This window comes from Quercus lobata, chromosome 11 (genome assembly GCF_001633185.2).
Source record: "Quercus lobata isolate SW786 chromosome 11, ValleyOak3.0 Primary Assembly, whole genome shotgun sequence".
NCBI lineage: Eukaryota > Viridiplantae > Streptophyta > Magnoliopsida > Fagales > Fagaceae > Quercus > Quercus lobata.
This window is the reverse complement of record NC_044914.1, coordinates 53,169,203-53,220,668: the sequence shown is the minus strand read 5'-3', so window position 1 is coordinate 53,220,668 and position 51,466 is coordinate 53,169,203. Positions and strand designations below refer to the sequence as shown.

At 36.1% G+C, this 51,466-nt stretch overlaps 4 protein-coding genes and 1 long non-coding RNA gene across 7 annotated transcripts; 2 read left to right on the top strand and 3 right to left on the bottom strand.

The window, feature by feature from the left end:
- Nucleotides 1–10,897: 10,897 nt before the first annotated feature.
- LOC115969385 (F-box protein SKIP23-like) lies at nt 10,898–17,236 on the bottom strand. The gene is made up of 3 exons (XM_031089017.1): nt 15,811–17,236; nt 12,492–12,561; nt 10,898–11,587 (listed from the first exon to the last, which is right to left on the bottom strand). Exons 1-2 carry the CDS (start codon nt 17,035–17,037, stop codon nt 12,529–12,531), a joined length of 1,260 nt encoding a protein of 419 aa, XP_030944877.1. The 5' UTR covers nt 17,038–17,236; the 3' UTR covers nt 10,898–11,587; nt 12,492–12,528.
- Nucleotides 17,237–24,056: 6,820 nt separating this feature from the next.
- Nucleotides 24,057–36,130, top strand: LOC115967762 (transcriptional elongation regulator MINIYO). Of its 3 annotated transcripts, none has more exons than XM_031086895.1 (11): nt 24,057–24,419; nt 26,459–27,773; nt 28,427–28,471; nt 29,966–30,093; nt 30,354–30,541; nt 31,041–31,146; nt 31,251–31,511; nt 32,457–32,645; nt 32,774–35,053; nt 35,203–35,412; nt 35,610–36,130. In XM_031086895.1, exons 1-11 carry the CDS (start codon nt 24,186–24,188, stop codon nt 35,796–35,798), a joined length of 5,145 nt encoding a protein of 1,714 aa, XP_030942755.1. In that variant the 5' UTR covers nt 24,057–24,185; the 3' UTR covers nt 35,799–36,130. The 3 variants fall into 3 exon arrangements, with proteins under 3 accessions (XP_030942755.1, XP_030942756.1, XP_030942757.1); XM_031086897.1 differs by having other exon boundaries at nt 24,335–24,419; nt 26,475–27,773; XM_031086896.1 differs by lacking the exon at nt 28,427–28,471.
- A 1,541-nt stretch (nt 36,131–37,671) lies between these two features.
- On the top strand, nt 37,672–38,594 carry LOC115969030. Its single transcript, XR_004086853.1, has 2 exons — nt 37,672–37,967; nt 38,058–38,594. It is a non-coding gene; the product is annotated as an uncharacterized LOC115969030 (long non-coding RNA).
- A 4,065-nt stretch (nt 38,595–42,659) lies between these two features.
- Nucleotides 42,660–43,514, bottom strand: LOC115967129. The gene has a single exon (XM_031086208.1). The coding sequence runs from the start codon at nt 43,512–43,514 to the stop codon at nt 42,660–42,662; it is 855 nt and encodes a 284-aa protein (XP_030942068.1).
- A 2,695-nt stretch (nt 43,515–46,209) lies between these two features.
- Nucleotides 46,210–46,716, bottom strand: LOC115967128. Its single transcript, XM_031086207.1, has one exon. The coding sequence runs from the start codon at nt 46,714–46,716 to the stop codon at nt 46,210–46,212; it is 507 nt and encodes a 168-aa protein (XP_030942067.1).
- Between the last annotated feature and the right edge of the window lie 4,750 nt (nt 46,717–51,466).

Here is a 51,466-nt window from a genome sequence, read left to right as displayed (position 1 = left end):
TTGGCGCCGTCTGTGGGGAAGGCCTGCGCGTTGGCGCAGGTGGCGGTGGAGTCAACTCTCTAGCAAGCAGAGGTTCGCGGAGTTTCCTCCGTCTCCGGCAACATGCAGTTGTTGCTCCGACATAAACTTCTGCTAGGGGCTACGCCTTGCAGTACCAATGGCGCGGGCAGCTCTAGGGGCTTTTGGCCTCAAGCCAGCTCTCCCCGCCCTGGTCTAGGGGCTTACGTTCGAAAAATAAATAAATAAAAAAGAGATCTTACAAGTTTTGGACAGAACCAAGGCTTTGCATGGTCCTCGGACTCAAGCCTATGGGGAAACCAAGTACAAAAAAGAAAAACCAAAAGTTTTGGACAGAACCAAGGCCTTGCATGGTCCTCGGACTCAAGCCTATGGGGAAACCAAGTACAAAAAAGAAAAACTACAAGTTTTGGACAGAACCAAGGCCTTGCATGGTCCTCGGACTCAAGCCTATGGGGAAACCAAGTACAAAAAAAAAACTACAAGTTGGACAGAACCAAGGCCTTGCATGGTTCAAAGTATGGGAAACCAAGTACAAAAAAGAAAAACCAAAAGTTTTGGACAGAACCAAGGCCTTGCATGGTCCTCGGACTCAAGCCTATGGGGAAACCAAGTACAAAAAAGAAAAACCCCAAGTTTTGGACAGAACCAAGGCCTTGCATGGTCCTCGGACTCAAGCCTATGGGGAAACCAAGTACAAAAAAGAAAAACCACAAGTTTTGGACAGAACCAAGGCCTTGCATGGTCCTCGGACTCAAGCCTATGGGGAAACCAAGTACAAAAAAGAAAAACCAAAAGTTTTGGACAGAACCAAGGCCTTGCATGGTCCTCGGACTCAAGCCTATGGGGAAGCCAAGTACAAAAAAGAAAAACCAAAAGTTTTGGACAGAACCAAGGCCTTGCATGGTCCTCGGACTCAAGCCTATGGGGAAACCAAGTACAAAAAAGAAAAACTACAAGTTTTGGACAGAACCAAGGCCTTGCATGGTCCTCGGACTCAAGCCTATGGGGAAGCCAAGTACAAAAAAGAAAAACCAAAAGTTTTGGACAGAATCAAGGCCTTGCATGGTTCTCGAACTCAAGCCTATGGGGAAACCAAGTACAAAAAAGAAAAACTACAAGTTTTGGACAGAACCAAGGCCTTGCATGGTCCTCGGACTCAAGCCTATGGGGAAACCAAGTACAAAAAAGAAAAACCAAAATTTTTGGACAGAACCAAGGCCTTGCATGGTTTCGGACTCAAGCCTATGGGGAAACCAAGTACAAAAAAGAAAAACCAAAATTTTTGGACAGAACCAAGGCCTTGCATGGTCCTCGGACTCAAGCCTATGGGGAAACCAAGTACAAAAAAGAAAAACCCCAAGTTTTGGACAGAACCAAGGCCTTGCATGGTCCTCGGACTCAAGCCTATGGGGAAACCAAGTACAAAAAAGAAAAACCAAAAGTTTTGGACAGAACCAAGGCCTTGCATGGTCCTCGGACTCAAGCCTATGGGGAAACCAAGTACAAAAAAGAAAAACCAAAAGTTTTGGACAGAACCAAGGCCTTGCATGGTCCTCGGACTCAAGCCTATGGGGAAACCAAGTACAAAAAAGAAAAACCACAAGTTTTGGACAGAACCAAGGCCTTGCATGGTCCTCGGACTCAAGCCTATGGGGAAACCAAGTACAAAAAAGAAAAACCACAAGTTTTGGACAGAACCAAGGCCTTGCATGGTCCTCGGACTCAAGCCTATGGGGAAACCAAGTACAAAAAAGAAAAACCAAAAGTTTTGGACAGAACCAAGGCCTTGCATGGTCCTCGGACTCAAGCCTATGGGGAAACCAAGTACAAAAAAGAAAAACCAAAGTTTTGGACAGAACCAAGGCCTTGCATGGTCCTCGGACTCAAGCCTATGGGGAAACCAAGTACAAAAAAGAAAAACCAAAGTTTTGGACAGAACCAAGGCCTTGCATGGTCCTCGGACTATTTGGACAGAACCCTTGCATGGGGCCTATGGGGAAACCAAGTACAAAAAAGAAAAACTACAAGTTTTGGACAGAACCAAGGCCTTGCATGGTCCTCGGACTCAAGCCTATGGGAGAACCAAGTACAAAAAAGAAAAACTACAAGTTTTGGACAGAACCAAGGCCTTGCATGGTCCTCGGACTCAAGCCTATAGGAAAACCAAGTACAAAAAAGAAAAACCAAAAGTTTTGGACAGAACCAAGGCCTTGCATGGTCCTCGGACTCAAGCCTATGGGGAAACCAAGTACAAAAAAGAAAAACCCCAAGTTTTGGACAGAACCAAGGCCTTGCATGGTCCTCGGACTGAAGCCTATGGGGAAACCAAGTACAAAAAAGAAAAACCACAAGTTTTGGACAGAACCAAGGCCTTGCATGGTCCTCGGACTCAAGCCTATGGGGAAACCAAGTACAAAAAAGAAAAACCAAAAGTTTTGGATAGAACCAAGGCCTTGCATGGTCCTCGGACTCAAGCCTATGGGAAAACCAAGTACAAAAAAGAAAAAAATCACAAGTATTGGACAGAACCAAGGCCTTGCATGGTCCTCGGACTCAAGCCTATGGGGAAACCAAGTACAAAAAAAGAAAAAATCACAAGTATTGGACAGAACCAAGGCCTTGCATGGTCCTCGGACTCAGGCCCATGGGGAAACCAAGTACTTAAAAGAAAAATTACGTTACATGGACCTTAGAATCTACCCTTGGATCCTCAATACCAAAGGGATTGATGCAATATAGAGCAATATGTCGCCTGAAAAACAATCTGAGTTCTCTACTGCTCAGTCAACTCCTCGGATGGATTATTTAGAGATTATCATTCTCGGACGGTATTCTTGCGCTTATCACAGAATATTCAATTGTTACCTCGGTTAGTTTCCTAAGTTTAACTTACTATGAATTATTGTCGTAATGCCTGGTAGTGTTGGTAAATCAGAATTAGTTGGATTATGTTTCAAGGTTTCCCGCTCTAAGTATCATTGAAGAAACACACACATGGAGCACACCCTTTCACGAAGTAGTGTTGCAAAAAGAATAGTATTCAAAACAAGTAAATAAATTTCCCTTTTTACTAAAACAAAGAAATAGTACAGCGTACAATGAAAAGCTGGGATCAGCTTATGTCAAAACTCACTACATAATTGAAAAGGAAGATACAAGAGAATAAGACAAAGCCGAGGAGGCAGTACAGACGAGAGGTTGGCTTCTAAAGCTAACCACATAATCAAAAGGAAAGATACAAGAGAATAAGATAAAGCCGAGGAGGTAGCACAGAGGAGAGGTTGGCTACTGCTTCAAGACCTCGTTCTTCCTCAATGCTTTTGCATGCCCATAACTCAGGCAGCAAAAGAACCCAACGTGGGGCCTGCACCGTCGAAGAAGAGGTGCAGAGAAGCCGGGCTTCAGACTGACGCCGCTGAAGGAAAGGTGCCGAGAACCCAACTTGAGGCCTGCACCGTTGAAGAAAAGGTGCAGGGAGCCGGAAGTTGAGGAGCCCCCGCGAAAATTTGCCTGATACAAGGCAGACGGCGATGATGGCGGAAATTCCTTCTTCTGACATACCAAAAATCTGGCATGACCAGAACCTGCTTCGGATTTTGACTAAAAGAGGGAGGAATACCATCTTCCCCCTGTCAAAATGGAGGACTGGCTTGAATCTGTGCCATCCTTGTCCATACCACACCACCTTGAGGATTCGGTGCCTCTGAAGCGTGCGGAGACCTTTCATCCCTATCCACGCCTCGAACATCTTACTTTGAGGCAGAGTGGCACTAGAAATGAAGATCACGAATATGAAAGAAGAAGTGTGATCCTGAAGAAAACAGGAGAGTTCATGTGCAGATGGAGTGACCCCCTGCCCTATTTATACACAGAAGTAAACCGGTGGCATTTAATGCATGCAAATTTCCAAGGGATGCTACGAACGAAACAGACTTGGCTCAATTTCCAACTTCATCCTCAGCCGTAGGAACTGAAAATCCTCGTGAAGGCGCGCCTCGAGTACCAAAATGTCAGAAGACCCTGTGTGAGTGAAAAATAAAGGAATGGCCCTTATCTTGACACGCCTCTCATGTAAATGAAAAAATACAAATAATAGTGGAGTACTGAATTTGGGCGAGCCATAATGTGGGCCCAACGTCACCAAAACCCTCCTTCCCAACTAAAAAGTCGGACAGCAGGATTTTGAGGGGCTATTGTGGGGCCCGAAATCTGGGGTCCCAGCCCACTTTGTATTAGAAGCCCAAGCCCAGACCGAGGAGCCTTATTGCTAAGGATGCGCAATGAAAGCTTCTCAAAGGTCCAAGGATGTGGCCGAGGAAGACTTTACACCCAACGTCTTACAGAAAGGCCTGAAGAAAAGGACAAATTCAGTACAAGATAAGCACAAGGGGGAAGGCTGCCAACGCCTTAATGTGGAGCCCATCGCCTGACAAACCCACACTCATATCCTGCTATCCAGCCTTCCCCAACCACTCTGACGTGAGGATTGATAAGACAAGTAACCACCCTGAACAATGAGAAACGGACACGTGGGTTAAGAGTGGGAAGAAAATACTAGTATAAAAGGGAAGCTCGTCGCATTGACAGGGGGGCGGCCAGGAACCAGAGAGGAGGGGGAGAACGAACTCATAAAAAAGGAGGATGGTGAGGACGAGACGCTCCTCGGACCAATTCCGAGGAGATAGATCTTCACACCCCATCCGCGTAAGGCTTAGCCACTCAGGCCAAACCCATCTTTGGATGGGCTTCCACGAAAATCCTGACAAAACCGTTGCCCAACGACCAAGGTCTAGCCTTTTCCAAACCCACTCTCTACAAATCATATTGTTTGGACCCTTTACATACAAGCCCAATGTCATCCTTGGGTCGTAAAAATCGTGCCCCTACAATTTTTGTTTATAATTTTATTATTAATATAAATTAATAATTTAGGTTCTTTATTATTATTTTTTTAACCTTTCCCCCCTAAACTAAAATCCTGCCTCTGCCACTGCATAATAATATTGAACTCATGCGTTGCTCATGGACCAGGAGTACTGTATGATCTTCTTTATGAGGCAATACAAGAAAAATAATGTTACTCCAATTATAATAAATCACGTAAATAATTATGAAAAGTATTGTATTATATCCCTAATAGTATTACTCTAAGAAATATGCTAAAATTATTGGTAATGAATATGATTGATGACACACCACAAACCTATATATAAATTATAATAAATATATATAATAAAATTTGATACATCAATTCATAATTCTCATGTAATAAAATTTGTGGTATTCATACCATCATAAGCTAAAAATGAATATTCTAGATTTTGCACAAATATATATACCACTTTACATAATATCACATGCTTTTCAGCCATAACAAAAGTCTAAAGAGAAAACGAAGAAAAAAAAAGATGCAATGAACATTAAAAAAAAAAAAAAAAATGAAAATCTGAGTACATATTTGTCGTATATAATTGTAGTATATGTGAAAAGAAGAGTCTCGAGCTGTGAGAAAGTGAAGGTTGCACATGGGGTTCGAGTTTGCAAAGCTTTCTGGGGTGTTCTTACTTCCTAATGTGTACAACATGCTTTACACCTAGTCCCATTGCACTCACACCGCCCCATCTTCTTTCTCCACCTTAGAAAATTTAATTCAACTTTTTTAAAGATGTTAACTTTTTTAATAAAGAAAAAGACATATTAAGAAAAATTATTAAAATTGTGTTCCTTAGCTTCTAAGGATGTAGACCTGTTAATATAAAATAGTAAACAACCAATTCGAACAAGAAAAGACTCATTTGAGCACATGGAGTTTAAAGGCAGCTCATGGGGCTGAGCTTGGAGATCTCACGTTTTCTAGGGTTGGGACAAAATTTTTGTAACCACAAATTCACAATGATCTTCTTCTTCTTTCTTTTTTAGTAACAAAATTCCATTTAAACAAGAGAACGAAAAAAAAATAAAGCCTTAAACAGAGCCATCCTAGAGGATGGCCGCCACTACCTCACTAGGAAAAGACTATGGCTAAATCCATCCATTAACATTACACTATTATCACAGTGAGATGCCCACAAGAAAAATAGAGATGCAAATAAAAATATCCATATATATATATATATATATATATATATATAGAGAGAGAGAGAGAGAGAGAGAGAGAGAGAGAGAGAGAGAGAGAGAGAGAGAGAGAGTTGAGTTCAAGTTACACCTGATGTAACTCTAAGCGATATTACACAACTTAATAACTTATTATTAGATGCGAATTTTGACAAATCTACCGTTGGATTACATTATATTCATATACTCTTCATGCTTGAAAATTTCACGATGATCAAAGATTAACGATCATGTTATCAATCAATTATTTAAATTCAAGTTTTTGTAGTTTAAAATAATTCATAAAAGATGAGTTTATGGATCACAAAGTAAATAACATCCGATTAGTATAAAAATTGGCATGCATGTTAAACACATATAGAGCATGTAATTAACGGTGAGATTCTTAAAATATGAATTTAATAATAAGTTATTGAGTGGTGTAATATTGCTTAGAGTTACACCAGGTGTAACTTGAACCTAACTCATATATATATATATATATATATAGAGAGAGAGAGAGAGAGAGAGAGAGAGAGAGCAGCAACATACAAAAAATGAAGCAAATCAACCAAAAGTTAAAATACTATACTCATATATTTCGTTTCTCAAAAAAAAAAAAAAACTATGCTCATATATTTCATGTGTTATTCATACTTCACTCATACATTTTATATATTTTTGCAAATTTCAATAAGGGTGGGGGGGCGGAAACTGTGTACAAGTTTGGCAGCAACAAGCATCACGAAAGCAACAAATTGGTTGTCCTTGTGTGCTTCCGACAAAAGCTAAGAATGCCATTAATACGATCATAAAAGCCTTAACAACAAATTGTTTGTAGCCTTCCATTAACACTTACTCTTGAAATTCTTCAGATAGTAAGGGTTAATCGTCTTCAGCTATAGAATAAAAGATATGTAACTTTTTTATAGAAAAATATGGAATCAGCACAACTAATTGAAAATACTTGTGTTCATAAATAGGTGAAATATTAAATTTGATATGGAAACTCTTGCAAACACACTAAAGAGCTCATTTATTGAATTTCAGTTTTTCCACCCTTATTGAAGAGCTTAATGAATGTTTCCTCTCTCTCTCCACATAAATTGTTATTTATTAGTCAATTAACGCTAACCATTTCTTATATAGATGTCTTTAGCATTTTATACTCATGTAAGTTGCATGTGACTTTTAATGAAATTTGAGGATTAAGAACCGGAAAAGGGTTCTATTCCCAGTTTTTACTAGTTGAACCAATGGTTTTTATTGAACCAGTTTAGGGTCCAGTTATTATTTGAACTAGTTAGTCCAATCCAGTTTTTAAAAGCATACAATAAACCACTAGACCTACCATGCTAAAAATTGAAATGATTATATTCAGCAAGGAGAGATACTTTCCTATCCTCACCCATAATTCAGTTACATTTCTATGTAGTTTAGCAATATGGAAATTTGAATTAGTTGAGTTGAGGAAGTTCACAAAAAGCACTAAAGAGAACAATACATGCATCAGAAAAGAAGGTTGGCAACTAATAATGTTAGGTGTTTCCAAAGAGTATTAAATCATTGATCAAGAGTTCCTCGATGACCAACGGAACTTGTGCTTCAAATGGTTTGGTTACAACTAACTTACGAATGTATCCATAAATATTAAAAACTTATCAATGCTTCCAAGCAATGTCTTAAGGAATGTATCCATGAGATAAACCCCACATAAGGCATTATCTAAAAAGAAAATCAAGATTATTTGTCTTCCATATTTGCTTAAAAAGAAAGAACACATTTGTGAGCATCTCCAAAATTTATTCATAACTGTGAGTCATGGCTAAATTTACCCAATGATTTTAGCAATATCTTTGTAGAACATTAGAAACGTCTTATTTGAAAAGAAATTAAGATTACTTGTCTTCTACGTATGCTCAAAAAAGAAAACATTTGTGAGCATTTGCAAAATGTAATAGTAATAGTTGTGTCCTAGCTAAATTTAGCAAATTTTCTTAGTAATATCTTTGAAAAATTTCAAGAATTAATGAAAATATGGATGTTTATTAGTTGTTGCATGATTGGTTGGGTTTGCTTACCAAAAAAAAAAAAGAGGGTTCACAAGAGATGGGAAGAATGATAATATCTAGAAGAGTTGTGCACATCGTACACTAATAATTATGAAGAATATAATATTTCATAATATTTAAAAATAAATGCCTTGTAGGAAGCATTTATATCTTTATGCCTATATAAACTCAATATCTAAATGGCTCCAAGTCAATTTTCAATATAAGAAAAGCGATTTTGTGAGGATATAACAATTGTGATGGAGTATGTCTCTTTATTGAAAATGTTCATTTTTGTGAAGAGCTATCCAGTTATCAAAGAGATATTTGGGTTTAATCATCTTTGTGTCAATGATACTAATGGCCCAAAAAAAAAAAAGGATCATTATTCATGATAGAATATCAAGAGTGTCTCCTATAATATGGTTTTCATACCATCAACGGGTAATTGATTATGTTTCAAAATGTCTCTTCCGACCTTTATTCTTGTATGAAAATTACTGATTGATATATTTTTATTTTTAGTTCTTGATCCATATTTTCCAAATTATGTCTAATCATAATTGGTTCCTTGAAGGTTGGAGGAGCCCCTATGCCTTTCATGTTCAGGCAACTTGGATAAGAAAACCAGTACGAGAAACATTTCCTGAATAATAGAAACAAATATTGTAATGAAAAAAAAAAAAAAAAAAAAAAAAAGGTTGTCTTAATATTATTGAGGCCTTTTGTTCAACACCAGAGTGGCACTGCTTCGCTGTGTCTTTTATTTTTCTTTTTCAGCTTTTCGTCCTTTATTATGAAGACCTTATTGGTGTACAAATTAGCATTGCAAGCATCTGATAAAATAATTACTTTTTTTTTAATAGATACAAAATAGAATTCAAACCTATAATGTCTACTTCATTATAATTGTTATTATCAAGCTAAGCTAAGACAGTAGTTGATTTTTAGACAAAAAACTACACCAATTAAACTAACTATGACTCACAAGTCCTACCTACTATGGCATGGTTTTAATAGTTTTGCAAAGGTCCAATGGATGTGCAATAATCATGAATAATTTCCATCTTTCACCTACCACAATGTGTTTTAATCAAATTTCTCGTCATAACAAGGGGCAATAAAATATTGTTCTATATCATCCCAATTGTTTGTGTTTCACTTTATAGGTTATATTTTTCCAATTACTACTTGTCACGTATTATTATTATTTTTTATATAAATAAAATCAACAAATTTTTTTTTAATTTAAAAAAGAAAAATCGCCAAGTGCCTTGTAACTCAATTTATTGGCACTTTCTTATGTATCCATGACATCAAAGTTCAAATTCCCCCTTCCCATTGTAATTAACTAACTAACTAAAATAAAAGGTGAAACATATTGCATTCTCCAATTAGTGAAGTATAAAATGAAACAATAAGAGTGGGATAAATGGTTCTCATTCACCCTTGAGGATACTTATTTATCTTGTGCTCTCAAGTCAATTTATAATCAAATTTTTGTTACTTAAATTATTACAAAATTTGTTACACATGTTAACCTACTTTTAACAATTTTATCACAATTATTTTTTCTTGAATTCATTATTGTTCCACTTCAATTCATTTCGCTCCATTGTGGTTCACTTCAATCCATTGAGTATACTATGGTCCAATTTGGTCCACTTTAGTCCTCGACATGTAAGGCCCATCTTGGGTGCCGAGTATTGAATTTGAAGCTATTATTGGACCCAGCACTCTTGAAACTCCAGTCATACGACTGATATCTATTGCATGACAAGAGAAAAGAAACATGGGATGGAGAAACAAAAATAGGAGCAGTAAATGAATTTAATTTCTCTTCTTTCTTTCTTTTGTTGTCCTGGTCTTTTTTGTTTTTTGGATAGGTAAGATAAAATTTCATTTAAAAAAAAGACTATTACAAGGAAAAAGAACATGAGGTAGCAAAGAAAGTACAGTAAAGACTCAAAACTATGTACAAGAAGCTGTTTTCCTGGTCCTCTTCAACCGCAACAGCACATTATCAAAAAAAAAAAAAAAAAAAAAGCTATAATATTTTAACTGTACATCATTCAAAGAAATTCATGAGCCAAGCACGCCACATGGTGTGAGTGTCTCCCAATTTTTAATTAGGATCTGCATGTCATTTACATCGTTCAACTCTGTTGGTCAAGATACAATCTTTAGGAGTCATTATATACACACCCTTTCTTGCCTACCATACTACTCCATCTGCAATTGTGTCCCCCACAAAACCATCCCAGCAAGATGTTTAGATCAAGTTCCTCTTCTTGCTTGAGCCACCAGGCACTTTCACTTCAATCTGCAAAGGAAAAGATATTTCCTTGCTTATGAATAAATTACTTGTTCAAATAACATATCCAAATCAAATCAAACTTTGAAATTCTGTATTTGTTACGACCATTGGAATTCAAAAGCTCAGTTAAGACAGCAAGGGTCAGCCTCCCTCAAGAGACACATAAGAGAGGCTAAAGTATATCAGTTTAATTAGAGTTCAAAAGTAAAAATAATTCTGCTGCAGCAGTTGCAGTGTGGATATCAAGAACAGTAAATGCAAACTAGGATAATCAGATTGGCGGTATTTTCAATTTTATTCAGCTCTGTTATTTTCAAGTTGTTAATGCTTTCAAGCAAGGATAGTCTAGGTACTTTTTGGGAAATAGTTTAAATCTTTTGAGACCTAACAAAAACTTCTATGCATCAACGGTTGGTCCACCTCTGATTTTATGTTTTAAATTCCACCTTCTGGTACCACTGACAACAATTATTCAGGTTAAAAAATAATAGGCATAGAAATATCCTCAGCCATTTTTTCTTCAACCTCCGTCAACAATATTTGAAACGACTACAATTCTTCTCAACTATAAGTCACAGCTAGCTGATGGCAATGCTTATTTCGCAGAATCATAAAGGACTGAGGATCTCTGCAGTCTCAAGAATAGCTACCCATGACACCTGTGCTTGGAAGCTGCCAATCCACTAGATATAATAGTCAACAAGGTCTTTTTGGTAAAATAATTCAGAAGAATGCATTATTTAACAAAAATAGGTTGGAGAAACAACAATGGGAGCACTAAATGAATTAAATTTCTCTTATTTCTTTCTTTTTGTTTTCCTGGTCTTCTTCCAACTGCAACAGCTCATTATCAAAAGCAAAAGCAGCTATAATATTTTAACTGTAACTATACATCATTCAAAGAAATTCGTGAGCCAGGCACACCACATGGTGCGAGTATCTTCCAAATTTGAACTCTGTTGGTCAAGATATCTTTAGAAGCCAATAGATTTGAGCACTCTCTTGCCTACTATACTACTCCATCTGTGATTGTATCCCCCACAAAACCATCTCAGAAGATCAAGTTCCCCTTCTTGCTTGACCCACCAGGCACTTTCACTACAATCTGCAAAAGAAAAGATATTTACTTGCTTATGAATAAATTACTTGTTGAAATAACACATCCAAATCAAACCACACTTTGAAACTCTTTATTTGTTAAGACCATTGGAATTCAAAAGCTCAGCTCAGACAGCAAGGGTCAATTTAATTAGATTTCAGAAGTAAAAATAATTCTGCAGCAGCAGTTGCAGATTCGATATAAACAGCAGTCAATGCAGACTAGGAAGATCAATTGACAATATTTTCAATTTTATTCAGCTTTGTTATTATTATTATTATTTTTTACAAGATAGAATTCTACTCTATCCTAATCTAAGTATATATGTGTGTGAAGCTCCCTCCTAGAAACTTGAACCCCGACCCTTGCCCCCCACACCCCACAAGCACTTATACTTGTGGAGTGACCATCGCACTAAGGGTGTGCGGTGGTAGCTCTGTTATTTTCAAGTTGTATCCACAGCATATACTAAATTGGGCATTAAATGTTATGTCTTCACAGCAATTACTAAATTGGGGGGGGGGGGGGGGGGGTTGTATTATTTCTGTATCAGCATGCACATATGCACTCCTCAAGAACAACCATTTAATATATGCTGATGGCATATGGTGGTCCACTGAAATGATCAAGCATTTCAAAAGTCACCAACGATTTAAAGGTCCTTGCTAGACAGTAACATGGAACATAATTTTGTCCAAGTTTCCTGGCTCAATATTATAATAACTTGGGAGTCTTAAGTAACTCTAACAAGTTTAATAACCAATTGAGGAAAAAATCATGCACTAATCAAACTCCTTCATGTCAAAGGCAAAACAACAAGTACAATAAAACTTTTGAACCCAAAATAGTCATGAGTTAAGAAGCATTCATCACCAGATCATAACAATTATCAAGCTATTTGGAAATTTACCTCATAGGGCCACAGAACCAAGAAAATAATCTTCACTTTACAAGCGCAGTTCTTCAAATTCATTTTGCACCTGTTGCAGTCCCCAAATGAGCACTTCACACATGCTATAATGATAAGGGAACATTTTTGAACGAGATAAGAAAAGAAAAAAAAATCACATATATACTGTTTAAGGGCAATGTACTAAATAAAATCATGATTGTACACCAACTTATTAAATAAGCGGCCACTCAAAATTGTACAGCCCAACAGGAAATTCACTGGATTTAAATGTAGCTAAAATCTTAATGAACAATTAACTTAAGTTCTTCTGGTTTAAAAATAATGGGCATAGAAATATTCTCTAATGATTTATTTCTTCAACCTCCACCAACCACATTTGAAACCATTACAATTCTTCTCAACTATAAGTCACAGCTTACATGTCATAGACCTTATTCTATGCTCTAAGTGGAAGTATTGCCAACTAGCTAATGGCAATGCTTATTTCTCAGCATCAAAAGGGACTAAGGATCTCTGGTGCCTCAAGAAGAGCCACTCATGACACCTGTGCTCGGAGGTTGCCAATCCACTAGATAATAGTCAACAAGGCCTTGCAGATCTTTGAATGGCAGATCTTCAAATCAAAAGGGTCAGGAACACATGCATCAAATACGTTTTCTTGGGGTTACAGTACTTGATCCTGGGACTAGAATTAAGGGACAACATCCTCGATGTCTCAATTACCTAAGGTATCTCTGGTATTGCACTAAATTTACTGGCAGATCTTTCCCAAGTAAGAATCATTTACCTATAAATGTTTTCTCTCATGCATAATAAACATACCCATGTTCAGCTAGATGTGTACAACAAAGTCGAGTTATATATTCTTATTTTACTCGAATCTGTTGACCATTTGCCTCTCAATTTCTCTATGGCAACAGATATATGGTCCTTTGTTTTCTCTTTTTTTGGGTTGGCCTGAGTGATGCCCAAATCTGTGATTAATCTATTGGAATGGTAGGAGGGTCACTTTAAGCACCATAGAGGTGACAAGGTGTGGCAAGCTATTCTTTTGGGTGTAATGTGGAATCTATGGTATGAGAGGAGTAGACAGGTTTTTGATGGAGTTGAACTTCCAGCCTATGTAATCAAGGAGCATATTTTGTGGACTTTGTTTGATTGGATGCAGGCTCTAGGTGGCATCCCCTCCATGTCTTTTGTTGATTCCCTTACCTTTTGAGTTGTATTCTTTTAGTAAGGCGAGTATGCACACTGTGTCTTTCCCTCTTTTTTCTGATAAAGTACTTATCAAAAAAATATATATTCTAATTTTACTAGGCATTGATGAGTATCTATAATTACCCTGGTTACATGTTAAAATTCTCACAAAAAAGACAATTCTCAAAAAGATAATCATTTGGGGAGAGTCATTATCTTGAAACAATAAAAAACAAAGTTTAACCTGTGTAGCACTTTCATAGATTAGAACCAACAATTGATCACTGCAAACAGACCTATTACTGTGAACCCCACCTCAAAGAAGGAAGAAGAGACTCAAGAAGCAACGGCAGCCCTGTTCCTTATATCATTTCCCTAACTAAATTGATTAATAGAAGAGGTGAAAGTCTCAAGGGCATTATCACAGCCCTCAAAGCAAGAGACAACAGTCACAAAGGGAAAGGGTCCTCTTTGAAGGGTGACATACTATTGTACTCGGGAAGGATTTTTGTGGGGCAAGACTCTGCTTTGAATTCAAGAGTCCAGCAGCACATTCATGACAATCCTATTGCTGGACATTCAAGGCTTCAAAAGACTCTTCAAAGATAAAAGAGGGATTTCTATTGGAATGGAATAAAGCATGACATTAAAAAACATTTGAGGGAATCTGATACTTGTCAAAGGTAGAAAATTGTGAACACAGCACCCATGGGGATGCCACAGCCCTTGTCCAACCAGAGTGGCCTTGGGTGGATGTTCCCATGGACTTCATAGAAGGCCTACTAATGTCCTACAACTTTGATGTAAACTTTGTGATAGTTGGACAGGTTAACCAAGATGCCCACTCTTACCTCTCACACACCCTACACTGCTTCTAAGGTAGCCCTATTATCCATGCAAAATGACTTCAAATTGCATGGATTACCAAGATCCATAGTCAGTGAAAGGGATTCTAGTATTCTACCTTCATTGGAGTTGTTCAAGCTGCAGGGTGCTGTTATTGCAATGTCTACTGCCTATCCACAAACAGATGGGCAAACTGAAATAATTAACAAGGGACTGGAGGATTATCTAAGATGCTATGCTGGAAAACATCCCAAGCAATGGTCAACATGGCTCCCCTTTTCAGAGTTTTGGTACAACACCAACTTCCACGCTTCAACAGAGGCCAACTTGTGGATGCACACTTGACAACCAGGGAGGCTATTCTCAATCGTAATATTGTAGCAGCATAGGAGAGGATCAAATTACAAGTTGACAAGAAAAGAACAGATAGAGAGTGTTTTGTTGATGATTGGGTGTTCCTTAGGTTAGTGCCCTATAAGCATAAATCACTAGCAACTAGAAGGAATCTCAAGCTCTCTCCTAGGTTCTTTAGACCTTTCAAAGTAATCCAAAAAGTAGGAGAAGTTCCTTATAAGCTGGACTTACCATTTCACTCCAAGCCTAAAGCTATTTTGCAAAGGAGAAGGAAGAAATTACAGGATCAGGCAGTCAGTGCAGTTTTGATCCACTGGCAAGGCACTCAAGAAGAAGATGCAAGTTAAAAAATTCTTCGCAATGCTCAACAGCAATATCCTGACCTTGCAGGCAATGTGCTTTAAAAGAGGTAGTGCCAAGAGCCTGGCATAAGCTCATGAGCAATCCATGCGCAACCTTGACTAGTGCACGATTAACTACTTGATAAGTGACTAGTTAGTTGATAAGCTGTTAAGTAATAGTTTAACCTATGCAACTAATAGTAAGTTAAGAAGGTAGAGGTTGTTATGCAGTTGGTCAGTTAGTCGTTCTTTAGCCTCAATTGGCCAATGCTTAAATACCTGTAGCCTTTGTAAACTGCCATAATGTTGAATAATGCACATTCCTTTACTTTCTTTCTAGATTCTCTTCTCTCAATCTGTTTCTCTTATTATGGAGGTTGACTACCTCAAAACTAGCCATTTCATTTCTATTTCCTAACACTTTCCCACAAACACTTCGCATCCTAAACACTTAATCCCATTAAAGCTTTGCATGACTAATGGATTCACAAAATAAGCATGAAAATGAATATGAAAAGAGTATCATGTGAACCAAATTAAAGAAGTAAAGATTTCATTACACCAAGAAAAATACTTACTCCCAACGTTGTTGATGCAACCCAAGCAGGAGGAGGCCAAAACAGCTTCGAATATTCTGGATAATCCCCCAAAGGTTTAATACTTCCACTATCTAAATCACATACACCTATTTCCCTATTCCTGAAAACCCCATCACTGCTACCACCTTCTTCGCAGTTCCTATTGAAGTTACCTGTGAAAAATATGCAATTCCCTCTACAACCTGACAATACTGAAGCCGGGGCAGAAAATGTGCAATTGTCTCCCAAAAACAGCACTCGATCCCCCAAACTCTTCACCTCCACCCACTTCTTCCCCTCCCAATCCAACCCGAAAACCTTAAACCTCACTGTCCTCTCCCCCATAGTCCCATCTAAAAAAGCCTCATCAACATCCTCAGCACCACCATCCACGTCATCAAACACTGCACTCAAATACATATCAACCAACAACAATTGACCAACAGACTCAACCAAAAACTTCTTATCACCACCAAACACAGACCCTGCAACCAAACTCAAATTCGACGACAACCCAACAAGAACAGTCCTCCCAGTATTATCAACAGCATAAAACTCGCCTCTAAACAAAGCAACATCATCGTACGGCGAAAGCACATCATGAACCAAAGGCATATCAGCAATTATACACCAGTTTTTATTACCAGACTTGAACATAGCCAATTTCCCAGACACATGAATTGTAAGCAATGCAAAATCATCAGTTTCGTTTTCGGAACCTAAACGAATGTAAACAACCTTTTCCATGTACAAACTCGACACGTCTCCTAAAGATGAGTTACCAAAAGGCTTAAAATTCATGTAATGGAGAACATATTCATGACCCAGTTCCAAAATTCTGAAATTCAGCAAATTTATCACCTTTGGGGAATCCAAAGGCAGAGACTTGATCTGGGTACTCGAAAGTGGGTTTATCAATTGCATTTGACTTGGGTGGTATTCTTCGGTTTTGATGAGCCATGAATTGCTGTTATCGGTGGGGAGGGTGATGAGGAATATGGTGCGTTTGGATAGGTGGAAAGCGAAGGTGGATTGGTGGGTGGTGATGAATCCGTCGTTTGGGAGGAAAGGCAAGCGGCGGCGGCTGGGACGGTGGTCGGAAATGGAAGACCGCCATGAGGAGCAGACGGATCGTAAACGGAGTTTGTTGAGTTGGTAGAATGGGCTGTCGAGTTGTTTGGCGATTAAGTCTAGGAGGTCTTTGGGGAGTTGGGACCAATCTGCCATCGATGAGAGATGAGATGGGTGTTTGATTTTTGTTTGCTTTTATTTTGTTTTCTTATTGTTTCTCGGGAAAGCGTGGGAAAATGGGAGGGAAACTGAGGGAAAATGTTTTCTCTTATCGGTCTATGAGGGGGACAGTTTAGCACATGGATTGCTTTGATTTGGTTTGACTTGGCTTAAACTTGGAAAGTTGGAGTGTCGTGTGATACACGGTAAAGGAAAGTTTTATTCATTGGTAAGAAGACCCTCCAATCATCCATATATACATAATACATGATTGATTAAAATATATTATAAATAAATTACATGACAATTAAGTATGTAATATAATCGTGGGTATAAGAGATTGATATTTGAAACCCGCTTATGACAAAAAACAATTGGTATCTTATCTTGATAATAAGAATAATAATCATAGAGTGGATGCTATAAGTTGAAATTTTATCATAATCCTATCATGTATGTAAGTATCAATTATGGAGCTTAACATTGTGTTAGTTCTTAAACCAAAGTTGGCTCAACTAATTATTCTCACCTGAAGATGACCTAACTGCAATTGTGAAAAATGTTTGTGTTCATGGATATGGAAAATCCACTTTTGTGTGAATGGGAAAAGTTATATATGTATATTAGACTACAACTATAAGTCATATGTAACAGCTCTATTGTAAAAGGGTGGTTATGAGCATGTGAATCTACCTCTATGTGAGAAAGAGGTTACATATAACGATACACCATGTACTTTCTTGTGCAAATGAGTGATTGGTTGAAAACTTCCATAAACTCTCAATCGAATTTGTAATATTCCTTCATGAATCCTCATCCGTGTAAATGAGTGATAGCTTGAAAACTTGTATCTAGAAAGTGGCTTTATTTTGTATGTTTGAAGGTTAGGTTTGACCTTCAAAGTCCTTTAATATATACCTGATTTTTATCACATATGTATGAAGTATTAAGTATTAATCATCACCCTTTTTCCTCCCCACCAAAAAAAAAAAAAAAAAATCACCCTTTCCTTTATCCACAGACTTGTGAATTCAAATAAGAATAGGTTGTTTCCTATGTCTATAATCTGTAGCCTTTTGCCTTCTTCCAGCCATTTTAAATGTGGATTTCAAACATATCAATAAGTTTAGATTCAAACTTAGTACCCTTAATTATCGTCCCTATTGTTTCTCGTCTTGTCAGATTTCAGCTTCTACAAACTCACCATTCAAATTCCTGATATCCTTCTTAAATCCTCATACGTGTGAATGAGTGATAGGTTGAAAATTTTTATACTAAAAATGGCTTCATTTATTTGAATGTTCAAAGGTTGAACATGACCTTCAAACTCCTTTTATATAACCAAGTTTGTTTAAAACATAAAATCTTATTATATATTCCTTTTTTTAGGAACCTTATATTTGCACATTACGTTCAATTGCATTTTAAAATTATGTTTTTAAATACAATTATGGTTAAAATTGTAAAATCATATTTGTATCAATTGCATTTTAAAATTATGTTTCTAAAATACAATTTCAATTAAAATTGTAAAATCGTATTTGTATTGATTGAATTTTAAATTATGTTTCTAAAATTCAATTTCAGTTAAAATTGTAAAATCGTATTTTTAAAACACGATTTCGGATAAAAACTGTGAAATCGTGTTTTAAAATAGTTCCATATAGTCTATGAGCTTGTTTCTCATCATGTCAGATATTAGTTTCCACAAACTCACCATTCGAATTCCTAATATCCTTCTTAAATCCTCATACATGTGAACGAGTGATAGATTGAAATTTTTTATACTAGAAATGGCTTCATTTATTTGTATGTTCAAAGGTTGAACATGACCTTTGAACTCCTTTTATATAACCAAGTTTGTTTAAAACATAAAATCTTAGAATATACTCCTTATTTCACTTTAGGTATCAACTGCATTTTAAAATTATGTTTTTAAAATAAGATTTTAGTTAAAATTGTGAAATCTTATTTTTAAAACACGATTTCATTTAAAACTGTGAAATTGTGTTTTATATTAGTTCCATAAAGAGTTTCTTTTTTTATGATTGAAAAATGTTTAGGAGGGTGGCCAACATGGCAATCTTATCTAGGTGTGATCATAGTAGCACCCTACCCGTTGGTTCGGGACCCTACTAGGGTCTAAGGGGACCATAGTAAACCATAACTTCCCAACCCCACAAGGAGCACTAGTGAGCTGTTGAGGGAGGAAACCCAAGCACGTCCATAAAAAGTTCCTAATATATATATATATATATAAAAGGTAATGTCATTTTCCATCACCTTTTTTCTAAGAAAAAAAACTTTTTTTTTTTTTTTAGAAACCAGCCAGGAAGGCTACTTTAATTAAAAGACGAAAAATCCAACAAATAACAGTTATACAGATCCGGAGGAACAGACTCCATCCAAACTAATAAAGGACTAGACAACCTAGCTCTCTTAGCCAAGGCATCCGATAAAGCATTGCCTTGCCTATACACATGAGAGAAAGAAAAGGTCTGAAATGAGCGAGAAAACAATAAAATGTCATGAATAATATGACCACACGAAGAATGTAATAAAAGTCTATTACTAATAGCAGGAATGGACGACTCCGAATCACCCTCAAAAACAACATGACGAAGACCAAGTTCTCGAGCAAAAAGAATCGCACGCCTAGTTGCCAAAGTTTCAAGAGTAAAAACAGAATCTGGAATGGGAATCTGCTCTGCCAAAGCTGCAACCACTTCCCCATGTTCATTCCGAACGGTGACTCCAATACCAGCTGCTCTTAAATCTTCAAAGATCGCCCCATCAAAATTTACCTTCACCAAACCTGCATCAGGAGGGTTCCATCGAGGTCTCTGTGCACGAACCTTCTTACTGGGATAGCGCCGGACCTGTTGAAACTCCTGCAGATGACGCCGAGCAACACCAGCAATTTTATTCAACGGCCAGACTACCTCTCCCACTCGTAGCTTATTCCGGCGACTCCAAATACTCCAACATGTCATCGCAAACACTTCAGCGTTCAACAAGGAACAAAACACCAGCTCAAGCAGGTCCCGAAATGAGCTAACCCTGGAAAATTCAGAAGGTAGAGACGTGAAGCAAGAGCCCCACACCGAGCGAATATCCTGACAAAACCAAAGGGCATGAAGCACTAATTCCTCTTTTGCATGACACAGGCTACAAACTGAGGAAGGAACAATTCTACGCTTATGTAAATTGAGCATAGTTGGGATGGAATTTGTACAAGCTCGCCAAAGGAAAAATTTCACCTTGTTTGGAATGTTTAACTTCCAGAGGCTGTTCCAAAATTTTTTCTGCCCAGCAGTGTCCGAAGATGAAGCCACCTCATTTTCGTGCAAATCACAAAGCAAATGGTAACCTGAGCGCACCTGATACATACCGGTCTGAGAAGGAGGCCAAAACAGAAAATCCTTCTGAACAGAATGGCAAACCAGAATGGATTTAATCTGTTGAGCTTCTGAAGGTATAAAAATAGTATCCATCAGATTAGTATTCCACCACCGAGAATCACTATCTATCAGCTGGTCCACCGTGGCATCTTCTGACAAAACAGAAACCGGAGATAGAACTCTTCCTGAAGGAGCACCAAGAAGCCAAGAGTCCTTAAAAATCTTCACCAAGGACCCATAACCTTTATTAGCCTATACAACAAATTAAGCGCGCGCCAAGTCCATTCTCAAAAAAAAAAAAAAAAAAAGCTGGCGCCAAGTCCAAGTGTTGAGCCCTCTTCACAAAACCTCTCTCACCTCACCTCTCCCTTTTCTTCCCCTACTCCATTAACCCTTCTCTTCACAACCCCACACCTTTCACTCTCTCATTCACTCAGTCATGGACAAAAACCAAAAGCCCAAACGCAAAGACTCCAAGACCTCATCTCGCTCCAAGGTTTTCGGCGCTAGCTCGCTCCAAATCAGCGGCGATGACAGCATCGTTTCAAACAGCTTGATCGGTTCAATCGTCAATAAAGGAATCTCCGATAACCCTCCGCCTCCCAAGCTCTCCATCCTCCCTTTCCCTGTCGCTTGCCACCGCTCCCACAGCCGGGTAATTTCGCCATTCTCTTCACTTTTACCAACCCTGTGTATTCATTCAGTGTCGCGTCATTTAAAATTTTGTTTCTGCAAAAAAACGAATGACAACTGATTTAAATTTAATGTGAAAATGGTGTTGCATTGAATGATGGCTGATTTTATATTACGCGGAAAACAAATTAATGCCTTACTATATAGAATTGTTGAAAATAAATGTGTACTTGGTATCGTGTTATTTATTTAAAATTTTATTCTAGTAAGAAAGGAATGATAACTGATTTTTAAATGAATGGTGAAATGTGAAAACTTTATTGTGAAATGAGACTTTTTGACTCGGAATTAGGGCAAAAGGAGTACTACCTTGAATGATTACTAATTTTAAATGACGAGGAAAAAAAATAAAATAAAGCCTTACCATATAGAATTGCAGAAACAATGTGTACTTGGTATTGCGTTATTTATTTAAAATTTTACTCTAGTAAGGAAGGAATGATGACTCATTTTTAAATGAATGGTGAGATGGGACTTCTTGTGTTGGAATTAGGGCAAAAGGAGTACATGGCGGTACTACCTTGAATGATAATTGATTTTGAATGACACAGAAAACAAATTAAGGCCTTACTATATAGAATTGTAGAAATATGTGTACATGGTATCACGTTATTTAAAATTTTATTCTAGTAAGGAAGGAATGATAATTGACTTTTAAACGAATAGTGAAAAGTGAAAACTTTATTGTGAAATGGTACTTCTTTGTCTTGAAATTAGGGCAAAAGGAGTACATGGTAGTACTACTTTGAATGATAGTTGATTTTAAACGACGCGGAAAACAAATTAACGCCTTACTATATAGAATTGTAGAAATATGTGTACATGGTATCGCGTTATTTAAAATTTTATTCTAGTAAGGAAGGAATGATAATTGATTTTTATATGATGGTGAAAAAAAAATGAAAGCTTTATTGTGAAATGGTACTTCTTTGTCTTGGAATTAGGGCAAAAGGAGTACATGGTAGTACTACCTTGAATGATAACTGATTTTAAATGACGCGGATAACAAATTAAAGCCTTACTATGATATAGAATTGTAGAAAAATGTGTACATGGTATCGTGTTATTTAAAAATTTTATTCTAGTAAGGAAGGAATGATAACTGCTTTTTAAAGGAATGGTGAAAAAGTGAAAGCTTTATTGTGAAATGGGACTTCTTGTCTTGGAATTAGGGCAGAAGGAGTAGATGGTAGTACTACCTTGAATGATAACTGATTTTAAATGATGCGGAAAACACAAGAATTAGGGCAAAAGGTGTATGAGGTATTGCATTATTTAAAATCTTATTTTACCAAGTAGTGATAATTGATCTTCAAATGCTACTGAAAATGAAAGCATTTATTTTTTTTGATAATGTAGGGCCCTTTGGACTCGTCTCTTGTTAGAAAAACCTAATGGACAATTGATCCCACTTGCTAGAACCAGTTGTCGGGTAATCTAGGGCTTTTACCCTTGACGGGCTAAGCAGTTAATGCTAATGCCGAAGAACAATGAAAAAAATGAAAGCTTTTATTGTGAAATGGTACATCGTCTCTTGGAAATAGAATAGAATTTGTGGAATTAGACTTCATTGTGCAGGGATGGAAGAAATAACTATTATCTTTGAGACCTAGAAAGATGGGGTTTTCTTTAGTAAGTACTAGTTTGGTTGCTGATAAAATGTGGGAAATATATGGAATTAATTTTGGATTAGTTGATGAATATAAAAATTTGACTTAACTGGGTTATTTTTAACTGGTAAGTTACATATAAACCCAATAGGTTTTTGAACGACCTTGCTCTCCTTCAATTATTATGGGAGGAGCAAGTGCTATTTGAGCCAGGGCTCATTGGTTATTTTTTTAGGAAAAAAAAATAGTAAAATAGAAATGGAGCTCTAAACATTGACAAATTATTTCTGTTTATTTGTTCATCTACTAATTTAATTTCTCTTCTTTCTTTCTTTTTTGTGCAAATGAGTGATAGGTTGAAAACTTCCATAAACTCTCTGATCGAATTTGTAATAATCCTTCATGAATCCTCATCCGTGTAAATGAGTGATAGCTTGCAAACTTATATCTAGAAAGTGGCTTTTATTTTGAATGTTTGAAGGTTAGGCTTGACCTTCAAAGTCCTTTAATATATACTAAGTTTTTATCACATATGTATGAAGTATTAAGTATTAACCATCACCCTTTTCTCGCCCCCCCCCCCCCCCCCCCCCCCCCCCCAAAAAAATCACCCTTTCCTTTATCCACAAACCTGTGACTTCGAATAAGAATAGGTTGTTTCCTATGTCTATAATTTGTAGCCTTTTTGTCAGCTTCAAGCCATTTTTAATGTGGATTTCAACATATCAATAAGTTTCTTTTTAATGAACTCAAGATTCAAACTTAGTACCCTTAATTATTGTCCCTATTGTTTCTCGTCTTGTTAGATTTCAGCCTTTACAAACTCCCCATTCAAATTCCTGACATCCTTCTTGAATCCTCATACATGTGAATGAGTGATAGGTTGAAAACTTTTATACTAGAAATGGCTTCATTTATTTGTATGTTCGAAGGTTGAACATGACCTTCAAACTCCTTTTATATAACCAAGTTTGTTTAAAACATAAAATCTTAGTATATGCTCTTTATTGCACATTGCATATCAACTGCATTTTAAAATTATGTTTTTAAAATACGGTTTTAGTTAGAATTGTGAAATCGTATGTTTAAAACACGGTTTCGGTTAAAACTGTGAAATCGGGTTTTAAAACAGTTCCATAAAGAGTTCCTAATAATTTTTCCCCAAAATATCAAAGTTGAATGTCATTTTCCATCACCTTATTTCTAAGAAAAAAATAGAAAAGATTTTATTTTATTTTATTTTATTTTTTTTCAATAGGAAAAAAGAGAAAAAACCTTTATTAGCCTATACAGCAAATTAAGCCCGCGCCAAGTCCAAGTGTTGAGCCCTCTTCACAAAACCTCTCTCACCTCACCTCTCCCTTTTCTTTCCCCTACTCATAAACCCTTCTCTTCACAAACCCCACACCTTTCACTCTCTCATTCACTCGCTCACTCAGTCATGGACAAAAAACAACAACCCAAACGCAGAGACTCGAAGGCCTCATCTCGCTCCAAGGTTTTCGGCGCCAGCTCGCTCCAAATCGGCGGCGACGACGACGGCGGCGTCGTTTCGAACAGCTTGATCGGTTCAATCGTCGAGAAAGGAATCTCCGATAACCCTCCGCCTCCCACTGCGCCTCCCAAGCTCTCCGTCCTCCCTTTCCCCGTCGCTCGCCACCGCTCCCACGGCCCGGTAATTTCGCCATTCTCTTCACTTTTACCAACCCTGTGTATTCATTCAGTGTCACTTCGGCGAAAAAAACCAATGATAACTGATTTTAAATTTAATGTGAAAATGGTGTTGCATTGAATGATAGCTGATTTTAAATTACGCGGAAAACAAATTAATGCCTTACTATATAGAATTGTTGAAAATAAATGTGTACTTTGCTATCGCGTTATCTAAACTTTTATTCTAGTAAGGAAGGAATGATAACTGATTTTTAAAGGAACGGTGAAATGAGAAAACTTTATTGTGAAATGGGACTTCTTGTGTTGGAATTAGGGCAAAAGAAGTACATTGTAGTACTACCTTGAATGATAACTGATTTTGAACGATCGCGTTATTTATTTAAAATTTTATTCTATTAAGGAAGGAATGATAACTGATTTTTGAATGAATGGTGAAATGTGAAAACTTTATTGTGAAATGGGACTTCTTGTGTTGGAATTAGGGCAAAAGTAGTGCAAGGTGGGACTACCTTGAATGATAGCTGATTTTTTAAATGACTCGGAAAACAAATTAAAGCCTTTCTATTATATAGAATTGTAGAAAAATGTGTACATGGTATCGTGTTATTTAAAATTTTATTCTAGTAAGGAAGGAATGATAGCTGATTTTTAAATGAATGTTGAAAAGTGAAAACTTTATTGTGAAATGAGACTTCTTGACTTGGAATTAGGGCAAAAGGAGTACATGGTACTACTTTGAATGATAGCTGATTTTTTAAATGATACGGAAAACAAATTAAAGCCCTACTATATAGAATTGTAGAAATATGTGTAAATGGTATTGCGTTATTTAAAATTTTATTCTAGTAAGGAAGGAATGATAATTGATTTTTATATGATGGTGAAAAAAAATGAAAGCTTTATTGTGAAATGGTACTTCTTTGTCTTGGAATTAGGGCAAAAGGAGTACATGGTAGTGCTGCCTTGAATGATAACTGAATTTAAATGATGTGTATAACAAATTAAAGCCTTACTATGATATAGAATTGTAGAAAAATGTGTCCATAGTATCGCGTTATTTAAAAAAATTATTCTAGTAAGGAATGAATGATAACTGATTTTTAAAGGAATGGTGAAAAAGTGAGAGCATTATTGTGAAATGGGACTTCTTGTCTTGGAATTAGGGCAGAAGGAGTACATGGTAGTACTACCTTGAATGATAACTGGTTTTAAATGACGCGGAAAACAAAGGAATTAGGGCAAAACGTGTACGTGGTATTGCGTTATTTAAAATCTTATTTTACCAAGTAGTGATAATTGATCTTCAAATACTGGTGAAAAATGAAAGCTTTTATTTTTTTGATAATGTAGGGCCCTTTGGACTTGCCTCTAGTTAGAAAAACCTATGGACAATTGATCCCACTTGCTAGAACCAGTTGCCGGGTAATCTAGGGGCTTTTACCCTTGACGGGCTAAGCAGTTAATGCTAGTGCTGAAGAACAATGAAAAAATGAAAGCTTTTATTGTGAAATGGTACTTTGTCTCTTGGAAATAGAATAGAATTTGTGAAATTAAACTTCATTGTGTAGGGATGGAAGAAATAGCTATTATCTTTGAGACCTAGAAAGATGGGGTTTTTTTAGTAAGTACTAGTTTGGTTGCTGATAAAATGTGGGAAATATATGGAATAACTTTGGATTAGTTGATGAATATACAAAATTTGACTTAGCTGGGTTATTTTTAACTGGTAAGTTACGTATAAACCCAATAGGTTTTGAACGACCTTGCTCTCCTTCAATTATTATGGGAGGAGCAAGTGCTATTTGAGCCAGGGCTCATTGGCTTTTTTTTAGGAAAAAAAAAATAGTAAAATAGAAATGGAGCTCTAAACATTGACAAATTATTTCTGTTTATTTGTTCAGCTACTAAATTGAGAATTATGGTTGTAATGTGGTTCAAAGGTGTCTTTATGTGTCTTTTTATTTTATTCTGAGAATAAAGAATACTTTTTATTTATTTATTTGTTTTTGAGAATGACTGATGTTTAAATTTAATAACCAGCATTGGGGTCCAATAGGTAGTGTAAAGGATGATAAAGATAGTGACAATACTGAGGATGATGAGGAAGCTAAAAGTTTAATGAACTTTGAGCCAATAGCGCCTTTTGCCAATCCAGTGCAGAGGAGGGAGAAAAAAGGATTGGATTTCAACAGTTGGAGGGAGATTGTCCCGGGCGATAATTTATCCATGGCCAATAGAGTGGAAGAAAATCTCTTATGCACTCAGAAAACTAAAAAAGATAGAAAAATGGATGTAGAACCAAATATACATGCCTGTGGGCGTCAATATAAATCTGGTGAGGCCATGAGAAGTGTGTCGGAGGATGGATGTTTTAGTTCAGTTACTGACATGGAATTAGAGAACTTGAACCAACCAAATCTGAAGGAGAATGTTAAAGATGCCAGTCCAGTTGACTTCAAGGGCGAACAAGAATTTGTGTCCAAAAACAACCATATTTGTTTGGAGAGAACAGAATATGACAGTATCGGGTTTCCAGAGGTTCTAAGAAGGCGGGAGCAATCGACCACAGTATCTAATTCCAGGTCCAACAACTTTGGTAATGAACAAGAGTCCATGTCTCTTGAGAGTCAAATCGATGCTGAGAATCATGCCCGATTACAGGAAATGTCACCTGATGAGATCGCTCAAGCTCAGGCAGAGATAATGGAGAAGATGAACCCTGCAATTATAAATGCACTAAAAAAGAGGGGTCAAGACAAACTGAAAAGGCAGAAAGGCTTAAACTCAGAATTAGGAACCAATAATGCCGGTGTTGAGTTTCCAGAGGTTATAAGAAGGCAAGAGCAATCAAACATAGTTTCTAGTTCTAAGTCCAACAACTTTGGTAATGAACAAGAGTCCACATCTCTTGAGAGTCAGATCGATGCTGAGAATTGTGCCCGATTACAGGAAATGTCACCTGATGAGATTGCTGAAGCACAGGCAGAGATAATGGAGAAAATGGACCCTGCAATTATAAAAGCACTAAAAAAGAGAGGTCAAGACAAACTAAAAATCCAGAATGGCTTAAGCTCAGAAGCAGGCACCAATGGTGAAGTGAGTAATCCTCAGAACAGGAATACCCAAGATGCAAAAGGTTTTGCACATTCTGACAGTGATTTCTCTAGTATGTTGACAACAAACACTAAAGATACACAAAGTAGGCAAGACAAAGGTGAAGTACAGAAGTTAGTAGGCACAACCAGTAGCAGGTTGTGGAGTGCCTGGAGTGAAAGAGTTGAGGCTGTAAGGGACTTAAGATTTTCCTTGGAAGGGACTGTTATTGAGAATGATTTTGTCCAGGTACCTGGGAGTGGTAAGGCCAACTACTTGTTACTGTTGTTTTACTTTTTAAATGATATCATATGGCTTTTCATTGTTTATCCAACCATGTTATTTATCTCAAGTTCTGCAGATTGTTACCTCAGATGAGCAAGATTTAGTCATTACTGTTTCTTATTTGTTCTTAATGTTAGTTTATTAAATTGGGCAAGGCTTTTTTTATTTTCATCATGCAAACCATTACATGGTTAAAGATACTGCTTGATGCTTGGACACTAATGTTTAAGTAAATGGAATTTCCAATCATGATTTTAACTATTCTACTTATTCAAGTAGTAATGATCTTTTATATCACTTTATTCTGCATTTCAAGGCTAAATGATTATACTTATATAAAAAATGATTATATTGACTATTTTCTCCCTTAGTATGTATCTTATATACTGAGTTTCCTTGATAAAACTTCCTTATTCGTAAAAAGAAAAAAGGTTACTTATATTATATATAAAAAAAGGCGTAGTAATGAGATGTCTTGTAGCTTGATGATAGAAGCCATTTTAGGCATGAGCCTCTGGAAGTATATAGGCCAAGATTTTATCCATTTTTGAGGTGGGAAATGGCACTAGGATTCAGTCAATTTTGGTATGATTGTTGGTGTGGGGATAATATAGCTTTTCCAAATTGCAGGGAATACAGAAGCAACAATGGTGGACTACTTGAATGTCTCAAATGGTAGTATCCAGTGGAATTCTTCTTTTATTCTGGCCGTTCAAGATTGGTAACTAGAGTCCATAGATTTTTTCTTGGAACAATTGTTTACAACTTAGCTGTACTAAAAAATAAAAACAAAAAAAAAAAGGCTAGGAGCACAAGATGGTGTGGTCCTTTTCAAAAAACTAGGGATATAAAATATATTATTAGTATAAGGTGTGGAGAACCGGGTGACAAGCTATTTCTATGGAGAACTTATCAAAAAAAAAGACAAGCTATTTCTATGGAGAACTATTTGGTGTGTCCAGCTCCACCTCGTGTTGCATTTTTATTTTATTTATTTATTTATTTATTTTTTTGTGGACAACAGTGAAGGGTATAATCTTAACATTGGATAAATTGAGGAAGAGGGGTTATATTTATTATAGATTGGTGTTGTATGTGAAAATCAGATAGGGGGTCCATAAGTTATCTATTTCTTTGTGTTGGGGTAGCCAGAAATTTATGGATATTTGTTTTTGTCTTTTAGGAGTGAATTGGGTAATGCTAAAATCGATGCCTCACTCCTTGACTTGTTGGAGAGGGGTTTTTGGCAAAAAGACACTGGCCGAAATTTTGGTGGCCATTCCTTTATATCTGATGTGGAGTATATGGAGAGAAAGGAATGGATATGCTTTTGAAGAAAGAGAACTCTTGGAAATTTGGAGATTCAACTAAAGGCTCAGCTTTTTGGGAACTCTTTATGAGCGGGAACAAGCTGCCAGGCTGTATTCTACTTCTGATTTTTTGATTTTTATTGACACTTGGAGCTTTAGATGCTCAACTTGGCTATTGTCTCTTTTAGGGTGTCCCATTGTATATCTCCCATGTAGTAGGGCTATGCCTTAGGAAGCACAAGCATGGCAAAATGCTTAGCATGTCTCTATCGAACACAGTTGCCTAGATATCTAGGGATTTTTTTTTAAACAAGGTTAAGACACGTCTGTGACACGGTTGTGGCATGATGATCAAAATAATTTCATTTATTTTTTTATGTATATTTTGTATTTGTAAGCATATTTTATGTTAATAAGTGATAATACTTAATACAGAGTGACTATAAAAAAAAATAGAGTAACTAAAGTTAAAAATAATAATTAGTGATAATAATTACAACTTGAAGTTTTAAATGTTTAACCCTATTCTCTATTGCCATTCAACTTTCTTTTGCATGAGATAGTTCGAAACGAAAAGCATTAACTATTAACAAAAAAGTTTTGTTTTTAATATTATGTTTTTATAGTTTTGTTTCTCTTTAAAAATCATTATTTTACCTATTAACAGAAATTTTTGTTTGACTTGATTTCTTAGTCAAAAAGTTTTCATGTGTTTTGACAATAAAATTCCTAGCGAACTAGTAATATTTTCTGTCTAGATAATGTGAAGTACAATAGTATTCGTTTGATTTAAGATCAAGGAATAACGCATGCCTCAATATGATATTGATCAATTTCTTCTTTATTTCTTTTGCTCTAGGTGATATTTCTGTTCAGAATAGGCATAGTGTTGATAACGTTTCAGAGCGGGACTTCCTGCGGACAGAGGGTGATCCTGGTGCATCAGGTTACACAATCAAAGAAGCTGTGGCACTCACTCGAAGTGTGGTCAGTTTATGCTATATCTTGTATCTTATTTTTTAATTGTTCTGATTGCACGATTTTTGAATGGTATTCTGTTTGATTTAGCTGTATTATAAATTTTGCTGATGTTTGAGCCAAGCAATGTAAGATATTTATGCTTTCCTGATATGTAATAAATTACTCACAAAAATGGTTTCCTAATGAAATATTAATTATCACAACTGATATATTATATTTTTTTCTTGTTCTCCTCTTCTATTCTGGTCTATGTTTGGCCATTTCAGATTCCAGGACAACGAGCCCTTGCTTTGCATCTGATCTTCTCAGTTCTTGATAAGGCGTTACATAATATTAATCAGAAGCCAGTTGGATCTACTTTGGGAGATGCTAACAAACTTGACAGATCTACTGACTGGGAGGCTATCTGGGCTTTTGCACTTGGCCCAGAACCTGAGCTTGTTTTATCACTGAGGTGAATACCATCTGAATGCTTATATTGCTGATTTCCATTGTTTTATCAGTGTATGTTATTATACTATGCCTTTGGGAAGTTTACATTTCTAATAATATTTTCAAGAGGCATAATATTATCTCTAGATTTCCACTAGTTTTCTTATAATTCATCAAATACATGCAGTATAACTTATCCTGAATCTTTTGTCATATCCTGGATCACAAAAGGAAAGAAACCTAATCTAAATGAATCTTATATGCTATCATTAATTCATGAATATATAATATTATTTTTCTTGGAAAAAAAAAAAAAACTACTCATCATGCTCTCTTTTGTTGCTTTATATGTATGTCCAGGTATATTTCATGTTTCTTTGTTGGTATACAATGGTTCTTATTTATGAAAATAGTGGTTTTCTAATTTTTTTTCCCTTCTATTTATTAATTTTTAACCATATTTTGAGCCTTGGCTATAAATGTTGCAATTTAATTAATATATATTGTTTTTTAATTTATAGGATATCTCTTGATGATAACCATAACTCTGTAGTTCTAGCTTGTGCAAAAGTTATTCAATGTATATTAAGCTGTGATGTGAACGAGAACTTCTTTGAGATCTCGGAGGTACAATAATTTTTTTTTTTTTTTTTTAACTTTCATTTAATTTTTTTTTTAATTTTTTTTTATCAATATTATTCTAAGTTCAATTTAATGTATTCTGTTTCCAGAAAATATCGACTTATGAGAAGGAAATCTTTACTGCCCCTGTGTTCCGAAGTAAACCAGAGATTGATGTTGGTTTTCTACATGGTGGATTTTGGAAGTACAGTGCTAAGCCTTCTAATATTATTCCTGTTGAAGAGGATGTGGTGGAAGATGAGTCTGAGGGGAAGCATACAATTCAGGATGATCTTGTGGTTGCTGGACAGGATTTTGCTGCAGGTTTAGTCCGGATGGGAATCCTTCCAAGGCTTCGCTATCTATTGGAGGTAAAAATGATAATAGTAAAGACGTTTCTTATTGTCTCGTTACTTTTGTCAGCTATAATTAAACAGACCAAGGTCTCTGCTACTTGTCCTAGATTTATGAAAGAGAACCAGACACTTCTTCTGAGTTATAAAAATCCTTCCTCCTCCGGCAGTCTTCATGTTTGTCTAGCTCATCTTTCCTCTATTGTCAAAATACTTAAGTGAGACCATGAGATAGTTGACATTGCTAAGTCAAATTTGAAAAGGATTTAATGAATATTGAATAAATATCTTATTTTTTCCATAATGTGGTATTCAAATATGAATTCTGTGTTATAAGTATATGAATTCTGGGCTTTATAAAAGAAAATTCCGGGCATCTGGTGCCTGCTGGGCACAGAAACTCCATATTTGCTAAACACAATGTCATTTATCAATTTATGCGTGCACTTGTGTGTTGGGTTTGTGTGCATGTATGTTGTGACACATGTTCGTGAGTGAGCACACACACACATGGTCATATATATGTGCATGTTGTCAATTTTTTATTGTTTTACTGTACCCATGGTAGACAAAGGCAAGCCGGGTGCCTGCCTAGTCACCACTAACGCTCTAAGATGAGGCACCTTTAGTGAGGCGCTCGCTTTTAGAGCCTAGGCAAGCAAGGGGACTGCCTTAAGCCATGAAAAAGGAACTAAGGCAAGAGCCTCAGTTATTTATTTATTTATTTATTTTTTCTATTATTATTATGATTGGTGTGAATGTGGTTGTTGTATTGATATTTGTCAAACACGCCAATCATCAAAGAAAAGGCATCATTTATGTTGTGGTGATTTTTTTGGCACGTTTCTTTTGAACTTCTCTATCGTGCTTCATGTGACTGTAGGAATGGTTTTCCCACAATCTGAAGTGTTTAGTGTACTTCATGTTGTAGTTTCTAATAGGTTTTCATTTAAATGGTTTCAGACAGACCTTACAACCTCATTAGAAGAATGCATAATCTCTATACTTGTTGGAATAGCAAGGCATTCGCCGGCAGGTGCAACTGCAATCATGAAATGCCAAAGGCTTGTTGAAACAGTTGTCCGCAGATTTACTATGAAAGATAACCTACAAATTCATCCTTCAAAAATAATTTCAGTTACTCTTTTGAAGGTAAGCGATTTTATTACTTTTTTTTAGGAGAGTTGTTTTTATAGTGTTTCTTAGTATATTATGAGTGATCCTGTATTTATGCTAGATAAACTGATACTATTGTACTGTTTTTTCATATAAAAAACAAGGTTTTGGCTAGATGCAACAAGAAGACCTGTATTGAATTTTTAAAGAAAGGGACTTTCAGAACTATGACATGGCATTTGTATCAATGTGTTCCCTCCCTTGACCACTGGATAAAATCAGGAAGAGAAAACTGTAAACTCTCATCAGCTTTGATGGTTGAACAACTACGTTTTTGGAAGGTCTGCATTCAGTATGGATATTGTATATCATACTTTTCAGATATTTTCCCTGCCTTGTGCTTGTGGCTGAATCGACCTACAGTTGAAAAACTTATACAGAACAAGGTTCTTACTGAATTTGCTTCCATCTCTAAGGAGGCATACCTTGTTCTTGAGGCTTTGGCTAGAAGACTTCCAAATCTCTTTTCTCAGGATCGTGCTGGTGATAATACAGAGGTCTGGTCTTGGAGTTGTGTTGGTCCAATGGTTGATTTAGCAATGAAGTGGATGGCGTTGAATAGTGATCCACACATGTCTAAACTCTTTGAATGGCAAAAAGGATTAGGGAGGGACTTTATCACCCAAGATTTTTCTCTGACTCCCTTGTTGTGGGTGTATTCAGCTGTCATGAACATGATTTCGAGAGTGCTTGAAGGGGTGATCCCAGAGGATAGGGTTAACCTGCATGGTGGATTCGTACCATGGCTGCCAGAGTTTGTTCCTAAGGTTGGGCTCGAAATTGTCAAAAATGGAATTTTGAGCTTTTCAGGTGCCAATAGTTCAGAGCATCCTGCTAGCTCTTTCATTGAGGTACTATGTTATTTGAGACAACAAAGTAACTATGAAACATCATTGGCTTCTGTATGTTGCCTTAATGGAATTGTCCAGGTTGTTGTAAACATTGATAAATTGATCCAGCTAGCCAAGAATAACATCCATGGTTCTTCCCAAGAATATAGCATCTCAAGAGAAGGGAAAACACTTGAGGATGGGATACTTAAGGGTTCTATGGTTGAATTGAGAAGTCTGTTGAATACTTTTATGAAGTTAGTTGCTTCAGAGTGGCACCTTGTTCAGTCCATTGAGATATTTGGCAGGGGAGGCCCTGCTCCAGGGTTGGGTGTCGGCTGGGGTGCCTCTGGTGGAGGATTTTGGTCTGCAGCTGTTCTGTTGACACAAATAGATGCAGGATTTCTCATATACTTGCTTGAAACTCTTCAGTTTGAGTCTTCTACAGATACACCAACTGTTGAAGAAATGACCTTTAGTATGCAAAGGATCAATTCTGCCTTGCTTGTATGTTTGACTGCTGGCCCAAGGGATAGGGTTATTGTGGAAAAGGCAATAAATGTTTTATTCTATATCCCTGTTCTAAAGTTCATTGATCTCTGTACTCGACGTTTTCTCCACCTTGATAAGAGATTTAAACCATTTGTGTGGGAATATAAAGAAGAGGACTACCTGGTTTTCAGTGAAACATTGGCTTCTCACTTCAAGAACAGATGGTTATCTACAAAGAAAAAGTTAAAAGATGTGGGCCACAACAGTTCTGGAAATAAACCATTTAAAAAGGGTAGTGTTGGTCTGGATACCATATATGAGGACGTGGACACATCAAATAAGAATAGTCAAGATTGTTCTTCTTTAGTAGTACAGTGGGCTCACCAGAGACTGCCACTTCCAATGCACTGGTTTCTTAGTCCAATCTCAACCATCAGTGATAGTAAGCATGCTGGCCTGCAAAAAGATAAGTCACAAAATCTTGTGCAGGACCCTAACAGTTTGTTTGAAGTTGCTAAAGGTGGACTTTTCTTTAATTTAGGTGTTGAAGCAATATCCACTTTCAATTCCACTGATGTCCCCTCTCCTGTTCAGAGCGTTCCATTAGTTTGGAAATTCCATTCTTTGTCTGTAATCTTACTTGTTGGAATGGGTGTGCTTGAAGATGAAAAGAGCAGGGATGTTTATGAAGCTTTGCAAGATATCTATGGGCAACTTCTTGACCAAGCGAGGACCAGTATAAGCGTTGACATCATTTTGGAGAGGAATGCAGATTTATTGCCAGAATCTAGGAATAAAAACAATTTTGAGGTCCTAATGTTTCAATCTGAGATTTTTGAGAGTTACTCAACCTTTATTGAAACTCTTGTGGAGCAGTTTTCTGCCATATCTTATGGTGATTTGATTTTTGCCCGGCAAGTAGCAGTTTATCTACACCGTCATGTTGAAGCTCCTGTACGACTTGCGGCCTGGAATATGCTATCTAATGCTCGTGTTCTTGATCTTCTACCACCTCTTGAGAAATGCATTGCCCTGGCCAAAGGATACCTAGAACCTGTTGAGGTATGAATGCCTAATTGTCAACTTGTTTAATTGGAAAACTGCTTCTCTTTCTCATTGCATGGATTTTTCTACTTTGAGCAGAAAAGCTTCTAAAATACATGATAAATTAATGTAAATGTCTTTAAAATTTTTAACCGGTTTCTCTACAGGACAATGCTGGTATTTTGGAGGCGTATTTGAAGTCATGGAATTCTGGTGCCCTTGACAGGGCTGCAACTCGAGGATCAGTTGCAAATACACTGGTTCTCCACCACCTTTCTTCTTTTATCTTTAACTCTTACACTGTTGATAAGTTATCTCTGCGCAACAAGCTTGTAAAATCTCTATTGCGAGACTACTCCCAGAAGCCGCACCATGAGGTACTTTTTTTTTTTTTTTTCCCTAATAAATCTGTCAAACTCCACAGATGAGTCTGGTAAAATGAGTGGGTCAAACAAACTGAATGTATTTAGATAGAAGTGGAAATATTACACGTCAATGAGCATAGAGAGGGCAATTTCTAGAGAAGTACACGAGGGAAAGTTTTCTAATTGTTTATTGTGGAATGTTGTTACAGGGAATGATGTTGAATCTTATCCAATATAACAAGCTAACCACATCTCAAATGCCTGACCAAAATGGTTCACCACTGGAGAGAAGCAGTATGGAGAAGAGGTTCGAGGTATTAACAGAAGCTTGTGAAGGAAATTCCTCTCTGTTGACTGTGGTGGACAAGCTAAAGTCCTCCTTCAAAGAAATCTTGTAAATACATAGAACTTATATATATTAGTGTATGTGCGAGAAAGATATGAAGTCGGGGGGACCAACCTAGTTAATTCACTACAATGTTCTGTAAATATGATCAGAGCAACAAGAAAAAAGAAAGATTGTCAATTTTGTTTTCTATATCTGCGACATGGGTATACTATCCTGCTTATTTTGTATGTTCTTCCTAAGAGTAAGATGCTAAAGCAGAGTTGCTAAGGGGAGAAACTGTCTTGGAAATGAAACCAGCATGTGTATGATATCTGGGCAAAAGCTTCAATGATGAATTATTCAGAAAAGTTGGAAACACCTTTTCCGCATTTGTGCTTGGTATCACCATCATTTCTGCTTCATTTGATATATAACTAATAAACACTTTTATTTTTTAGCTAGCCTCATTGCATGCGCTTCATGCATGCATGAGACTTTTTTTGGGTTTAGTGTTATAATTTTCTAATCATTCCAATTTAAGATTTATGTTTTATGTTTGTTCACTAATATTACGCATTTGCAATCTTTTGTTACAACCAAAAGTTGTCATGAGGTTAGCTCCAAAAAATGAAAACCAAGATAGCATTAAAAAAAAAGAAAAAAAAAAAAGAGAACAAATACACACACAAAAATATGATTTCAATGCTATTTCGGTGTTCAATTTTTGGATAGTCTTATGAAACTTTTTGCTGTATCAAAAGATTACAAATGCGTAATATTAGCGGACAAACATATAAATATTAAATTGGAATGATTGGAAAATTATAATACTAAACCCAAAAATAGAGCCTCATGCACGCGCAGAGCACATGCAATTAGGCTAGTATTTTGTTAAGTGGGAGTGTAAAATAAATAAGGTGTTGTAAAGGACTTTTACTTTAGTAGTTCTATTTAGTTGTTTACTTAGTTGCACTATACTTGTTAGTAGGCCAATTAAATAGGACTCTTCATGTCCATTTTTTCCTTAATTTCAACACTATCATTAGTATCCAAAATTAATTAAGATATATTGCAAAATCAATTAAGAACAAAAACATATTTTTAAAATATCTATTATCGTGTGCCAAAAAAATTTTGCATAACTTTTGCACATGATCTTATCTTTTGCATAATTACTTCTTAGAAAAATAATTTATTTTTCCTCTTTCCTAATCCATATAGCTCTTTTCGAGTTTGCAAGTGTGCTACAACAATCTCTTTTATATCTCTCTTTTTTTTGTATAATTTTTTTTTTTTTAATATTCATAGTCAAGAGTACAACATCAATTAGCAACTTTGCATAAAATGAAAGGCAATAATGATAGCTACACAACAATCCCAACTAAAAAATGAAAACCCTCTGCTATGATAAAGTATGTAGCCTGGATATTTCGCTTTGGTGTGGAAATATTCGTAACACAACTCTTCTTTGCTATAGTATTTGAGCAAGTGGTCCTAATTTCAAACCTTGTTTGTGATCTACCACCCAAAATCATTTGCTTTCTTAAGCACTCTCTTATCAACCATTCTAAACTATATTCCTTCCATTTGCCAGCCTATGTTGAGTAAGCCATCTAGGAACCCTTGTGTTCTGATATAAGGCCTCTACTTAAGCATTACCTAGAAGAATAATAATCTTTATAAATCCTTCGTTTCTTACTGTTCTAAAGCTTTGACAGTTGGACAATTAATTGCTACCTTGTCCAGAGTTTCCCAACTATGGCAGCCAGCTATGATCCCTTTGCCTTCTTGATCTCTGCAAATAAAACCTGCCCTTCCAATTTTTTATTCTTTGATCTTCAATTTGACACTAAAAGAATACCTTGCCAACTTATACATTCATTGAAGCACCATAGGGCTGTGCATAACATGAAACACCATAGGTTCCACAAGTTTTCCTGCAAAAATGAATGAAAAATCAAGATATTCCTTACTATTATCAATAACCCTGCAAATATTGTTGCTGGTGCTATATAATACATGCTTTCCTTACATTTGGGACATACTTCTTTTTATGTGAAATTTCATAAACATCCCCAACCACAGAGATGTAATCAACTACTTCAATAAGAGTGGCACACTAAAAATCTGAGCATTCGCTAACATGGAAAAGCATTTGAATGTTTCTACGCATTGAAAGTTGAACCACAATGGAAGAAAGAACATATCAACTGCAGCATAATCAAGCCCAGAAACCAAGGTGCATTTGAATGTTTCTACGCATTGAAAGTTGAACCACAATGGAAGAAAGAACATATCAACTGCAGCATAATCAAGCCCAGAAACCAAGGTACCCTTGCTATCTGCTACTGTTCTAGCCAAAGATATTGGGAGCAAATCCTAATGATTTCATATCTCTAATTTGATTAATGGCTTTAGAGTAATGCTTCATTCTTGCAATGGCACCCAACAATTGATTAAATTCCACAATGGAAGGTAAAGTCCCAAGTGAAGCACTGTACTTAAAACCATCTTTAGCAACTATACCAGATGGATTTATGTTAAAAACTGTAGGTTGTTCCAATCATAATTATTTAGGAATCACAAAAACTAACTGCAGACATTATTAAAAAAATCACAAATAAAATAGGAAGTGAGATGCTTAAAACACAACAAACCCAAATGGTCCCTCCAATGAGGGGTTTTTCCATCCTACAAAAAACAATATGATACTCTCGAGCATCTCATCCTGCTATCCTTATCTATTGGTGATACTGCTAGTTGAATAGTATAGATGATACTCTCTGCTATGGAATTCTCTCTCAACTCCACACCCTCGGATTATTTTTCACCCACCAAACAATCAAATCCAACCAAACCAAAAAAATTCTCTAAAAAAGAAACTGAACTAAACCTTTTTAGAGGAAAAACCTCTGGACAAAGAGTTGTCGTATGGGTGGCTATATGGCCGTGGATTGCCATGGTTGTGGTTTGAAAGGAGAAATGGGGAGTAAACTTTTCTAGAAACCGTTTGATTGTGGCCTTGTGGATAAGATTGAGTTTTTATTTTTTAAGAGAGGTGGAGGAGGTAAGATTGAATAACCGGTATGATTTGAGTTTTTTATTTATTTATTTTTTTTTTTTGGAATTGTTTTTTGATGGGAACCATGAGTTGTTGGGGCGTTTTAATTTTATTTTATAGGCAATGTTTTTGCAAGAGTTAGAGCACCCACAGTAGATGTAGGATATGTGCCAAATGCTAAATATTTAGCATATATCCCATGCCAAACCCAATTTGAGCCCATTTAGCAGATGTGGGATATGGTATATTTTTTGCAACATTGAACAGTACCGTGACAAATTTGCCACGGTATGGAACGCGTGTGGCTTATTATTTATTCTTTGTTTATTCCTCTTTCTCTCTCATATCTCTTTCATCTTCTCCTTCAGCAATTCCTCACCGCCTCCATCTCCACTCTCCCACACTCTTTCTTCTTCCCTTTCCCCTTTTGCTCTATTCTCTTCCCATTCATGAATATGAGCCACCACCGATTTCCTCTCTACCATCATTGATCTAATTTGTCCCTTCACCGGTTTTTTTTCCCCCTTTTGTTCGCTCTCTCCTCTCTGTTCTATCTCAGAGTCGCCTATCGGGTTGTGGGTTTGTGATTTCGGATTGTGATCGGCGTGGGTCTTTGGGTTGTGGGTCTCTGGGTTGTGGCTATCTCCTCTCTGTTCTATCTTGAGTCGTCGATTCGCTGTTCGTCGTTCTCAGAGCGTCGATTTGCTGTTCTATCTCTGAAGGTTTCATCGATTCACCGTGAGCCAAGTTGGTTTCATCGATTCGTTCTACATCTACTGCGTACAGGTAAGTTCTCCGTCAATGTTTTATTTTTGTGCTTGCTTTTTTTCGTTACTGAATTTGAAAGCTTGAACCTTTACCACTAATTGGCTTAGTATTTTTAAATTAAATATTATATTTGATGTGGGTTTTTAATCTTATCATCTGGGTTTTAATTAATTTGTGGGTTTGGGTGCTGCAATTGCTTGCTAAAGCTCTGTTTGCCTCTATGGGAAAATACCCAGAAAAGTTTTCGATGAAAAACATGGTTTAATCAAGCTGTTTAAGGAAGAATATAGTAATTGATGATTTAGAGAAGCATTTTTGTTTGTAAGAAGTAAGAAATAAAGGAAAGGAAAGTGCTTTTAGGATTTGCTCAATAAAAACCCAGTCTTGAATTCTTTACTATTTTCCTTGTTATTTGGGAAATTAATCTTTATGTTTTTGGACACAGAAGACAGAATTCAAAAGGGAGAGCTAAAATTTAGAGAAATTGGGTGTTTGCTACAAATTAAATGGAAGTTAGGTTTTTTGTTTAATTATTGAACTTTGCATATGGAACTACGGCTTTATGTACAGTGAAGAAAGTAGTATTGTTCATTCATTTTTTTAGTTGTAATTGTTCTTACTTTTTGCTATGGTTAGGGAAAGTGAATAATTTCAGGTAAATTAAATGGAAGTTAGGCTTTTCTTTACTTGTTAATCCTTTTTGCTTTTGTATATATTGGAAGGAGCCTCAGTTTTTACACTCCAATTCAAACTTTGTGTCTTTTGAAGTAAGGGTAGTGTACAATGAAGAGAGCATTGATTTTAATGGCCTTAACCATTTGTTTGTCTTTTTTGTAATCTCTATCTGTTCAACTATGTATTAAGGGTCATGCAAATGTGAGTCTTGTCAATTCAAGGTCTAAACTGGCCAAAATATGACAGTTGAATTAAGAGGATTGTTTGCAAAATGTTACCGTTAGAATTGATGAGATTTGAAAATATGACTATTGTAGGAACAAATATTACCGTTAGGAACAAATATAAAGAAAGAATAAAATAAGAATTAAAAATAATTAAGAAATAACATTTAAATGAAGTGGTAAAAATATAGAACATCTGATAAATGGGATATTGTAAAATGATGTGGTAAAATAATAAAGTAGGCTTTTGGTGTGGCAAAATGGCATAATTTTTGCAATGGCTACTACAGATGCTCTTAATAGATGTAGTTTTATCAAATTATCCTTTAGTTTTGTTTCTACTTAAAACCTAGGGAAATAGGAGTATTTTTGAATCAAGGAAATGTTTATATCAAACAATAGAAATCTCTTAAATAGTAGTATAGATTATATATTTGATAATTTGATAAATGAGGGAGTACGAATCGAGTCCTAAATATTTCCTTTAGAAACACAAGAGTTATCAATTAAGCTATATGACTAATGGCAAGAATTGGGTTATGTTAATTTCTAAAGAGTACAATGGGCCCAGTAATGGGCTTGGGCATGAAATTCTAAAATTTTGAGCAAGAATTCTAGGGACTGTTTGGTAGACTTGTTTAAACACATGTTTTCAGTTTTTAAACAATATTACATGCATTTTTACACACTTTTTCACCCAATCGTATTTCTCATATGTTTTCAAATAATAAAACACGTGTTTTTAAACACATATACCAAACACCCCCCCAATCTCGTGGTTTAAAATTTAAAATCATAGATGACATGGACATATAAGGAGTTGTCAAGCAATTGAGTTACAAGAATTTTAGTACTACAAAAGTTAGGCCCTTTTGTAGTGATACTCTTTTTTTGATAGGAAATGATAGTAAACTTTATTCATTCAATATCATGATATACAATGGGGAAAGAGAAAGGAGGGTCAAAACAATGGCCTTCTCATTCTCTTTTGCAAGTTGCAACACTAGCAATAGCTAGAGCAACACAATTACATCTTAAAAGAAACTAATATATATATATATATATACTAACAAATTGTTCGCAAATCTGCTTAACATCCTTCAAGATCTAACCAACCACTTCCAAAGAATACACTCTAATCTTGATTGCATTGACCTCCATGAACTCCATAGTGTAGGTAGCAATATGAGAACATAGACTTCTAAAGATCAATTCATTTAACTTCTAAAAAACCTGAAAATGCATGACCGGCTTGAAAGAATTCCAATAAAGAGCATGAAGCCAAACGACTTGTGCAAAGGAACAATCTCGTAGTAGGTGTATACATGATTCAGTTGGATTAGAGGTTGAAACCATGTTGTCCTTGGAAGCATCATCAATGGTTGTCAATTTTTTTTTCCAATTGTTCTTTTCTTTTCTCTCTCTCTCTCTTTTTTAAATGGATCTGGAAGGCTAAGAATTTTCATTGAAGAGAAGGGGGGGATTGAGTATCAACCCTAGTTAGAGGAAAGAAAGAATGGGTATCATGCGGATTAATGGCTTGTTTTTTCTGATGTGGATGCAGTTCTGCAGAGTGATTAGGATCATGATTTTCGAAATGCCGCTTGGAGCTCAACACCTTTAGACTGGGAGATTGATTTGAAGGTTTAGGTGAAACTTCAGTTGCAGCTTTGTTATTGGAACTCCTAAGGATGCATTTCCAAGACCGAAGAGATAATTTTTTCTGATCCTAGAAATCCACACCTTCGTTGGGTAGAAAATCCAGCTCCATATCCCCATTTGAAATTTCCCCATTTGAATTTGAATCATCCACTATCTTATCCTTCGTCCTCATTAGTTGTTGATTACTATGCAAAGACTTGCCACTCTCCATCTTCTCAGGACCTGGAAGAGTTGTGTTGTAAGTGTATCCCTCAAAACATGGAGCAAGTTTATCCGATATTTGTCACCCAACATCATTGGATTCCATCGGGTTAACAACTGGTTGATCTTCTTGTGAATTCAAAACTTGAATCACCGAGGGAATAATGGTATTTGGTGTTGTAAATTCGGGCTCACCATTATCTCGTTTTGAATTTGAAATTTGAGTTGGAACTTGACGGTTTGAATCTCTATGTTCCTCTGAGTTTCTTACTGTGGCCGGGTGACCTTTAATCATCTTTCCGATGAACTCATCGGCAGATGTCGTTTTCAGTGGTTGTTGTCAAAGTTTATCACCCCCAACTGTATCATCTTCCTCGTTAGAAAGGAATGTATCTTCTGTTTCAACATCACTGTATCCGTGTGTATTGGAATTTCCTTTTTTATACTTGGTTTTTGGGGCTACAGCTTGCAGCCAAGGACCAAATTCAAGCACATCATCATTTGTATGAAAGTATCCTTTATTAATCCCCTGACAATCACAATCTTGATGGCCCAGTATACCACATCGATAGCAGAATGTAGGCAGCCTCTCATACTTGAAATATACCCAAACATCCTCCATCTCTTCAATGTGAATCATTTTTCCCCTTATAAGAGGTTTTGTGATGTCTACATCTACCAGAATCCTGAGAAAAGGACCCCAAGCAAGGCCACTTTTTGGAGCGTCTATCACCAACGGAACTCCAATCTCCTTCGCAATACGATTACCAACAGTAGTATTCATACTTTTGATTGGGATGTTGAAAACCCGAATCCAAAAGGGAGAGTATTGAAAGGAGACACTACTTGGACTGATATCTCCATTAAAGCGCTTTAGTAGGATAAGCTTTCTATCGAATGACCATGGGCTTCTGTCAAGAACATCCATCATGTCTTCCCTATTAACAAAGATAGCCAGAAAAAGATTTTTTCCAACCTCTTTAATAGTGACTCCCTGTGAACCACACCAAAGTTTTTGAGTGGTTGATTTGAACGCCTTCTTATTAAATTCCTTAGTAGCTTGTAGCTTGAACAAGATATTGAATTGAGCATGTTCCCTTGATGAGGCCACCTCCTGAGAACTAACAGCCAAAACACCTTTTTCTTCCTCTGAGAGATGGAATTTTTTCCACAACTCCTCCAGCGCCATATCCATGGTAAATATAGATCTTATAAATTTGATCAAAGAAAAGAACTAGCAACCAACCTATAAACAGTTGAGAGAATAAGAAAAGAAGAAGAAAAGAAAGAAAGAAAAAAAAAAAATCCCCTACTTAGATCAGCGAAGCCAATCCGAGAGGTTTGAGACCTTATGTGAGGAAACGTAAGTTGATATCTTTTACTTTCCAAGACCACAGAGAGTCATGGAGAGAAAAGTTTCCAAAATTAATGGAGATGCAAGGTATCGATCCTCGTTCCTTGTGTAAGCTGTAGTCACATGCTCTACCATTTGAGCTACATCCCCTGTTGGTACTTTGATTATGTAATATATTATAAGCTTGTTTAAAAAACTATATAAATTACTTTCGTGTTCGTGTGTTCTAATAAGTATTACTGTTTTCTTAAAAAAAAAAAAAAAAAATCTTAGTAAGCTTATTTAAAATAAATCCTTCATTAAAAGCATGAGTTTTATTTATTAAATGATAATTGAATGGATGTACAAGAGAAGTATATTGAAGTTGGTTTTTTTTCTTTTAAAAAATAGTAAAGCTTTCTTATAGAGTAGCTTGTATCCACCAGCTTGTTAACAAATCCCGTATCAGGTAATGGCTTTTCCGTGTCAGTTTGTCTTTCTTTGGTTATGTCATAGGAGTATCATCTTTGGCAAAGTTAGTACATTCCAACTTATTTCTCAGTATTTAAGGACCACTCTTGCACAACTATAGATTACAAAAACACAAACAACTTTCAATCAAAAAACCAAGAAAGAACACAAACAACTTTGGCATTTTATTGAATCATCCGGGGTGGTATAAACCAAAGATTTCGAAGACAAAAACAAAAGGAAAGAAAAGGAAAAAATGATGGCTCATGTAGAGAACAACTTGGGCACCACTGTGAATGCTGGAAATATTGAGGAGGAGACGAGGGAAAATTGGACTTGGAAAGACTCTGTTTGCTGCTGTTGTATTTTTTCATTCATTTTTCTCATGCCTTTTTTGCCAATAGTTTTACTATTGATTAATTTGATTTCAAAGGCAAAGAAAGGGGAATTGGAATATCGCCCAATAGACTTTCATTTTGAGAATGAATACCCAACGGACTCTCATCCTGGCAAATTCAACGCCCTTGATATTGTGGTGTCCACCATTATCGTGGTCCTCTTTATTTTGGTAATTTGCTTCATTTTCTGTGGGCAAAGAAAGAACCAAATGAAGGCTGAACTTCTTGAAGAGGGTATTGTACGTGCATCCGGTCGCCGCCCTCCTTTCACACAATAATTATCTTATGCATATGACACATGTATTCGTTTCTCTCGTAAACATGTGATCTCCACACTGTACAGGGTTATTATGCTGTACGAGTGAAGATACCCACATAAAGGTGGGTCTCATGCAAAAAACCTACTCTTATGTGAGAAGGAGATGTGTTTGTCAAGCTTAATTAATTGGTTTCTAATATAAAGTAGGGGTTTTTTTTTTTTTTTTTGGTGTGTGGTTTAGGATGAGTGAGTAGCCTAAGGCAAGGCAAAGGAGAAATTTGAATGAATGATAAGACAATTCTTTTATTTAAGTATATGTAGCTCCTCTCATAAAGTTAATGTTTCTTTGGTTTTGTTTATTTATTTATTTTTTATTCAAAGAGGATGGCATTTACAATTTTCTATGTCTCTATGAACATTTGTACTATTTTATGTTATAAGTCATGAAAATTTGCATGATTCTTTTGTAAGAAATTTTTTCTTTTATTATTAGTAAGCTATAAGCATCTTAATTTAGGAATTTTCATACTCAACAACACTTGTATACAAATTTCTACACCTGTTCTTTGCCATATTCTAGTTCCAATTTTGGTTAATGGGAAAATCATGTTATACACAGCCCTTGGTTAACTACATATGTCAAAAACCCTTACCAACTTATTTCTGAGAAGCCCCTCAAAAAAAAAAAAACTTATTTCTGAGACAATTTAAAAAAAAAAAAAAAATTAATATACTCAAGAACATAAAAAACATAATTTTCTCCAAGCTGCTTCCTGAAATTGTGCAGGGAGGGAGAAACTATTACAACAAACTGGTTATGAAGGCAAGACAAAGTTGCACAAAGGCTCAAAGCATGTGCTATACCATTTGCTTCCCTTTTCACTTCGACAAAAATTACAAAAAACAAAAGATTTAACTACAAAAACCCAGCATCACTAATTAAGCTATAGATGTACCCCTCAACTTCATTTGAAATTCTAGCGAGAGCATGAAAACAAACTTTCAAATTCCCTTCCAATACTACGTTTTGGAGGTTCTCATCACAAGCAAACTATAAAGCCCAATTAATTGCAAGAGCTTCCGCAACACTGGGGTCATCGATATCAATAAGCCTAGCTCAAGCCAAAATTATATCACTTTTTTTGCTCTTGGAGAAGGCTTATTCTATCTCTAAACTTCTTGTGGATGAACATTTCCCACTAAACTCTCTATAAGAGTAGTGTGCTTACAAAAAATTTCCACCTTTGTCAATTTGATTATTAATTTTTTTTGACAGAAAAGCGGTAGAAGTATATTAATATAGAAACAAATACAAAGTATAAAACCAAAGGGATCTACCATACATAGAGGACGCCAAACATAGTGGCTGGCAGACCCAAAGAAGAAGTTACTAAAGATGCAAAACAAACCAAACTTCACACGAACGTGTTCATCGGTTGGGGAGACGCACAGATAGTCGTTGGTAATCATCCAGCAAGGATGTGGCTCCCTGAAGGATTGCAGTGGGGTGGGAATGTAAGCTCTCAAAGTGATATCTGTTCCTCGCATTCCACAAAGCCCAAGAAAGCATTGCCCAAGTTTCTAGTTCCTTACTATCAAGTCGATCAACTAGGTGACGAACCAGGAGGTAGAAGTTCGAAGCATCAGCACTACATTTCTGCAACTTACCTCTGACCAGAGCCCAAACGTTCCGTGCTAGGGGGCACTCCCATAGAATATGGACTGTCGTTTCATCATGCTGGCCACAGAAGGTGCATATCGGATCAACTTGGATTTTACGACGGAGAAGATTGGCTCTAGTTGGAAGGATATCGTCGGAACAAACTTGCGATACAAAATTTCGAACCTTTGGTGGAGTATTCAACGCCCAAAGCTTTATCCACAGCTTGCGATCTTGGCTAGCCAGGGAATGTTCACCACCGGGAGGCTTGGCCATTCTAACTGCAACTTGATATGCAGATTTGACAGTGAAGTTTCTGTGCTTAGTCTCCATCCAACATAGCTTGTCTCGGCCTCCTGAGTTGCCCAATTTTATCCCAAGGACTGCATCTCTTGTGGAGGCAGTGGACACGGAATGGAGAAGAGCTCTATCCCACTGGCGAGTGCTCGAGTTAAAAAAGAGCTCTATCCCACTGGCGAGTGCTCGAGTTAAAAAGACTACTCACCTTCAGGGATTGATCCGCTTCAGGTCGAAAGATGGGGGGTTGAGGAAGCCATTTGTGGCTAGCTACCCCCACAGTTTCACCATCAGCTATTCGCCATGCAATTTGATTATTAAATTCACCTTGCTACCATCGTGTACACCATCTTGTTATTTCAAAGGCTCCATAATGTAGGATAAGTGTTCCTAGATTTTCTTGAGAAGTTGGATATTCAGAAGTCAAGCTAGAGGGAGGCGTAATTAATTATTTTTGTTTGTTATCACTTATTTTCATACTTAACTTTAGTTATTTATTGAGCTATTTTATATATTTAGGGGGATTCTCAAAAGAAAAAAAACTATTTTATTTAGGGTAGTTTGGTCTTTTATGATATGGTAAGAAATTTAAGACTAGTTTGCTCCTATAAATATGTACTTCTTAAGACTATTTTTTAGTAAACTGAAATAAAGTAGTGCTTCTCTGAGAATTTTCTCGAATTTTTGGTGGATTCCAAGCTTATTTTCTTGATTCGTCAATGATTTGTGAAGCTAGAATGAGATCTAGTCTACTGCATTTTCTTCTCCAAATGGCGTCTAATGATGCTCGTAGTAACCCCTATCCAATAATTAAGATCCCTTGGAACTGGTGGCTCAAGAACTATTTTAATATCCTCACAACATGTTATACCTAGGCGGATATTCCATCTACTCCCAAACCATATGGCTCTAGTAATTGGGCAATAAGAGAAGATGTGCATTTGTGTCTGTTATGTTGGATATATTTCAACAATTTACTTTGTGATTAAGCAAAAGGGAACAACGTACAGATCTAATTATAAGAAATAACACAAAAATGATGTGATAGACAAAAACAATAAATAGATACTGTATATATAAAAAGAAATCTGCAATGTAATTAAAAACTCGCAGACCAAATGCATGAAAGATGAACGATACAGATCAAGTCTTGTGTTTGACACAATTTTCTTAAAGTAGATTTCACCCCTCACACAATCTGTGATACTTTGAGACTCATAGACATCTACCTTCCAGGATAAAATGATTTACAACATGAAGAAGAAGCACATTAGGTTTGTGCTTTGTGAACTACTTTATGTCTTTTTCTCTCTCTCTGACTCAAATGAATGCACAAAATATTTTCTCTATGGAAGAGTTTTCTCAAAAGTTATTTTTCATGAATGAGGGACTATGCATTTATACGTTACTGAACAGATATACTGTTTCAGAAATAACTACTGTATACAGACTTACTGACTCAAAAAATAAAATAATAAATTATTTGGACAAAATGACACAGTCCACACATGCCTAAAACCAATGGTGACTTTAGGAATTTTGTCTAGGGTGTTCCTATTTCACTTTGAAAAAATTTCAGGTCATTTCAGTCTATTTCGCGACGTTTCTGTAAATACCGGCCGAAATTCAAGATTTGGCTGGCATGAAGTTTGTGCATTAAAAAAAAAAAAATTCTTAAAACCAAAATAAATTCGCATTCTGTACACCAAAAAACCTCAAAAGGAAAAAAAAAAAAAAATGAAAAGAAAAGAAATGAACAAAGGTACTTGTATAATAAACTATAAGTTCATTTGAAATATTAATAAAATTATTAATTATTATTGTTTAGTCGTTTTATTAATTTTTCTATCTTTTATAAACTATAATTTGTTATATTGTTATTTTATTAATTATAAAATTATTAATTGTTGTTTAGTCTAATATAATTTAATTTGTTTGTCTTTTATAATGTATTAGTTAATTAAACTATCAATTGTTAGGATCATGAGCCAGTTGCCAATAAGAAAATTTCACAATCACAAATCACAATAACATTACACTAAAAGACAATATCTCACCAACTGACCAACCAACACACACCAACCAACGGATAAGAATCATAAGATAAAGCCAAATTCAAAAAGTCAAAAAATAGGCAAAATATTAATAAAGTTAAAGCTTCACTGCTTCAGCCAATCATAGTTTAGATAAAGTTACTCTTCACAGTTCAGATAAAGTTACTCTTAAAGAATAAAGGGAGAGAGAGAGAGAGAGAGAGAGAGAGAGAGAGAGAGAGAGAGAGAAATACCTTGAGGGAGCACCGAAGTAGCCGAGCAGGGAGGCTTGAAGAGTGAAGGCTGAGGTTGAGGCAGTGATCATCGAGCAATTTGCAAGCAATGTGCGAGCGATCTCCGATGAGCGACGATGTGCTCTGGACTGCGACTGGACTGATCTAACTTCTAAGGGGAGGCATTGCTTTGTTTTTAGGTTTGCTTTAGCTTTAGTGATTTCTGATGTACTGATTTAAGGTTTCTGATTTAGTGATTTGCTCTGTATTGGGGTTTTTTTTTTTTTTTTTTTTTTTTTTTTTTTTTTTTTAGAATCTGTGGGTTTGCTTCCTCTGTAATCTGTTGGGCTTGCCATGGGTTTGATGTTGGGCTTGCTGTCCGTTGTTTTGCTTTGTTACATTTTATTTATTTATTTTTAATTTGAGGGTGTTCCTATTTATTTATTTATTTATTTATTTTTAAGGGTAAACAAATAAATTTTTTTCTTTCAAGTCAGGGTGCTCCTGGGAACACCCTAAGCATAACGTGGCATCACCACTACCTAAAACCTAACCCAATGTCCAATCTATGAGCATATAAACCCATATTCTCTTTCATTTCCTATGTGGGACTTAAGGATTCTCACCACTTCAATATCATGTTCAAGTGGATACATTAGGAGTCAATTTCTTATTTACTCCATACCATTTTTCCAACATATTATTCTCAATCTTTGTGCAAGTCTATCTTTTGCTGATAGTACACTACATCTATTCCTATTCTCCAAATTAACATCTTTAACCCGCCATGTATTTGAGCTTGGATGATTCTTTGCTTCTAGCTTAGGTGGTACACTAACTTGACTGAGAATTTTCCTTTTTCATCCTTGATCCATATGAGCATCTCCTATCTATCTGTTTGAGGAATGGTGATTCTTCTAATTGCTACTATTGACTCATCATCAAACAACTACAGCAATATCTCTTGCTTCCAAGTTTTGTTGGTAGGATTGATTAATCAATCCACCATAAGTGGGGTTGTGATTCTTGTGAATAAGTGATGGGTGTATCGGAGTGGGTTTCAAACCTTCAAGCCCTGGAAACCATGGATCTTCCCACACATTTATTGATCTTCCCTTGGCCACTTGAAGACAAGCACCCCTTCCAATTAGTTTCCTCGCTTTCTCAATGGCTTTCCACACCTGTGAAGCTTTGTGAAATTGTAAATTAGATGATGGCAACTGTACGTGGTATTTGTTAGAATAATGTGGCCCAATATAATATGTATGATGCCTCTATTATTAACAAATAAATATTCAGTCTCTTATGAAATTATGCAATATTTTTATGATGTAAGATATTGATATATTGAAATAAGTCTACTTGATTTAGTAGACTAAGATTATGAATGCATTCATTGTAGTCCTTGACTTGACCATATCCATCATGATGTAGCCTATTCTGATAGGTACATTGTTGGACCATGATGGAAGGGAGGTGCAAGTTAAAATTGCTCAGACTATGGAAGACATTAAGGGCTAGTCTTTCGATGGTTAGTGCATAATAATCTCAGAAGTCCTTCCATAATGAGATTCATGCACGTTGAGTGTTGGCTTTAATAAATCTATCGTGTCAATACCAGTAACTTGAATTCCTATTAAAGGTGTTGTCATTATAGTAGTTTTGGATATGAACGATAGATGAATCCATGTATTAGCATGGAGTTATAAAAGTAATAACACATTAATAAACTTCTTCATTAATGAATCTAATTAATAAAGTTGTTTATTAACAAATGTAACATTTCTGTTACATGAAGTGTTATTACGATAGGAAGGATTTTATGGCTGGTCATGTCCTTTCTGAATATTATAAATATTGTCAAGGCCACACTTGCAAGTGGGTGTGAAAGAGAAAATAAAGCTCTTGTTAATCCTGACCAGCTGGGGAGAGCATCCTGATTGCTTGTGAGGTCCTTGAATAACATAATCTAGTATGTGAATTTCTCACATCTTATTGTTGATTTTTATTACATATGCACATGATATAATTGTTAATTGATAGATGTATTATATTTGTTTCTCTTGAATTATTACTTTTTAAGTATAATTCCAACAGTATTTACCTAGGGAAAAATAGAAAAATAAATAAAACAAAAAAGGATGGCAGATATGGACAATAAGTTGGCTAATGACCAAGTTTTTATTTTATTTTATTTAAATTATGCAATTATTGGAAAAGAAGAGATTTGAACCTTGAATTTCTCAATCCGTTGGAACACCAAGATTTATCAATTGAGTTGCAAGAGCACTCTTGGTAGCCAATGACCACTTGAAATGGAAATGTGGAAAGGACAAGAGATGTTAAAAATCACGTTTTCATTTTCGGTTGGTGTTTATGCTCATTTGAATAATTTCTTGTTGTTTGGTGGGACTTTAAGCTTAGCAAATTTCTGAAACTCATCATTTTATTACAGAGAGTTTA

What these genes read in the sequence shown, in the direction of transcription:
- LOC115967762 (XM_031086895.1), top strand. Translation starts at nt 24,186, where the DNA reads ATGGACAAAAAACAACAACCCAAACGCAGAGACTCGAAGGCCTCATCT. An exon ending in TGGCACTCACTCGAAGTGTG is followed by an intron (nt 30,094 to 30,353) that starts GTCAGTTTATGC and finishes TGGCCATTTCAG; the next exon opens with ATTCCAGGACAACGAGCCCT. An exon ending in TTTCAGTTACTCTTTTGAAG is followed by an intron (nt 32,646 to 32,773) that starts GTAAGCGATTTT and finishes ATAAAAAACAAG; the next exon opens with GTTTTGGCTAGATGCAACAA.
- LOC115969385 (XM_031089017.1), bottom strand. Translation starts at nt 17,037, where the DNA reads ATGGCAGATTGGTCCCAACTCCCCAAAGACCTCCTAGACTTAATCGCC. An exon ending in TTGCATCAACAACGTTGGGA is followed by an intron (nt 12,562 to 15,810) that starts GTAAGTATTTTT and finishes GGACTGCAACAG; the next exon opens with GTGCAAAATGAATTTGAAGA.
- LOC115967128 (XM_031086207.1), bottom strand. Translation starts at nt 46,716, where the DNA reads ATGGCCAAGCCTCCCGGTGGTGAACATTCCCTGGCTAGCCAAGATCGC.
- LOC115967129 (XM_031086208.1), bottom strand. Translation starts at nt 43,514, where the DNA reads ATGGATATGGCGCTGGAGGAGTTGTGGAAAAAATTCCATCTCTCAGAG.